The sequence below is a fragment of the Rhododendron vialii genome, chromosome 9a (genome assembly GCF_030253575.1).
Source record: "Rhododendron vialii isolate Sample 1 chromosome 9a, ASM3025357v1".
Lineage (NCBI taxonomy): Eukaryota > Viridiplantae > Streptophyta > Magnoliopsida > Ericales > Ericaceae > Rhododendron > Rhododendron vialii.
This window is the reverse complement of record NC_080565.1, coordinates 39,155,589-39,227,677: the sequence shown is the minus strand read 5'-3', so window position 1 is coordinate 39,227,677 and position 72,089 is coordinate 39,155,589. Positions and strand designations below refer to the sequence as shown.

At 39.9% G+C, this 72,089-nt stretch overlaps 3 protein-coding genes across 3 annotated transcripts; 2 read left to right on the top strand and 1 right to left on the bottom strand.

The window, feature by feature from the left end:
* The first annotated feature begins 36,465 nt into the window (after positions 1-36,465).
* LOC131299897 (uncharacterized) lies at positions 36,466-36,966 on the top strand. Its single transcript, XM_058325471.1, has one exon. It carries the CDS (start codon positions 36,466-36,468, stop codon positions 36,964-36,966), a length of 501 nt encoding a protein of 166 aa, XP_058181454.1.
* A 21,202-nt stretch (positions 36,967-58,168) lies between these two features.
* LOC131299896 (uncharacterized) lies at positions 58,169-58,663 on the top strand. The gene has a single exon (XM_058325469.1). The coding sequence runs from the start codon at positions 58,169-58,171 to the stop codon at positions 58,661-58,663; it is 495 nt and encodes a 164-aa protein (XP_058181452.1).
* Positions 58,664-66,799: 8,136 nt separating this feature from the next.
* On the bottom strand, positions 66,800-67,807 carry LOC131299895 (uncharacterized). Its single transcript, XM_058325468.1, has 2 exons — positions 67,193-67,807; positions 66,800-67,099 (listed from the first exon to the last, which is right to left on the bottom strand). The coding sequence occupies exons 1-2, from the start codon at positions 67,805-67,807 to the stop codon at positions 66,800-66,802; spliced, it is 915 nt and encodes a 304-aa protein (XP_058181451.1).
* Between the last annotated feature and the right edge of the window lie 4,282 nt (positions 67,808-72,089).

The window sequence follows — 72,089 nt, the reverse complement described above, 5'->3', positions numbered from 1 at the left end:
TTTGTATGGAATGCCATAAAATTTCGATTCTTTGAATTCATTTGTCTTTAGTGGACTGTATAGACTAGACCAGTCTCAACCAAATACTATATTTTTGCATTGATTTTGGGATTTGGGTATGTAAACGTACAATTTATTTGAGGGAAACCCAATACAAAAGTAAACGAAACTGTTAGGAGTCGAATATTTCAGAGTATGCCACCTGAGGGACTTTCTTCATGACTTGAGATTAGGTGAGGACATGCAAGTAATAACGAGACGATCTAAATCAAACCCTGAGACGTATTTGCGGCCAAGAGCAAAACTTTGCAGTCAGGAGTAATTTTTTGTGGCCAAGAGCAAAACTTTGTGGCCATGATCAATTCTTCGCGGCCAGCAGCAAAACTTCACGGCCAAGAGCAATTCTTCGCGACCAAGAGTAATTTCTTTGTGGTCAGGTGCAATTCTTAGCGGCCAAGAGCAAAACTGTGCAGCCAGAAGCTTTCTTTGCGGGCGATCGATAGGGAGGCTACAATCCCATGAAAAATGTGTAAAACAAATGCTATGCCCCAAATCAATGGATAAAATTGATAAAACTAAAGCTAAATCTTTGTCCTTGATCAAAATTAACCTACAAACCATCAATTTATTTAATTTTTTTAAAAAAGAAGAAGAAGCAACTCTAGAATAAGATCACAATATACCATGTTCGGGGAGGAAGAAATCAGATCTTTGATGGAAAACAAAACATTTCTCTCTACGCGCAAATATTTCAAGTTTTCTCAATCATCTTCATTCCTTATAACTTGCCACACCATCTTGCCCCTCATGACAGATAGACAAAAAATTCGAAAGTCTCGTAAAGAGACAACACAGATTTGAGAATAATTGTAAAGCTTATATTCCTTGATACTATGAACATGTATTTATACAAAATATACAAGCCAGAAAAGGAACGTGTCAATTATACAGATCCTAGGAATAAGGAATGAGATTGACATATTGAAGCAGTAAATTAAGGTGAGGAATCTTTGATTGTGGATCTTGGGTCTTCTTTCCTAATATGCCCCCGCAAGATCGTGCTTCCATCGGAAACACCGATCTTGGAACTAAGTAGCATGAAGCGTGACTTGGCCAAAGGCTTTGTGAGAACATCAGCTAGTTGGTCGTGAGTGGAGACATGAGCAACATTAAGAGAGCTAGTGGAGACTTTATCACGCACAAAATGGTAGTCAATGGCAATGTGCTTCATCCGAGAGTGGAAGACAGGATTGGCGCACAAATATGTAGCACCAAGATTGTCACATAGGAGCCGTGGAGGCTGAGTAGGATGAACACCAAGTTCACCAAGAAGATTGGTGATCCAAGCAAGCTCGGCAGCGGTGGAGGCGACGGAGCGATATTCTGCTTCAGTGGAAGACCGAGCCACGGTTCTCTGCTTTTTTGAGCACCACGAAATTGGGTTGGTCCCTAGGAAAATGACATAAGCAGAGATGGACGTGCAATCATCACGATTGCCCGCCCAATCGGCATCGGAGTAGGCCGTGAGACAGAGTGGGTGAGAGCGTCGAAGAAATAACCCGTAGGAGATTGTGTGCTTCAGATAACGGAGGAGGCGCTTGGCAGCAGTCCAATGTGTTTGTGTAGGGGCATGCATGAACTGAGCTAGCTTATTAACGGTGTAAGCAATCTCGGGCCGAGTTAAGGAGAGATATTGCATACCACCAATCAAGCTGCGGTAGCTGGTGGCGTCGGCAAGAGAGGTACCATCTGAAAGAAGCAAGCGGGTAGAGGAGCTGAGTGGTGTGACAGACTCCTTCATGCCTTCCATGTTGAAGCGGGCGAGAAGATCGCAAATGTATTTATGTTGGGAGAGAAATAAGCCATGGCCGGTGGGAATGACTTCAACTCCCAAAAAATAGTGAAGGGAACCAAGATCCTTGATGGAGAATCGGTTGGAGAGAGATCCAATGACGTTGCGAATAAAGGTTGGAGAATTCCCTGTAATTAATAAATCATCAACATAAACAAGAAAAAATACAAGGATATTGCCAGTAGAGTAGATAAAGAGAGAGGTGTCGCTCTTGGAGTTGGAGAAACCAAGAGAGAGGATGAAGGTCTTCAGTTCTTGAAACCAAGCCCGAGGCGCTTGCTTGAGACCATAAAGGGAACGGTGAAGCCGACAAACATGATTAGGCCGAGTGTTGTCGACAAAGCCTGGGGGTTGAGACATAAACACCTCCTCGGATAAATGCCCATGAAGAAAGGCATTATTTACATCCAATTGCTGAATTGGCCAGCCATGAGAAAGAGCAAGGGTGAGAACAATACGAATAGTGGTAGGCTTGATAACGGGGCTGAAAGTCTCATGATAGTCAATACCAGAACGTTGGTTGAAGCCCTTTGCAACAAGCCGAGCTTTGTAGCGGTCAATGCTACCATCAGGGCGCCGCTTAACTCGAAAGACCCACTTGCACCCGACGATATTCTGAATGGATTGGCGGGGAACAAGTTCTCAGGTTCCATTGCGAGTGAGAGCATTGAGCTCTTCACACATGGCAGCTTTCCATTTGGGATTGGCGAGGGCCTGAGAAACTGAGGTAGGTTCGAGGGTTTGAGGAAGAGGATGTTTAGACACAGCATAAGAGAATTTGGTAGAAGGTTTGGAAATATTGTTTTTGGAGCGTGTGGTCATGGGATGGATGTTGGGAGGGTGAACATCTGTGAGAGGGTGATGAGAGGAACGAGATGGAGAGGGATCAAATCTGGAAGCACCGGGTTGCGGAGAGGGAGCAAGAGATGCATCGATTGGAGAAGGGTCCAAGTTGAGATCCATAGCCAATGGAGGGCCGCCAACGTGTACAGTGTCAGAAGATGTCTGGAAGGAGGGATGGGATAGAGTGGAATGTGGGGTAGGGGAGGAGTTACCATTGGCAGGCTGCGGTGATGTGGGAGAATGAATTGGGAGTGTGGTTGGTAACTCAGGGGATGAGGTGGGTTTTGTTAAACTTGAGGACACAGTTTGGGAAAGGGTGTCAGAAGCAAGTGATGTAAGGGAAGGAGTGATCGCTGCCCATTTGGAAAGAGTAAAATCATTCACTTTGTCATGCTCATTTAGGGGAGTCAAAGAGGGAAAATGATTTTCAATAAAGTGAACATGCCGGGAAAAATAAATTTTGTGATTTGTGGGTTCAAAGCAAATATAAGAATTGTGAACATTTGAGTAACCCAGAAAAAGACAAGGCTTTGACCGTTGTTCGAGCTTGTGATTGGTGTAAGGCCGAAGCCATGGATAGCAAAGACACCCAAAAACCCTCAATTTGGAATAATTTGGTAAAGTATGTAATAGGCATTCAAATGGTGATTTATTATCAAGGATCGACGTTGGAAGCCGATTAATAAGATAAACCGCAGCATTGAAAGCATAGGACCAAAGAGAGAGAGGGAGAGATGCCCGGTGCAAAAGTGTAAGACCGGTCTCAACAATGTGGCGATGACGACGTTCAGCGGAAGCTACATGCTGTGGTGTGTATGGGGGAGAGATCAAATGTTGAATCCCATAATTTGCAAACATAGTTTTTAGACCTTCGTATTCTTTGCCACCATCAGAATAAATAGTATTTATGGTGGTTTTGAAGAATTTTTCAATCATGCTTTTAAACTGTGGAAATAAAGAGAAGACATCAGATTTATATGCCATCGGAAATAACCATGAATATTTGGTATAGTGATCGACAAAAATAACATAGTAAGAATAGCCATCTATTGAGCGAATAGGGGATGGTCCCCAAACATCCGTATACAATAGATCCAAAGGACATCGACTTTTTAAACTTGACACACCAAAAGGTAGTTTGTGACTTTTATTACAACGACAAGAGTCACAAAATGATTTATTGGAGACATTCTGACTTGATTGCATAGGGAGTTTATTAGAGGACACAATTTGACGAAGGACTTTGGATGATGGGTGACCAAGGCGATCATGCCAATGATCGAGAGAAGCTTTGACACTGTAACACGCTTGCTTTGTCCTGGGATGGATCTCCCTTGTGCTTGACCACTCGTACACATCATTCTTGCTCCGGCCTTGAGCGAGAGGTGCCCCCGTAGTTAGATCCTTAACACAAAAGGAAGAAGGGTAAAACTCAACTGAGGCATTATTTGTTTTGCAAAATTGGGATACTGAAATTAAATTCTGTTTCATGGTTGGAACGCATAGAACATTAGAGAGTGAAAAGGAATTAGTAGGAGTAGTGAGAGTGGATATGCCAGTGTGTGTAATAGGCAAACCTGTGCCGTCACCAATCACAATATCGTCGGGTCCTTCGTAGGGCTGCTGAATCGAGAGGTTGTTCAAATCAGCGGTGACATGGTGAGAAGCACCAGTGTCAAGCAGCCAGTTAGAGCTTGAGCTACGGCCACCACCACCCGTGGTTGTGTGATTGGCTCTAGGCGGAACGGGCAGTCCGAGTTTCCGTTTCAAGGAGTAGCACTGACGAGCATTGTGACCAACATTATCACAATATTGACAGATCACTGTAGACCTTTTGTTGAAGTTATTTCCCTGATTATTGTTGTTGTTGTCATAGCGCTGACCACCTTGGTTACGCTGACCACCGTGATTGCGCTGACCGCCTTGGTTGCGCTGACCACCTTGAGATTGATTTCCTTGCCGCTGCTGATTGAAACGAGCAGCATTAGCAGTGATAACAACAGGGCTGCTTTGTTTACGCTTGAGGAAGGATTCATATTCCACAAGCTTATCATGAAGCTCCTCAAAGCCTATGACAGTGTCTCGCGCTCTAATTGCAGCAGCGAGTTTATCAAATTCTGAGCCAACTCCATTTAAAACATGAAGAGTAAGGTTGGAGTTGGATACTGGTGCACCAATGACAGCAAGCTGATCAGCGATGCCCCGAATGGAACCGAGATATTCAGCAATAGATCTTGTTCCTCGTTCTTGAGAGAGTTGATCGGTTAACCCCATAACCCTAGAGGAGGACGGATTAGCATAGTATTTTGCAAGGCGATTCCACGCCTCAGCAGCAGTTTTTGACGAACTGACCATTGATATTACTCGATCTGAGAGAGATGAGAGAATACCATGGAAAATCAACTTGTCTTGTCTCTGCCATAGAGGGAACTCCGGGTTGGAAATTTGTTTTCCATCAACTGTCAACCCCTTAGGTGGACAGGGGTTCGATCCGTCGATATATCCAAGTAGATCGTAGCCAAAGAGCAGTGAATCAAACTGAGCCTTCCATGAAGGATAGTTCTCTGGAGTTAACTTGACAGGCAATTGTGTTGTGTTGAGGACAATGAGATTGGTTTGGCTAGGAGAGAAAACCACAGCTGGTTGACTGGTCGAAGATGTATTCTTTTCTGTCATGGTGAGATAAGGATTTCAAAGAGGAGGAAGGCAGGTTTAGGATCGTCTTAGAGGACTCGTGGGAATTTATGATTGCTCTGATACCATAAAGAGACAACACAGATTTGAGAATAATTGTAAAGCTTATATTCCTTGATACTATGAACATGTATTTATACAAAATATACAAGCCAGAAAAGGAACGTGTCAATTATACAGATCCTAGGAATAAGGAATGAGATTGACATATTGAAGCAGTAAATTAAGGTGAGGAATCTTTGATTGTGGATCTTGGGTCTTCTTTCCTAATAGTACTTGATCAAATCATAATGCATCGCGAGACAGAAAAATGCTACGAGCATCAAAATCATCAAGCAAACTTGCAAGAGCAAGACATCTTGTTATAATCCCCAATAACACCGGTGAGGAAGAAATCACATCGCGGTTGGAAATCACCATAGAGAGAATGTTCCATAGGAAACCAATGGAAATAGCAATCACGATGAATATATAGTTCAAAATTGTAAGAAGGGTAATTCACACATTGAAAGGATTAAAACAAGAGGACGAAAAGTGGACGGAGTGTATACTAATGAAGTATGACTAAAGTGGATGAATATTTAAAAATTTCCAATCAGATATCAATAGTGTAATTCTTTTAGAAGTTTATTTGTCAATGTCTTATCTAAAATGCTTCAATGTTAAAGAAAGACTTCACTTGTATATTTTAGAGTATAAATTCCATCAACCTTTGGTGGAAAACCCAACCACCACCATCAATTGTGGGTCATTATAGTAATCTGAACTTTTTATTTTGTAGGGCTTGCAAAGTAGTACATCTTCATAAAAAATCAGTTTTATCAGACGTGGATAGGTATATAAAAAATTGATGTTTGATTTAAAAAATCGACGGTAGATAAGTTTAAAGTAAACTATCCATAGCCGTCTATTTTATAAATTAAGATTTAATTTTTAATATACCTATTGGTATCCGATAAATATATTTTTTTGTGTGAATGTACTACTATGTGGGCCCTACAAGATGAACTGTTCAGATTACTGAAAAATACACGGCGAGGCCCGCATTGCGTGGTGGAAACCCCATGATTTCCTCCTAAGGTGGAAAGAATTTTTTCTCTATTTTAGGTCATTCAACACGCATTCACATGTCTTTATAACAAAATATCAAACACCGACATTATGTAACTTAACCATAAAAATGACACACACCCATGCAATTCTTCATGGTAGTAGAGTTTATAATTAACCTAAGCGGTTTTTCCAAGTGAAAATGAGAAAAATAATAAGTGTTTATTTTTCATGAGGTAAGGGTCGGAGCTACGTTGAGGCCTGGGAGGGCCCCGGCCCCCCAAGCCTCCTGAGTTTTTAATTTTTGATTTTTTGTATACTTGATTTTGAATATTACTGATTTTTTGCCATTTTAGTTTTGTTTTAGTTTTGTTTTTCAATCATTACTCTACTTCTTTCTCCAATCATTACCCTATTTTTCCAATTATTATTTTCACATCTCTCTCTATCTCTCTCCAATTATTACCCCTATCTTCAATTATTACTCTATTTCTCTCTCCACCCACTACCAAAACTAAACTAAACTAAACTCTCAACCAAACATAACCAATAATTTTGGTATGATTTGATAAAAAATCAGTTATTTTACATTCTCATTTTTCAATTTCTTTCATAAATAAAAAATTAAGCATGTGACTGTTAAAGTAGCTTAAAGAAAAAAAAAACAAAATGATTGATGTACTTTAGCAGCATTAGGCTAGAATCATTTCAATATACACATATGTAATGTATTGGAAATCAAAAAACTTTATGATATAATAAGTACACGTTCCGATAAAAAATATATGTCTATTAAGCTGGCCCCCCTCGGATCAAAATTCTGGCTCTGCCACTGCCGGAGGTCATATGTTCGAACCTCACAGAAGTTAACCATTTCAAATTTTGTGGCCACTCGAGTATTTGCCGAATCATTAACTTCACGGTCTCAGAAATTTTAAGGTGCATGCAAGCTGACTCGGACAGTTGTAATCATCCTTAAAACGACCCTAACTCGAAGCCATCGCTTTCGATATATAGATGCATCCATTACTATTTGATATTTCCGCGTAGAATATCTCTTCTTTCCAACGATCCCCTGTTCTAGAAATCGAACCTGTCCCACACGTTTGGGAGGAACCATCCCTCAATGAAGCAAGTCCTCCCTTCCAATTCACTCTATGTTTATCACAAAACTTCAAACAAGGCGTTTTTCATCAAAATTTCAAAAAAGGTGTTCCACTTTTCACAACTTAATTCACACCTTAGTCTTCACACTATATATATATATATATATATATATATATATATATATATATGGATCATTACCATACCCTCATCCACCACCATAACCACTTTCTTCAATCCCACAGAGTAAAACAAAAAGCAATACATTTCTCCCTGTAGAATCAGAACAATCCTTTCAAATGGCAGACAAGGATCAGCAGGCCTACCACCCGACTGCAGCCAACGGCTACAACCGGAGCGACGAAGAAGCCACGGCAACCCAAGCCAAAGAACTCCGCCGCCAAAAGTACAAGAAGTGGCTCATCTACGGTATAGCCTTTGTCATTTTTCAATCCGCAGTCATAGCTCTTTTCTCCATGACGGTCATGAAGGTCCGAAATCCCAAGTTTCGGGTCAGATCCGCCACCTTCGACACGTTTGATATCCCAACCACCAACACTTCCTTCAATCTTAAAACCAACGTCACACTTGGGATCAAGAATACCAATTTTGGCCCCTACAAGTACGACAGTAGCACAATCTATTTCTACTACGGCGATGTTGAAGTTGGGAGTGCGGTTATTCTCAAATCGAAAGCCCAATTCCGAAGGACCAAAAAGTTTACCATTGCAGTGGACCTTGCTTCGACAGATCTAGTTGGAAAGACGCAACTGGCACATGATCTAAGCTCAGGAATTGTGCCTTTGAGCAATTCGATGCGGCCAAGAGCAATTCGATGCGGCGGAGTGCAATTCGATGCGGCAAAGAGCAATTCGATGCGGCCAAGTACAATTCGTGGCGAACAAGCTCTATTGGATTCGGCCAAGAATAATTCGTAGCGGCCCAATGCAATTTGATGTGGCCAAATGCAATTCGATGCAGACAAGAGTAATTCATAGTGCCCCATTGCAATTTGATGGGGCCAAGTGCAATTCATTGAGGCCAAGTGAAAATCCATACTTGCGTTTTTGGATCTCAATATCCGTTTATTCCCGTCTGTTTTTGGGAGACGATAAACTGTTCTTCACGGCGGTGCACACTGAGGTTTAAGACGTTCGATGAGGTCGGCGTCTTCGGTATGGTTCTTAGATCCTTTGTCTTTCCCTCTCCGCTCTGTTTTTTTCTGGCCCCCCTCATCTAGCCTTTTGTGTTTTCTTCTTGTTCTGCAGTTTTATTTTTGGCAGTCCCCTCCCGATTGTTTTTCGTACATGCTTTAGATCCATTGTCAGTCTTTCTCTTGGGTTTTCCAGTTCTTGGCCTAACAACTAGGTGGATCTGGTCGTCTGGACATGGCTGGCGTTGGTCTCCAGCCAGTTGCATAGTTGGATGCATCGGTCATCGCCTAACGGCTCGACGAGCTTTTGCGGTAGATGGGTGGTATGCGGATGGTGCCTTTTCTCGTGGTGGCCAATGGTGGCGTGGTGGTTTTATTTGGCAAAGCACTATTCGGGTTGTTTGGTGGTTCTATCGGTGGTCTAGTCGCCGGAGGTGGGGCAGCGCTGCAGTGAAGAACCTCAGAAGTCTTGGGTAGGTTTTGGGTATTCTTGGGCTGGATCTAGCCCACTTTGGCAGGTTAGATGGCGGGTTATTGGGTATTTATTTTTGATCTGGCATTTGAAGGCCCTTGTATTTGTTTGATTTGTATTGTAGTATCTGGGCTTTGAGGCCTTTAGGTGTTTGGGCATCATGCCCTCTGGCTGTTGGGCTCTGCCATTTTATCCAACCTTGGTTGGATTTCCCTCCCCGTTCCCCGATCTTGATGTTACCTTGTCAAGTTTCCTAATAAATGGTTACTTTTGCCGATAAAAAAACTATATCAATTAGCATCTCTAAAATGATGCTATACAACAGCAATGAAGGAAATTGACTCTAAAACATTCAATTCCAATCTCAAAATCCATAACACAACTAAATGAATTAATATCCATAAGTGATCGACACAGGCTATAATAGCCAATCAAACAAAAAAGGGGGACTATAGTAAACATGTAAATGTACGTACCCCTCTGGAAAATAAATTAAAATACATGTAATCAATTTAACACCAGCTTCAGTTGCACTGGACATTTTGGAGTTGCCTTGTCGTGATTTCTACGTCCATGGTGCAATCAAAATTAGTAGCTTTCTTCCTCTTGAAAATGAACATAAGGTCCACCTTTCCGTTCAAAGTCAATTGGTATTCCTAGCTTGATAGTTAACCAGGTTTACTGAAACAATTATGTTTTTTTGGATAGGTGAAAGGCTTTTGAATTTGGGATTTTAGCACTCCCAACTAGTGTACCCTTATAGAAGAAATTCACAGTGGAGTTTTCGTATTTATAAGCCAAAATTTGTGTTCTTGACCCCAAGTGCAATGTTCATTGTTATGTTGAACGAAGGGGTGGTTGTTTGGACATCGGAAGTGCCGAACGTGGCAGAACTAACCCGGAATTGAGGAGTTCGGACTTTCATAACCGTCATTGTGAAGAGTACGATGATTCCGGTTTGGAAAATGACAAAGGCCACGCCATAGAACAACCATTTCTTACATTTCAGGCTTCGCAGCTTGGATGAGGTTGCTTTGCCCGCTCTTGGTCGCTGCAGTAATAACCGTTGGCGGGTGCCAAGGGATACCCTGCATTGTATTCCACTGCCGTAGGACTTGTTTTGGGAATTTAGTTTTTGTTTTGCTGGTTGAATTGAGAGAGTAGTGAAGGGAAGTCGGATTACTTGGCCGCGTCAAATTACATTTGGCTGCTACTAATTGCACTTGGCTGCGTTTAACTACAGTTGGCCGCAAAAAATTGCACTATGCCGGTATGAATTGCATCTGGCCGCGTGGAATTGCACTTGGCCGCGTCAAATTGGATGCGGCCAAGTGCAATTCAATGTGGCCAAATGCAATTTGAAGCGGTCAAGTATAATTCGATGCGGCCAAGTGCAGTTCGACGCGGCCAAGTGTAATTCCAAGCGGCCAAGTTCAATTCGATGCGGCCAAGTGCATTTCATAGCGGCCAAAAGGAATTCGATGTGACCAAGTGCAATTCGTAGTGGCCCCAAGTGCAATTCGATGCCAAGGAGCGACAAAGAAGCCACGGCATTTGATGCCAAGGAGCTCGGTCGCCAGAAGCACAAGAAATGGCTACTCTTTGATGTAGCCTTCATCGTTTTCCAGACTGGAATCATACTATTCTTCTCCATGACGGTCATGAAGGTCCGAAATTCTAAGTTCCAGGTCAGATCCGTCACCTTCGACACGTTTGATAACCCAATCACCAACACTTCCATCAGACTTAAAACCAATGTCGCACTCGGGATCAAGAACACCAATTTTGGCCTCTACAAGTACAACAGTAGCACAATCTATTTCTACTACGGCAAAGTTGAGGTTGGGAGTGCAGTTATTCTCAAATTGAAAGCCCAATTCCAAAGGACCAAAAAGTTTACCGTTGCAGTGGACCTTGCTTCGACCGATCTAGTTGGAAAGACGCAACTGGCACATGGTCTGAGCTCAGGAATTGTGCGTTTAAGTAGCCGATCGAAATTGACTGGGAAAGTGTAGTTGATGTTTAGTTTCAAGAAGAAGAAGGATGTCGACATGAATTGTACAATGGAAGTGAATACCGCAGCACATCCCTCAAGAATATCAGTTGCAAGTAGATACAACACAGTCATCACCAGTTTTGATTTCAGTTGGGTAGAATGAGAAAAATTAGAGTGTTCGTTTGATTGTTCCACAGAAGGGTTGAGTTTGACATTTGCTACTAATGTTATTCTCCTGTTTGGGGATTTCTTCATGCTTTGCTTTGCGTACTTCGGATTTGTCTAGTAGTAGATATTTACCCTCTCTTTTTTCTTTTTCTTTGTTTTAAAGAATGCAATAAAATTCCGATTCTTTCAATTCATTAGTGTTTGTAAACTAACCTATGACTAGACCAGTCTTAACCAAATACTACTATTTGCATTGGTTTTAAGATTTGGCTACGTAAACGTAAATCTATTTTTTTTTGAACAGTATGTAAAGAAAATTTTACTTACCACAGTAAAATTACAAGGAATAAAGATACAGTGATTAAAAGGATAGGAAGACCAGGCATCATAACGAACAAAACTCATCTCAATTGACACTCAATCCACCCGCTAATCCTTTGCCGCAAACTAGCCCAATACAAAAGTAACTGTGCCTTCTTCCAACTTTAAAAAGTGAAGAAATTTTGTAGATATATTTAAGTCAAATTAAATAAATGGACTGATTTGTGCTCTTTTTGACATTATTGGCTTGTTGGCCCAGGGTGGTTTGTCTAAAAAAATTGGTCGCGGGTGACAAATTCCTTTTAAGCCCATATGTGCAGGCTTATTGCATTTCAATAAGCCAATTATCTGATTGAACTTTTTTATGCCAAACCTGGCCTTAATAGTGACAAAGAATAAGATAATCAAATTGAGCAGCCTCTTAAAAGTATACGATGGAGTAGGATGGCTCGTGGAGGAGCAGCCTCTCACAAACGTGCGGGGGTGTGGATGCACAAAATTGAATCTAAAGGGGTGTATTCACATATAGTCCAAATCACAGGGGTAGAACAGGGGTAGAAGTGGACTTCACGCAAAAAAAACTAAGAACGTAATAACTCTTCTCCAATTCTTCGTCAAGAGTCAAGACCAAAATTTACTTCTTTTTCATATTTGATCTTAAAGTACCTTTTTCCTTGACTTTAACACTTTTTCTGCTTTGGAAAAATCAACTTGAGAGTGTAAATAAGGGTGTTGTCAATTGAAATTATATCTTTCTTCCTATTAGTTTGCTAAGTAATAAACACATGTTTCGAAAAGTGGATTTTGAATACTCCCTCCATTCCAAAAAGAATGATAATTTTTTAAATTTGGGTCATTTTTCATCGCTTATATCTTTTAATCTATAATATTTTTCATGAGTTTGAAAACTTTGTAAAATAAAACTAATCGAGAACTATCAAACAAGATCCATATTGCATATTTTTTGAGATCCATATTGAAAGATATAAGGAATTGAAATTGTCATGGATATCAAAAATTGACATCCAATTTGGGACGGAGGGAGTATAAACTTTTGTTTTTGCGGCCAAGAGTAATTCGATGCAGCCAAGAGCAATTCGTAGGGACCCCAAGTGCAACTCGATGCGGCCAAGTGTAATTTCATGCGACCAAGAGCAATTCGATGCGGCAAAAAGCAATTCGATGCGGTTAAGTGCAAATTGTAGCGGACAAGTTCAATTCGATGTGGTCAAGAATAATTCGTAGTGGCCTAGTGCAATTTGATGTGGCCAAGTGCAATTCGATGCGGCCAAGAGTAATTCGTAGCACCCCAGTGCACTTCGATGCAGTCAAGTGCAATTCGACGTGGCCAAGTGTAATTCCATACTTGTGTTTATGGATCTCAGCGTCCATTTATTCTCGTCCATTTTTGGGAGACAATAAACTATTCTTCACGGCGGTGCACACCGAGGTTTAGGACGTCCGACGAGGTCGGCGTCTTTGGTATGGTTCTTAGATCCTCTGTCTTTCCCCCTTCCCTCTGTTTTTTCTGGCCCCCTCCTCTAGCCTTCTACATTTTCTTCTTGTTCTGTTGTTTTATTTCCAGCAGTCCCCTCTCGGTTGTGTTTTGTCTGAGCTTTGGATCCATTGTCGGTCTTTCTCATGGGTTTTCCAGTACTTGGCCTAACAGCTATGTGGATCTGGTGGTCTGGACAGCACTGGCGTCGATCTCCCGTTGGTTGCATTGTTTGATGCATCGGTCATCGCCTAATGGCTCGGTGAGCTTCTGCGGCAGATGGGTGGTATGCGAATGGTGCCTTTTCTTGTGGTGGCCAATGGTGGTGCGGTGGCTTTATTTGGCAAAGCACTATTCGGGTTGTTTGGTGGTTCTATCGGTGGTCTATTCGCCGGAGGTAGGGCAGCGCTGTAGTGAAGAACCTCAGAAGTCTTGGGTAGGTTTTGGGTATTCTTGGGTTGCATCTAGCCTACTTTGGCGGGTTATTGGATATTTATTTTTCGATCTGGCATTTGAAGGCCCTTGTATTTGTTTGATTTGTATTATAGTATCTAGGCTTTGAGGCCTTTAGGTTTTTGAGCATCATAACCTCTGGCTATTGGGCTCTGCCCTTTTATCAAATTTTGGTTGGATTCCCCTCCCCGTTCCCCGATCTTGATGTTACCTTGTCAAGTTTTTGTAATAAATGGTTACTTTTGCCGATCAAAAAAACTATATCAATTAGCAAGTCTCTAAAATGATGCAATATAACATCAATGAAGGAAATTGACTCTAAAACATTCAATTCCAATCTCGAATCATAACACAACCAAAAGAATATCCATAAGTGACCAACACAGGCTATAGTTGCCAATCAAACAAAAAAAGGGGGACTATAGTAAACATGTAATAGTACATACCCCTCTTAAAAACAAATTAAAATACTTGTAATCAATTTAACACCAGCCTCAGTTGCACCGGACATTTTGGAGTTGCCTTGTCGTGATATTGACGTCTATGGTGCAATCCAAATTAGTAGCTTTCTTCCTCTTGAAAACGAACATGAGGTCCACCTTTCTGTTCAAAATCAATTGGTATTCCAAGCTTGGTAGTTAACCAGGTTTACTGAAACAATTATGTTTTTGTGGATCGGAGAAAGGATTTTGAATTTGGGATTTTAGCACTCCAAACTGGCATTCCCATATAAAAGAAATTGAAAGTGGATTTATCGTATTTATAAGGGCCAAAATTTTTGTTCTTGACCCCAAGTGCAGTGTTCATCATTATGTTGAATGGAGGGGAAGTAGTAAGGACATTGGAAGCGCCGAACGTGGCAGAACTAACTCGGAATTGAGGAGAAAAATCTTTGAAGCGATTTCTCCTATGCTTTAATGAATTGTAAACGCTCTATGAACTCTTTAAAGCAGTTAAGCAATGAAGAAATACATACGAACTAGGGATTTGATCATCGAAGGAAACCTAGAATGTGTTTTAGTCTTGGTAGCCTTGACGATTTTTGTAGTGGTCTTCTTTCTACCCAATTTTCATAAGCGAAACATGAATTTTTTTATCATTGGATTACATCATCTATTTGTACCACAAAAACTCTATCTGTTGATATTTAATGTGTTTTGATCCGATTTAAATCAAGGGACATACGAGCGTTTTACCGCAATGGATTATTTTTTTGAACTACTGATGGTAAAATGGTCGCATCTTTTTATATACAAACGATTTTTTATCCAAACTACTTGGGTTAGAAAGAAAATTAAACAAGTTTTTCAACGGTTCAAACCACGTGCAAATTAGAGTTCGGGAATGTCCAGGGTAGCCCTTCAAAGTTTGGCGTCTTTTGTAGGTTTATTGCTCCTGAGGCGCAATTCAATGCGCCCAGGCGCACTTCAAAGGCGCCCAAGGCACATCCTACATTCCAAAAAAGTCAAACTTTGCGAACATGATACAAACACTCCTGAAACCCGATTTACGCGTGGTTTCAACCATTGAAAAGCTTGTTTAATTTGCTTTCTAACCCAATTAGTTTGGTTAAAAAAAAATCATTCGTATATAAAGAGATGTGAGCATTTTCCCCTCAGTGGGTCAAAAATAATTTATTTCGGTAAAACGCTCATATGTCCCTCATTTTAAATCGGATCAAGACTCACTATATATCAAAAATTAAAGTTTTTTAAGTAATAAGACAACCAATTTTAAATGGAATCAAGACCCATTATATATCAATTCTAAATGGGGGCTTATATAGTTTCAAAGCCAAATTTTCAAAGCTAATACTACAAATACAACGTAAAAACTCTTTGAAACGAATTCTCCTTTGCTTCGATGAATTATAGACACCTTAGGAACTCTTTGAAACACTTAAGCGATGAAGAAATACGTACCAACTAGGGATTTGATCATCGAATGAAAACTACAACTTGTTTTAGTCTTGCTGGCCTTGACGATTTTTGTAGTGGTTTTCTATCTTCCCAATTTTCATAAGAGAAACTTGAATTTTTTTATGGTGGGATTACATCATCTCTTTGTACCTTAAAAACTTTATCTATTGATATATAATGGGTTTCGATCCAATTTAAAGCGAGGGACATACAAGCGTTTTACCACAATGAATTATTTTTTTGAACCACCGACGGTAAAATGCTCAAATCTTTTGATATACAAACGATTTTTTATCCAAACTGATTGTGTTAGAAAGAAAATTGAACAAGCTTTTCAATGGTTCAAACCATTTGCAAATTGGAGTTTGGAGTGTCCAGGGTAACTCTACAAAGTTTGGTGTCTTTTGAAGCTTTAATGCTCCTAAGGGGCAAAACTATGCGCCCAAGAGCACATCAAATGTACCCTAGGCGCATCCTACATTCCAAAAAAGGTCAAGCTTTTCAAGCTTGATATAGATACTCTTGAAATCCGATTTACGCGTGGTTTGAACCATTTAAAAGCTTGTTAATTTTGCTTTCTAGCCCAAGAAGTTTCGATAAAAATAATAATTCGTATATCAAGAGATGTGACCATTTTACCCTCAGTGGGTAAAAAACAATTTATTTCAGTAAAATGCTCTTACGTCCCTCATTTTAAATCGGATCAAGACCCATTATATATCAAGAATTAGAGATTTTAAAGTAATAAGACTATCAATTTTAAATCGGATCAAGACTCATTATATATCAATTTTAAATCGGGGCTTATACAGTTTCGAAGCCAAATTTTAAAAGTTACGACTACCAATACAATGTAAAAACTCTTTGAAATGAATTTTCCAATGCTTCGAAGAAATGTAGACGCAATATGAACTCTTTGAAAGACTTAAGCAATGAAGAAATACGTACAAACTCAGGATTTAATCATCGAATGAAACCGAGAATGTGTATTAGTCTTGGTGGCCATGACGATTTTTGTAGTGGTCTTCTTTCAACCCAATTTTCATAAGCGAATTGATTTTTGGTGGGATTACATCATCTCTTTGTAACTTAAAAATTCTATCGGTGTATATAATGGGTTTTGGTCCAATTTAAAGCAAGGGACATACGAGCGTTTTACCACAATGAATTATTTTTTTGAACCACTGAGGGTAAAATGGTCAAATCTTTTGATATACAAATGATTTTTTATCCGAACTGATTGGGTTAAAAAGAAAACTGAACTAGCTTTTCAGCGGTTCAAATTACTTGCATATTGGAGTTCGGGAGTATCCAGGGTAACTCTTCAAAATTTGACGTCGTTTGAAGCTTTAAAGCGCCTAAGGCGCATAACAATGTGCCCAGGCGCACATCAAATGTGCCCCAAGCGCATCCTACATTCCAATAAAAGGTCAAGGTTTTCAAGCTTGATACAAACACTTCTGAAATCCAATTTAAGCATGGTTTGAACCTTTGAAAAGCTTGTTTATTTTGCTTTCTAGCCCAAGTAGTTTCGATAAAAAAAAAATCATTCGGATATCAAGGATGTGACCATTTTACCCTCAGTGGGTAAAAAATAATTTATTTCGGTAAAATGCTCATATGTGCCTCATTTTAAATCGAATCAAGACCCATTATATGTCAAGAATTAGTGTTTTTAAAATAATAAGACTACCAATTTTATATCGGATAAAGTCTCATTATATATCAATTTTAAATTGGGGCCTATATTGTTTCAAATCCAAATTTCAAAAGTTACGACTACCAACACAACGTAAAAATGCTTTGAAATGATTTCTCCCACGCTTTGAAGAAATGTAGAGGCTCTATGAAATCTTTGAAACACTTAAGCAATGAAGAAATACGTACAAACTAGGGATTTGACCATCGAATGAAACCTAGAACGTGTTTTAGTCTTCGTGGCCTTGACGATTTTTGTAGTGGTCATTTCTACCCAATTTTCATAAGCAAAACTTGAAATTTTTTATGGTGGGATTATATCATTTCTTTGTACCTCAAAAACTCTATCTGTTGATAAATAATGGGCTTTGATCCGGTTTAAAGCGAGGGACATACGGGCGTTTTTCCGCAAAGAAATACTTTTTTGAACCACTGATTGTAAAAAGTCAAATCTTTTGATAGAGAAATGATTTTTTATCTGAACTGATTGGGCTAGAAAGAAAATTTTACAAGCTTTTCAACGGTACAAACCACGCGCAAATTGGAGTTCGGGTGTTTCCAGAGTAACCCTTCAAAGTTTGACGTAATTTGAAGCTTTAAAGGTCCCGAGGCGCAAAACAATGTACCCAAGCGGAAAACAATGTGCCCAAGCGCACATCAAATGCGCCCTAGACGCATCCTACATTCCAAAAAAGGTCAAACTTTGCAAGCTTGATACAGACACTCCTGAAATCCGATTTACGTGTGGTTTGAACCGTTGAAAAGCTTGTTCAATTTGCTTTCTAGCCCAACTAGTTTCGAGAAAAATAATAATTCGTATATCAAGAGACGTGACCGTTTTACCCTCAGTGAGTAAAAAATAATTTATTTCGGTAAAATACTCATACGTCCCTCTTTTTAAATCGAATCAAAACCCATTATATATATATATATATATATATATATATATATAAAATTAGTGTTTTTAAAGTAATAAGACTACCAATTTTTTATCAGATCAAGACCCATTATATATCAATTTTAAATCGGGGCTTATACAGTGTCGAAGCCAAATTTTGAAAGTTATGACTACCAACACAACGTAAAAACTCTATGAAACGATTTCTCTTACGCTTTGAAGAAATGTAGACGCTCTATGAACTCTATGAAGCTCTTAAGCATTAAAGAAATACGTACGAACTAGGGATTTGATCATCGAATGAAACCTAGAACGTGTTTTAGTCTTGATGGCCTTGACGATTTTTGTGGTGGTCTTCTTTCTACCCAATTTTCACAAGCTAAACAAGAATTTTTTTATGGTGGGATTACATCATCTCGTGGTACGTCAAAAACTCAATCTGTTGATATATAGTGGGTTTTGATCCGATTTAAAGCAAGGGACATACGAGCGTTTTACCGCAATGAATTATTATTTTGATCCACTGAGGGTAAAATGGTCAAATCTTTTAATACACAAACGATTTTTTATCTGAACTGATTGGGTTAGAAAAAAAATTGAACAAGCTTTTGAACGGTTCATACCACTTGCAAATTGGAGTTCGGGAGTGTCCAGGGTAACTCTTCAAAGTTTGACGTCTTTTGAAGCTTTAAGCTCTTGAGGCGCAAAATAATGCGCCCAGGCACACATCAAATGTGCCCCCAAGCGCATCCTACATTCCAAAAAAGGTCAAATTTTGCAAGCTTGATCCAGACACTCCTGAAATCCAATTTACGCATGGTTTGAACTGCTGAAAAGCTTGTTCAATTTGCTTTCTACTTTCTAGCCCAAATAATTTTGAAAAAAATTATAATTCGTATATCAAGTGATGTGACCATTTTACCTTCAGTGGGTAAAAAACAATTTATTTAAGTAAAATGCTCATATATCCCTCATTTTAAATCGGAACAGTAGACGCATTATATATCAAGAATTAGAGTTTTTAAAGTAATAAGACTACCAATTTTAAATAGGATTAAGACCCATTATATATCAATTTTATATCTGGGCTTATACAGTTTTGAAGCCAAAATTTGAAAGTTACGACTACCAACACAACATAAAAATTGTTTGAAACGATTTCTCCTACTCTTCGAAGTAATGTAGATGCTCTATGAACTCTTTGAAACTCTTAAGCGATGAAGAAATACATACGAACTAGGGATTTGATTATCGAATGAAATCTAGAACGTGTTTTAGTCTTGGTGGCCTTGACGATTTTTGTGGTGGTCTTCTTTCTATCAAATTTTCATAAGCAAAACTAGAATTTTTTAATGGTGCGATTACATCATCTCGTTGTACCTCGAAAACTCAATCTGTCGATATATAATGGGTTTTGATCCCATTTAAAGCAAGAGACGTACAAGAGTTTTACAGGAATGAATTTTTTTTTGAACCACTGAGGGTAAAATGGTCAAATCTTATAGTACACAAAGAATTTTTTATCCGAACTGATTTGCTTAGAAAGAAAATTTAACAAACTTTACAACGGTTCAAACCACATGCAAATTGGAGTTCGGGACTGTCCAGGGCAGTTGTTCAAAGTTTGACGTCTTTTGAAGCTTTAACGCTCTTTAGGCACAAAATGCGCCCAGGCACGCATCCTACATTCCAAAAAAGGTCAAAATTTGCAAGCTTGATACAGACAGTCCTGAAATCCGATTTATGCGTGGTTTGAACAGTTAAAAAGCTTGTTCAATTTAGTTTCTAGCCCAAGTAGTTTCGATTAAAAAAAAAAATCATTCGTATATCAAGATATGTGACAATTTTACCCTCAGTGGGTAAAAAATAATTTATTTCGGTAAAATGCTCATATGTCTATCATTTTAAATTTGATCAAGACCCATTATATATCGAGAATTAGAGTTTTTAAAGGAATAAGTTTACCAATTTTAAATCGGATCAAGACCCATTATATGTCAATTTTAAATCGGGGCTTATACAGTTTCAAAGCAAAATTTTGAAAATTACGACTACCAAAGCGATGTTAAAACTCTTTGAAACAATTTCTCCTACGCATTGATGAAATGTAGACGATCTATGAACTCTTTCAAACACACAAGCAATGAAGAAATACGTACGAACTAGGGATTTGATATTCAAATGAAACCTAAAACGTGTTTTAGTCTTGGTGGCCTTGACAATTTTTGTAGTAGTCTTCTTTCTACCCAATTTTTATAAGCAAAACTTGAATTTTTTTTATGATGAGATTACATCATCTCTTTGTACCTATAAATCTATCTGTTGATAAATAATGGGTTACGATCCGATTTAAAGCGAGGGACATACGAGCGTTGTACCGCAATGAATTATTTTTTTGAAGCACTGAGGGTAAAATGGTCAAATATTTTGCTATAGAAACGAATTTTTATCCGAACTGATTTGGTAAGAAAGAAAATTTAACAAGCTTTTCAACGGTTCAAATCACGTGCAAATTGGAGTTCGGGAGGGTCCAGGGTAGACCGTCAAAGTTTGACGTCGTTTGAAGATTTAATGCTCCTGTGGCACAAAACAATATAACCGGGCGCACATAAAATGCGACCCAGGCGCATCCTAAGTTCCAAAATGGGTCAAAATTTGAAAGCATGATATAGACACTCCTGAAATCCGATTTACGCATGGTTTGAACCGTTGAAAAGCTTGATCAATTTGCTTTCTAGCCCAAGTAGTTTCGATAAAAAAAAATCATTCGTACGTCAAGAGATGTGACCATTTTACCCTCAGTGGATAAAAAATAATTTATTTCGGTAAACTACTCATATGTCCCTCATTATAAATCGAACAAGACCCATTATATATCAAGAATTATAGTTTTTTAAGTAATAAGACTACTTGTTTTAAATAAGATCAACACCCATTGTATATCAATTTTAAATCGGGGCTTATATAGTTTCAAAGCCAAATTTGAAAGTTACGACTACAAACACAACGTAAAAAATCTTTGAAACGATTTCTCCTACGCTTCGATGAATTATAGATGCTCCGTGAACTCTTTGAAACACTCAAGCAATGAAAAAATACATATGAACTAGGGATTTGATCTTCAAATGAATTCTAAAACGTGTTTTAGTCTTGGTGGCCTTGACGATTTTTGTAGTGGTCTTCTTTCTACCCAATTTTCATAAGCAAAACTTGAATTTTTTTATAGTGGGATTGTATCATCTCTTTGTACCTAAAAAACTCTATCTGTTGATATAGAACAGGGTTATGTTGATATATAACGGGTTATGATCAGATTTAATGAACGGGGTTATGTTGATATATAACGGGTTATGATCCGATTTAAAGCGAGGGACATACGAGCGTTGTACAACAATGAATTATTTTTTTGAACCACTGAGGATAAAATGGTCAAATCTTTTGATATACAAACGACTTTTTATCCAAACTGATTTGGTAAGAAAGAAAATTTAACAAGCATTTCAACGGTTCAAACCACGTGCAAATTGGAGTTCGGGAGGATTCAGGGCAGCCTGTCAAAGTTTAAAGTCGTTTGAAGATTTAATGCTCCTGTGGCGCAAAACAATGCACCCAGGCGCACATAAAATGCAACCCTGGCGCATCCGAAGTTCCAGAAAAGGTCAAAATATGCAAGTTTGATACAGACACTCCTGAAATGCGATTTACGCATGGTTTGAACCATTGAAAAGCTTGTTCAATTTGCTTTCTAGCCCAAGCAATTTCGATAATAAAAAAAATCATTCGTTTATCAAGGAATGTAACCATTTTACCCTCAGTGGGTAAAAAATAATTTATTTCGGTAAAATGCTAATATATCCCTCATTTTAAATCGGATAAACACCCATTATATATGAAGAATTAGAGTTTTTTAAGTAATAAGACTACTTGTTTTAATCAGATCCAGACCCTTTATATATCAAATTTAAATCGGGGCTTATTTAGTTTTGAAGCAAAATTTTGAAAGTTATGACTACAAGCACAACGTAAAAAATCTTTGAAACGATTTTTCCTACGCTTCGATGAATTATAGATGCTCTGTGAACTCTTTGAAACACTCAAGCAATGAAGAAATACGTACGAACTAGGGATTTGATCTTCGAATGAAACCTAAAACGTGTTTTAGTCTTGGTGGCCTTGACGATTTTTGTAGTGTTCTTCTTTCTACCCAATTTTCATAAGAAAAACTTGAATTTTTTTTTTATAGTGGGATTACATCATCTTTTTGTACCTAAAAAACTCTATCTGTTGATATATAATGGGTTATGATCCGATTTAAAGCAAGGGACATACGAGCGTTGTACAGCAATGAATTATTTTTTTGAACCACTGAGGGTAAAATGGTCAAATCTTTTGATATACAAACGACTTTTTATCCAAACTGATTTGGTAAGAAAGAAAATTTAACAAGCATTTCAACGGTTCAAACCACGTGAAATTGGAGTTCGGGAGGGTTCAGGGCAGCCTGTCAAAGTTTGATGTCATTTGAAGATTTAATGCTCCTAGCCTCCTATGGCGCAAAACAAAGAGCCCAGGCGCACATAAAATGCACCCCTGGCGCATCCAAAGTTTGTTCAATTTGCTTTCTAGCCCAAGTAGTTTCGATAAAAAAAAAAATCATTTGTATATCTAGAGATATGACCATTTTACCCTTAGTGGGTAAAAAACAATTTATTTCGGTAAAATGTTCATATGTTCCTCAATATAAATCGAATCAAGACCCATTATAAATCAAGAATTAGAGTTTTTAAAGTAATAAGACTACTTATTTTGAATTGGATCAAAACCCATTATATATCAATTTTAAATCGCGGCTTATATAGTTTCTCAGGCAAATTTCGACAGTTATGACTACAAACAGAACATATAAACTCTTTGAAACGATTTCTCCCACGCTTCGATAAATTATAGACGCTCTATGAACTCTTTCAAACACTCAAGCAATGAAGAAATACTTAGTAACCAGAGATTTGATCTACGAAAGAAACCTGAAATGTTTTTTAGTCTTGGTGGCCTTGATGATCTTTGTAGTGGTCTTCTTTCTACCCAATTTTCATAAGCAAAACTTGACTTTTTTTATGGTGGGATTACATCTTCTTTTCGTACCTCAAAAACTCTATATGTTGATATAGAACCAATTTTTGTCCGATTTAAAGCGAGTGACATACGAGCGTTTTACCGCAATGAATTATTTTTTTGAACCACTGAGGGTAAAATGGTCAAATCTTTTGATATACAAAGGACCTTTTATCCGAATTGATATGGTTAGAAAGAAAATATAACAAGCTTTTCAACGGTTCCAACCACATGCAAATTGGATGGAGTTCGAGAGTGTCCAGAGCAGGCCTTCAAAGTTTGACTCCATTTGAAGCTAGAATGCTCCTTAGCCGCAAAACAATGCGCCCAGGCGCACATAAAATGCTCCCCTGCCGCATCCAAAGTTCCAAAAAAGGTCAAAATTTGAAAGCTTGATGCAGACACTCCTGAAATCCGATTTACGCGTGGTTTGAACCGTTGAAAAGCTTGTTCAATTTGCTTTCTAGCCAAGTAGGTTCGCTAGTAAAAATCATTTGTATATCAAGAGATGTTACCATTTTGCCCTCAGTGGGTAAAAAACAATTTAATTCGGTAAAATGCTCATATGTCCCTCATTTTAAATCGTATAAAGACCCATTATGTATCAAGAATTAGAGTTTTTTACGTAATAAGACTACATGTTTTAAATCAGATCAAGACCCTTTATATATCAATTTTAAATCGGGGATTATATAGTTTCGAAGCCAAATTTTGAAAGTTACGACTACAAGCACAACATAAAAAAATTTTGAAACAATTTCTCCTACAATTCGATGAATTATAGACGCTCAGTGAACTCTTTGAAACACTCAAGCAATGAAGAAATACCTAGATCTAGGGATTTGATCTTCGAATGAAACCTAAAACGTGTTTTAGTCTTGGTGGCCTTGACGATTTTTGTAGTGGTCTTCTTTCTACCCACTTTTCATAAGCAAAACTTGATTTTTTTTTATAGTGGGAGTACATCATCTCTTTGCACCTACAAAACTCTATCTATTTACATATAATGGGCTGTGATCCGATTTAAAGCGAGAGACATATGAGCATTGTACAACAATGAATTATTTTTTTGAACCACTAAGGGTGAAATGGTCAAATCTTTTGATATACAAATGACTTTTTATCCGAACTGATTTGGTAAGAAAGAAAATTTAACAAGTTTTTCAACGGTTCAAACCACGTACAAACTTGGGATTTGATCTTCGAATGAAACCTAAAACGTGTTTTAGTCTTGGTGGCCTTGACGATTTTTGTAGTGGTCTTCTTTCTACCCAATTTTCATAAGCAAATCTTGAATTTTTTTTATAGTGGGATTACATCATCTCTTTGTACCCAAAAAACACTATATGTTGATATATAATAGGTTATGATCCGATTTGAAGCGAGGGACATACGAACGTTGTACAACAATGAATTATTTTTTTGAATCACTAAGTGTAAAATGGTCAAATCTTTTGATATACAAATGACTTCTTATCCGAACTGATTTGGTAAGAAATAAAATTTAACAAACATTTCAATGGTTCAAACCACGTGCAAATTGGAGTTCGGGAGGGTCCGGGGCTGCCCTTCATAGTTTGACGTCGTTTGAAGATTTAATGCTCCTGTGACACAAAGCAATGCGCCCAGGCGCACATAAAATGCGCCCCTGGCGCATCCAAAGTTCCAAAAAAGGTCAAAATTTGCAAGCTTGATACAGATACTCCTAAAATCCGATTTACACGTGGTTTGAATTGTTGAAAAGCTTGATCAATTTGCTTTTTTGCCCAAGTAGTTTCGATAAAAAAAATCATTCGTATATCAAGAGATGTGACCATTTTACCCTCAGTGGTTAAAAAACAATTTATTTCGGTAAAATGCTCATATGTCCCTCATTTTAAATCGAATCAAGACCCATTATATATCAAGAATTAGAGTTTTTTAAGTAATAAGACTACTTGTTTTAAATTTAGATCAACCCCCATTGTATATCAATTTTAAATCGGGGCTTACATAGTTTCGAAGCCAAATTTTGAAAGTTACGACAACAAACACAACATAAAAACTCTTTGAAACGATTTCTCCTATGCTTCGATAAATTATAGACGCTCTATGAACTCTTTTAAACACTCAAACAATGAAGAAATACGTAGTACTAGAGATTTGATCTTCGAAAGAAACCTAAAATGTGTTTTAGTCTTGTGGCCTTGATGATTTTTGTAGTGGTCTTCTTTCTACCCAATTTTCATAAGCAAAACTTGAATTTTTTTTTGGTGAGATTACATCATCTCTTCGAACCTCAAAACCTCTATATGTTGATATATAATCGATTTTTATGCGATTTAAAGCGAGGGACATACGAGCGTTTTCCCGCAATGAATTATTTTTTTGAACCACCGAGAGTAAAATGGTCAACTGTTTTTATAGACAAACGACCTTTTATCCGAATAGATATGGTTAGAAAGAAAATTTAACAAGCTTTTCAACGGTTCAAACCACGTGCAAATTGGAGTCCGAGAGTGTCCTGGGCAGCCCTTCAAAGTTTGACGGCATTTGAAGCTTTAATGCTCCTTAGGTGCAAAACAATGCACCCAGGCGCACATCAAATGATTGAACTCTGCATGAGCCAAATAAACCAAGACTGCTGATTTATTAAAACAGACACTTATAGTATACACATCGACTAAATACCATAAGAGGAGAAAGGCTTCTTTTTTAAAATTTCTTTTGCTTTTTGGAAGCATACCCTACTGGCAGCAAAAGATCAGACAAGTTTCCATAGGTCCAGATGAAGATCTCCAATTTGCTTTTTGGACAACTCGCAACAACAGATGTGTTTCTAATCCTGATGGTTCTATCACTTGGAGAAAGGAGTATCACACTATATTCCTTTCAGCATATCAAGAGTCCCCGAGCATTGAGATCCACAGTGAAAATTATCTGGTCATGACTCAAACAATGTGTTCACTCAATGGATTAACACCTGCCGACGTTCCCTCATCTCTCCTCCATTATGAGTCTGCAAACTGGAAATTCAATGATGCTTATCCGGAAGAATGGCGCCAAAATATTCGCTATCTTTTGACCCAGTATCACTTGACTGACAGAGATGAAGAAAGTAGTTCAGATGATCCAGAGTGAAAATCACGTGCTTGTACCAGCTGTCTCTTTTATGTGATGTAAATTATTGGTGTTTACTGTTTGTTGTTATATTATTGGTGTGTACTGTAAAGATAAAGTGTGGTAGTATTGCCCTCTTTCCGGAGAAGGTGAAAGTCTGTAAAAGTAGTTGTAAGGTAAAGTCATACCTAGTAGTTAATACTCTGTATCAAAAGTCTTGTAAGGTAAAGTCATACCTAGTAGTTAATACTCTGTATCAAAAGTCTTCTGTAATTTCCTATGCAGTAGAAAAACTACGGGCACCAATTATGTAAGACTCTGGGTAAGCCTCCTTACTCCGTCTATAAAAGGAGAGCCTCACCTTTGTAAAAATCAAGTTAATGAAAGTCAGTGTATTTTCCTAATATATCCTGTGTCTTATATTCTCTCTCTTTGATCCTAACCTACTTAGTGTTTGTACCCACTTGGTGTCTGTAAACTTGGTATCAGAGCCATGTCTTCCATTCTAGCTTAAACCCTCTTCTGGGAACTTCTTTTCCAAAACTACTTCAAATCTTTTCTAAAAGAAAAACTTGAAGCGTATGCTCTGTGGTTGCCTTCACAGGATCCTCCACATCAGAAACTTCATCAACTATTTTGGTTAAAAGAATTTTGTATCAGTGGGTTAAAGTACCTTGAGACTTTTGGCTATTGAGCAGTGTGTCTCGGTTTATCTACCCTAGAATACAAAATTTTATTAATCAAAATTGGTTGAAGATCTATACGTTGAAAAAGGAAAAAAGGTTTGTTGTACTGAGGAAAAAGGAGAACCCAGAATTCTACTCTTAAAAATGAATCACCTGTTTACCACCCACTCCTCTGCTTCGTCATCCTTAGTCCCTTCATGTTCCTCCACCAGTAGAAATTCCTTATCTTCTTCTTCTAATCTAGAATATTTGTATGAGTTTGAATACCTACCTGATGATAGTAAGGTTCCTCTTACTGATCTCCCTTTCCTAAACCCTTATAATGCTTTTGTCAGACCACAAACTTCTGTAAAAAAGACCGTTACCCAACTTTTCTCCACAAAACGCCCAACCTTCGTAAAAGAGTATGTTCAAGCCTCTAAATTTGATCAGTGCTTCATAGCAGCAACTGAAGCTGAACAACTTTTACCTTTGGAAATCCCGGTTGATTTGCCTCGTCTTTGGCAACAACAAGGATTTACCCATCTTCACTTTGGAGCAATCCGACTTGCTGTCACTTTTCATGGTAGAAAAGGTTTACCTGTTACTTCTAGACTTGCTCTGGTCGATACCAGGTTTCTACAGTATCAGCACGCATGCATCGCTACAGTCCAAACCACTCTAAATGCTGGAACTGTGATTTTTACCTTCTACCCCAATTTCAACATGCCATTAGCAGATCCTCATCTGCTATCCGCCTTGAAGGTTCAAGTCCAAATTGGTGGTGCCTCCCAAATCTCCTCCACATATGCCGCAACCCTTCACTACCAAATGGCCTACCGTCTCCAAAACCGTGCCTTTGACATGTCCTTACCATCCTCCACAGATGAAGCCCTTTTTCTCACCATAAACGCACCTCACCAAGCTTTTTGTGTTCATATTCCACGACAAATTTCCCGTCCTGAGCTTCTCAAGCTTCTCCCAGAATCCTGGGTTACAGCTTATGAGAAAAATCAAAACAAGCCCATACCTGTCCAATCCTCAAACCCAACTTTCATCACTAAACCTGATGGTACCGTGGAAATTACTTTTCCAAAAGAAACCTCTGCCTCATCTTCAACCCATCCTGTTATTTTTCCCTCGAGAATTAACATGTTTGTGGATGGTTCTAGACCTGGTCCTCCAATTAAATATTTTGAACCCAGTGGCCTTCCAGTCTTCTATTTCAAAAATCCAGAAACAGGTCATTGTTATTTTGATACCTGTGACTGTGATGATTGTCTAGAAGACAGTCTCCTAGAAGATGACGAGGATTCTGAAGAACCATGTCCCACTCCTTCGTCACCTCCCACTCCTTGTAAATCTCCACCTCTACCTCCATCTGATGATGGTTCGTCGAGTCAACCGAGTGGATGTTTCATGTTCACCTCATCCCCTTCCTGGACGGAAGCAGATTTTCGTCCTTTGGAATTTCATAATTCACAAGAAAGGACGACCCATCAGCATAAAATTCCAGACTCTACTACCATTGTCCCTGATGGTAGTACCAAAGCAGTGTCAGCAGCAGAAGCAGCAATAAATTGGCAGTCAGCAAATTCTCTGGCTCAGAACAAAATTCTTCAGAGAATTGCTAACTCCCAGCAAAATTTGGAGAATGCAGTTCATAAGAAGTTATCAACCTTGGAACTTCTTATCAGAGATTTGCAGCAGAAAATTCATAATGTTCACCAGGAACTTCTCCAGATGGCCTACGCCAACCAAGCGTTTTCAGCAGCTTTTTACCATAAGGATGCTGAAATGAAGCATCTCAAGAACCAGCTTCATTCTCTCCAAGCTCAGCAGAATTTTCAACAAAAAAGCCCATTTGATATGTTTACATCTTCTTCTCAACAAAGTTTATTTGGGTATCCTCAAATGTCTCAACCCTTACCTATAAATCCTACTTCAGGATTTGGTGAGTCCAATATCTTTGGGAGCTCATCAGCTTTTCTTCCTCCACCAAAAAGACCATCTCCACCAAAACTTCCTTTTCCAAAGCCCCAGATAAAACCTGTCCAGCCTCCACAAAGTCCGTCTCTACCGTCTACATCTACATCTACTCCAATTACCTCCACTCCCTCCAAACCATCAGACCCAAATTCCAAATCACCTCAGTTAATGGTTCAACCAACATCTAGCCCTACTAAAAATCCAATCTCCACTCTCCTACATACCTTAGCCACTATACCTGAACCAACCATTGAGTTTGATTCAGATACTGAATCCATAGACTCTATGCCCATTCCCCATGTTTTCATGATGAACCCTGAAAACCCAGAAGAACATGTTGAAGATCCCATCATTGAAGAAGGTCCTGAGTTTGAAACACCCCCTGAAATTCCAACTTTTGATTCCTTCTCACATTCCAATATGCATACCCAAGGTTTCTCTTTTAACACCATTCCCCCATCAAAATGGTTAGATAAACTTTATGAGATTCATGCCTGGTGCACAGCTGCTATGCTCTCTCCTAATGCTACACTCAGTGATGTCATTACTAAGTGTACAGCAAAATTTCTTGGCCGCCTACGTCAATGGTACTTAGCTCTTGGTGAATACCGACAGCTACAGCTCAAACAATTGCCAACCCTTGATCAATTCATCTCAGTCCTGCATACTGAGTTTCTTGGTGACCACAACAACACAAAAGAGTTTGTTCGAGAAGAATATCTTAGCATGAAGTGCTGTTCATTCAAAAGGAAAGATCTCGAGACTCACTATGATCGTATGTCTCAGAGATTTTATCTTCTCAACGGCATGGATGATGTCAATCTCAAGCAAGCCTTTCTCAATTCCCTTCCAGAACCATTGGGAAATGAGACAACAAGATTACTTCAAACAAAAGGATTGACGCTGAATGCAACATCTCTTGGTGGTATTTACCAGCACTCTTTGATTGCCTTGGAAAAATTGTGCAATCACCAAAAATTCCTCAGAACTCTTGAAGAACAGGGAAAACTTCTTGGTAAAGCATGTGACCGACCCGACTTATCCATAAAGTGCAAAGACAAGAAGTGCACTTGCCGTCCTTCATATCGGAAGTCCAAACACTTTCAGAAATGGAAGTTTCGATCTCCTGGCAAGTTTTCAAAGTTTCCAAAATCTGGCAAGTTCCCACGCTGGAGAAAATGGAAATTTTTCAAGAAGAAAAAGTTCAGAGGGCAGCGAAAGTCTGATCGCTGCTACATATGCGGAAAGAAGGGGCACTATGCAAAACAGTGTCCAAATAAAGCAGCAAGAGACAAAATGGTGAACTCTTTGGCTCTCGTTGATGATGACTTCGAAGATGCTGATATCGAATCTCTGTTTTCCATCGATGATGAAGCAACAGATGAAGCAGTTCTTGCATTCACTTTTGATGACTCAGACGATTCAGCAGAATCAGATGACTCTTCTGATGATCCTGACTCATTCCCTTATGAAGTCCAAACAATTGGGTTCCCCAACATCATGCTAGCTCAACCTTTAGCCAAGGTCAAAATCTTGCTTGAAAAATATGAGAAACCTATACCAGTCATCGCTTTCTTTGATACTGGTGCAGCAGCCTCCATTCTCAACCCAGCAATTCTCCCCAGGTCTTACTGGCAGTCTTGTTTCAGACCCTTTACAGCAGCCAATGGAGAAACATTTGTTATCACTCTGATAAGTAAGCCTGTTTCCATTCAACTTTTTCCTGGATACACCATAAAACATCAAGTCTATGGTTCTGATCTCCCAGGGAAAGATTTATTGTTAGGCTTTGATATTCTCCAAAATCTCAGCAAAGTTTCCTGGCTCAAAAAAGGCTTGAAATACAAAAACTACTTGTTACCCTGGACCACCCAACCAAATCTCTTTTCCATAGAAACTTTCTCCACCATTAAAGAAGCCATAATCCAAACTTCATGTGCTGAATCCCATTCCCAGTTCCTCACCAAATGCTCTAACCCCCTTTGGAAAAATCCAGATTTCTTCATTTCTCTTCCCTTTAAGAAAAATGAAGACATCAACCCCACCAAAGCTACCCATCATGGAATGAACCCAGAACACTACCAGCTTGCTCTTCAAGAACTTCAGCAACTTCAATCAGAAGGTTTGATTGAGCCCACAACCTCTCAATGGGCATGTGAAGCATTTTATGTCAACAAAAGAACAGAGCAGATAAGAGGAAAGCTTCGCCTGGTTATCAACTACCAGCCTCTTAATCATTTTTTGCAGGATAACAAATTCCCTCTTCCTCGGAGAAGTGTTCTTTTTGCAAACTTGCCTAAAGCTCAAATTTTCTCAAAGTTTGACCTAAAAGCAGGTTTTTGGCAGCTGGGCATCCATCCAGATGATCGTCCCAAAACTGGTTTCTGCATTCCAGATCACCACTTCCAGTGGTCAGTCATGCCTTTTGGATTGAAAACAGCTCCATCCTTATTTCAAAAGGCCATGATTCGGGTATTCGCTCCAATTCTATCCTCAGCCCTTGTCTATATAGATGATATCCTACTTTTTTCTCCAGATATTGAGTCTCATGTTGTCTTACTACAAATTTTTCATTCCCTAGTCCAAACCCATGGCATCATGCTTTCAGAGAAAAAGATGTTTTTGCTCAACCAGAAATTGATTTTTTAGGGATGCACATCTCTAAAGGTCAATATACCCTCCAGCCTCATATAGCCTCCCAGCTTGATCATTTTTCAGATGAAAATCTCACAGTCAAACAAGTCCAACAGTTCCTTGGAATTGTTAACTATATGGCTGATTTTATTCCCAACCTGGCCCTATACCGAACTCCTCTCTCAGCTCTACTAAAGAAAACCCCTCCTCCTTGGTCAGCCCTTTGTACCCACTTGGTGTCTGTAAACTTGGCGCCCAAGGCGAGTCCTACATTCGAAAAAAGGTCACACTTTGCAAGCTTGATCCAGACACTCCTGAAATCCGATTTACGCGTGGTTTGAACCGTTGAAAAGTTTGTTCAATTTGATTTCTAGCCCAAGTAGTTTCGATAAAAAAAAAAATTTTTCGTATATCAATTGATGTGACCATTTTACCCTCAGTGGGTAAAAAAAATTTATTTCAGTAAAATGCTCATGTGTTCCTCATTTTAAATCGGATTAAGATCCATTATATATGAAGAATTAGAGTTTTTTTTAGTAATAAGACTACTTGTTTTAAATTGGATCAAGACCCATCATATATCAATTTTAAGTCATGGTTTAAATAGTTTCGAATGTAAATTTTGAAAGTTACGACTACAAACACAACATAAAAACTCTTTGCAACGATTTCTCCTCCGCGTCGATATATTATCGATGCTCTATGAACTCTTTGAAACACTCAAGCAACGAAGAAATACTTACGAACTAGGGATATGATCTTCGAATGAAACCTAAAACTTTTTTTTAGTCTTGGTGGCCTTGACGATTTTTATAGTGGTCATCTTTCTATCCAATTTTCATGAGCAAAACTTGAATTTTTTTATAGTGGGATTACATCATCTCTTTGCACCTAAAAAACTCTATCTGTTGATATATAATTGGTTATGATCCGATTTAAAGGCAGGGACATACGAGCGTTGTCCCACAAAGAATTATTTTTTTGAACCACTGAGGGTAAAATGGTCAAATCTTTTCACATACAAACAACTTTTTATCCGAACTGATTTGGTAAGAGAGAAAATTTAACAAACTTTTCAACGGTTCAAACCACGTGCAAATTGGAGTTCGGGAGGGTCCGGGGCTGCCCTTCAAAGTTTGACATCGTTTGAAGATTTAATGCTCCTGTGATGCAAAGCAATGCGCCCAGGCGCACATAAAATGCGCCCCTGGCGCATCCAAAGTTCCAAAAAAGGTCAAAATTTGCAAGCTTGATACAGATACTCCTGAAATCCGATTTATGCGTGGTTTGAACCGTTGAAAAGCTTGATCAGTTTGCTTTCTTGCCCAAGTAGTTTCGATAAAAAAAATCAATCGTATATCAAGAGATGTTACCATTTTACCCTCAGTGGTTAAAAAACAATTTATTTCGGTAAAATGCTCATATTTCCCTCATTTTGAATCGGATCAAGACCCATTATATATCAAGAATTAGAGTTTTTTAAGTAATAAGACTACTTGTTTTAAATCTGATCAAGACCCATTGTATATCAATTTTAAATCGGGGCTTACATAGTTTCGAAGCCAAATTTTGAAAGTTACGACTACAAACACAACGTTAAAAAATTTTGAACCGATTTCTCCTGCGCTTCAATGAATTATAGACGCTCAGTGAACTCTTTGAAACACACAAGCAATGAAGAAATACGTACGAACTAGGAATTTGATCTTTGAATGAAACCTAAAACGTGTTTTAGTCTTGGTGGCCTTGACGATTTTTGTAGTGGTCGTCTTTCTACCCAATTTTCTTAAGCAAAACTTGATATTTTTTTTTTATAGTGGGATTACATCATCTCTTTGTACCTAGGAAACTCTATATGTTGATATATCATGGGTTATGATCCGATTTAAAGCGAGGGACATACGAGCGTTGTACAGCAATGAATTATTTTTTTGAACCACTGAGGGTAAAATGGTCAAATCTTTTGATATACAAACGAATTTTTATCCAAACTGATTTGGTAAGAAAGAAAATTTAACAAGCTTTTCAACGGTTCAAGCCACGTGCAAATTGGAGTTCGGGAGGGTCCAAGGCAGCCCGTCAAAGTTTGATGTCGTTTGGATATTTATTGCTCCTGTGGCGCAAAACATTGCGCCCCTGCTGCGTCCAAAGTTCCAAAAAAGGTCAAAATTTGCAAGCTTGATACAGACACTCCTGAAATCCGATTTACGCGTGGTTTGAACTGTTGAAAAGCTTGAGCAATTTGCTTTCTTACCCAAGTAGTTTCCATAAAAAAAAAAATCATTCGTATATCAAGAGATGTGACCATTTTACCCTCAGTGGTTAAAAAACAATTTATTTCGGTAAAATGCTCATATTTCCCTCATTTTAAATCGGATCAAGACCCATTATATATCAAGAATTAGAGTTTTTTAAGTAATAAGACTACTTGTTTTAAATCAGATCAACACCCATTGCATATCAATTTTAAATCGGGGCTTATGTAGTTTCGAAGCCAAATTTTGAAAGTTACGACTACAAACAAAACGTTAAATTTTTTTGAAACGAATTCTCCTACACTTCGATGAATTATAGACGCTCAGTGAACTCTTTGAGACACACAAGCAATGAAGAAATACGTACGAACTAGGGATTTGATTTTCGAATGAAACCTAAAACATGTTTTAGTCTTGGTGGCCTTGACGATTTTTGTAGTGGTCTTCTTTCCACCCAATTTTCATAAGCAAAACTTGAATTTTTTTTTATAGTGGGATTATATCATCTCTTTGTACGCCAAAAAACTCAATATGTTGATATATAATGGGTTATGATCCGATTTAAAGTGAGGGACATACGAGCGTTGTACAACAATGAATTATTTTTTTGAACCATTGAGGGTAAAATGGTTAAATCTTTTGATATACAAACGAATTTTTATCCGAACAGATTTGGCAAGAAAGAAAATTTAACAATCTTTTCAACGGTTCAAACCACGTGCAAAATGGAGTTCAGGAAGGTTCAGGGCAGCCCGTCAAAGTTCTACTTCGTTTGAAGATTTAATGCTCCTATGGCGCAAAACAATGCGCCCATGCGCACATAAAATGCGCCCCTGGCGCATCCAAAGTTCCAAAAAAGGTCAAAATATGCAAGCTTGATACAGACACTCCTAAAATGCGATTTACGCGATGTTTGAACCATTGAAAAGCTTGTTCAATTTTCTTTCTAGCCCAAGTAATTTCGATAAAAAAAATATCATTCATTTATCATGGGAAGTGATCATTTTACCCTCAGTGGGTAAAAAACAATTTATTTCAGTAAAATGCTCATATGTCCTTCATTTTAAATCAGATCAAGACCCATTATATATCAAGAATTACAGTTTTTAAAGTAATAAGACTACTTATTTTAAATCGGATCAAGAGCCGTTATATATCAATTTTAAATCGGGGCTTATATAGTTTCGAAGGCAAATTTTGAAAGTTACGACTACAAACACAACGTAAAAACTCTTTGAAACGATTTCTCCTATGCTTCGATGAATTATAGACGTTCTGTGAACTCTTTGAAACACTCAAGCAATGAAGAAATACGTACAAACTAGGGAGTTGATCTTCCGATGAAACCTAAAACGTGTTTTAGTCTTGGTTGCCGTGACGATTTTTGTAGTGGTCTTCTTTCTACCCAATTTTGATGAGCAAAACTTGAATTTTTTTATGGTGGGATTACGTCATCTCTTCGTACCTCAAAAACTCTATCTGTTGATATATAATGGGTTTTGATCCGATTTTAAGCGAGGGACATGCGAGCATTTTACCGCAATGAATTATTTTTTTGAACCACTGAGGGTAAAATGGTCAAATCTTTTGATATACAAACGATGTTTTGTCCAAACTTATATGGTTAGAAAGAAAATTTAACAAGCTTTTCAATGGTTCAAACCACGTGCAAATTGGAGTTCAGGAGTGTCCGGGGCAGCCCTTCAAAGTTTGACGCCTTTTGAAGCTTTAATGCTCCTGAGGCGCAAAAAAATGTGCCCCGGCGCACATCAAATGCGCCCCTGGCGCATCCTACATTCCAAAAAAGGTCAAACTTTGCAAGTTTGATCCAGACACTCCTGAAATCCGATTTGCACATGGTTTGAACTGTTGAAAGTTTGTTCAATTTGGTTTCTAGCCCAAATAGCTTCGATAAAAAAAAAATCATTCGTATATCTAGTGATGTGACCATTTTACCCTCAGTGGGTAAAAAACATTTTATTTCGGTAAAATACTCACATGTCCCTCATTTTAAATTGGATCAAGACCCATTCTATATCAAGAATTAGAGTTTTTAAAGTGATAAGACTACATATTTTAAATCGAATCAAGACCCATTATATATCAATTTTAAATTGGGGCTTATATAGTATCAAGGCCAAATTTTGAAAGTTACGACTACAAACACATTGTAAAAACTCTTTGAAACGATTTCTGCTACGCTTCGATGAATTATGGAATGTCTATGAACTCTTTGAAACACTTAGACAATGAAGAAATACGTACAAACCAGGGATTTGATCTTCGAATGAAACCTAGAATGTGTTTTAGTCTTGGTGGCCTTGATGATTTTTGTAGTGGTCTTCTTTCTACCCAATTTTCATAAGCAAAACTTGAATTTTTTTATGGTGGGATTACATCATCTCTTTGTATCTCAAAACTCTATCTGTTTATATATAATGGGTTTTGATTCGATTTAAAGCGAGGGACATACGAACGTGTGAATTATTTTTTTGAAAACCGTCATTGTGAAGAGTACGATGATTCCGGTTTGGAAAAGGACAAAGGCCACGCCATATAACAACCATTTCTTAAACTTCTGGCATCGGAGCTCGGATGAGGTTGCTTTGCCCTCTCTTGGTCGCTCCAGTAATAACCGTTGCCGGGTGCCATGGGATTCCCAAGTTCCGAGTCAGATCCGCCACCTTCGAGACGTATGATATCCCAACCACTAACACATCCTTCACTCTTAAAACCAACGTCGCACTTGGGATCAAGAACACCAATTTTGGACCCTACAAGTATGACAGTAGCACAATCTATTTCTACTACGGCGAAGTTGAGCTTGGGAGTGCAGCTATCCTCAAATTGAAAGCCCAATTCCGAAGGACCAAAAAGTTTACCGTTGAAGTGGACCTTGCTTGTACAGATCTAGTTGGAAAGACGCAACTGGCACATGATCTAAGCTCAGGACTTGTGCCTTTGAGTAGCCGATCGAAATTGACAGGGAAAGTGGAGTTGATGTTGATTTTCAAGAAGAAGAAGGCTGTCGACATGAATTGTACAATGGAAGTGAATACCGCAACAAAGTCCCTCCAGAATATCAGTTGCAAGTAGATACAACACAATCATCACCAGTTTTGATTTCAGTTGGGCAAAATTGGAAAAATTAGAGTGTTCGTTTGATTGTTCCTCATAGGGGTTGAGTTTGACATTTGCTACTAATGTTATGCCCCTGTTTGGGGATTTCTTCACGCTTTGCTTTGCAAAATTTACTTCTTTTTCATATTTGATCTTAAAGTACATTTTTCCTTGACTTTAACACTTTTTCTCCTTTGGAAAAATCAACTTGGCCGCGGCTAACTACAGTTGGCCGCTACTAATTTCAAATGGCCGCATCTAACTACACTTGGCCGCTTCATATTGCACTTGGCCGAATCCAATTCGACGTGGCCAAGTGTAATAAGTAGCGGTCAAGTGCAATTCGAGGCAGCCAAGTCAATTCAACGCGGCCAAGTGCAATTTGTAGTGGCTAACTGTAATTAAAGGCGGCCAAGTACAACTTTTAGCGGCCAAATGTAATTCGACGCGGCCAAAAAATCCGAATTCCCTTCACGACTCTCTCAATTCAACCAGCAAAACAAAAATCAATTTGAAACGAGTCCTATGGCAGTGGAATACAAAGCAGGGTATCCCTTGGCACCCGCCAGCGGTTATAGCTCCGAAGCCAGAAATGTAAGATGTGGTTGTTAAGTGGCACGGCCTTTGTCATTTTCCAAACCGGAATCATCGTACTCTTCATAATAACGGTTATGAAAGTCCGAACACTTCAATTCCGGGTTAGTTCTACCACGTTCGGCGCTTCCAATGTCCAAACAATCACCCCTTCATTCAACATAACGATGAACATTGCACTTGGGGTCAAGAACACAAATTTTGGCCCTTATAAAAATGAAAACTCCACTGTCAATTTCTTCTATAAGGGTACGCCAGTTGGGAGTGCTAAAATTCCAAATTCAAAAGCCTTTCTCCGATCCACCAAAAACATAATTGTTTTGGTAAACCTGGTTAACTACCAAGCTGGGAATACCCATTGACTTTGAACGGAAAGGGGGACCGCATGTTCATTTTCAAGAGGAAGAAAGCTACTAATTTGGATTGCACCGTGAACGTCAATATCGCTACATGGCAACTCCAGAATGTCCCGTGCAACTGATGCTGATGATAAATTGATTACATGTATTTTAATTTGTTTTCCAGAGGGGTACGTACTATTACATGTTTACTATAGTCCCCCCTTTTTTGTTTGATTGGCTGCTATAGCCTGTGTTTTGGATATTCTTTCAGTTGTGTTATGGATTTTGTGATTGGAATTGAATGTTTTAGAGTCAATTTCCTTCATTGCTGTTATATAGCATCATTTTAGAAACTTGCTAATTGATATAGTTTTTTTATCCGAAAAAGTAACCATTTATTAGGAAACTTAACAAGGTAACATCAAGATCGGGGTAATATCAAGTGCAATTCGATGCGGCCAAGTGCAATTTGAAGCGGCCAAGGGCAATTTGACGCGGCCAAGTGTAGTTCGATGCGGACAAGTGTAATTCGATGTGGCCAAGTGTAATTCGATGCGGCCAAGTGTATTTTGATGCGGCCAAAAAGAATTCGATGTGACTAAGTGCAATTCATAGTGGCTCAAGTGCAATTCGATGCCAAAGAGCAACAAAGAAGCCACGGCATTAGATGCCAAAGAGATACGTCGCCAGAAGCACAAGAAATGGCTACTCTACGACGTAGCATTCATCGTTTTCCAGACTGGAATCATACTCCTCTTCCCCGTGACGGTCATGAAGGTCCGAAATCCCAAGTTCCGGGACAGATCCGCCACCTTCGACACGTTTGATATCCCAACCATTAATACTTCCTTCAATCTTAAAACCAACTTCGCACTTAGGATCAAGAACACCAATTTTGGCCCCTACAAGTACGACAATAGAACAATGCATATATTTCTACTATGGCAAAGCTGAGGTTGGGAGTGTTGTTATTCCCAAATCGAAAACCCAATTCCGAAGGACCAAACAGTTTACCATTGCACTGGACCTTGCTTCGACCAATCTAGTTTGAAATTCGCAACTGGCAAATGATCTAAGCACAGGAATTGTGCCTTTGAGCAGCCGATTGAAATTGACTGGGAAAGTGGAGTTGAAGTTGATTTTCAAGAAAAAGAAGGCTGTCGACATGATTTGTACAATGGAAGTGAATATCGCAACACAGTCCCTCCAGAATATCAGTTGCAAGTTGAGATACAACACAGTCATCATCAGTTTGGATTTCAGTTGGCCAGAATAGGAATAATTATTTTGTTCGTTCGATTGTTCTTCAGAGGGGTTGAGTTTGACATTTGCTGCTAAAGCCCCTTGTTTGATGACTTCTTCACTTTCTGCTTTACGTACTTGGGATTTGGACTAGATATTTACTCTTCTGTTCTTTTATTTTTTTGTATGGAATTAATGCCATAAAATTTCGTTATTCTTTGATTCATTTGTCTTTAGTGGACTCTATAGACTAGACCAGTCTCAACCAAATACTATATTTTTGCATTGATTTTGGGATTTGGCTATGTAAACGTAGAATTTATTTGAGGGAAATCCAATACATAAGTAAACGAAAACTGTTAGGATTCGAATATTTCGGAATATGCCACCAGAGAGACTTTCTTCATGACTTGAGATTAGGTGAGGACAAGTAAGTAATAACGAGATGATCTAAATCAAACCCTGAGACGTCTTTGCGGCCAATAGCAAAATTTTGCGGCTAGGAGTAATTCTTTGCGGCCAAGAGCAAAACTTTGTTGCCATGATCAATTCTTCGTGGCCAGCAGCAAAACTTCGCGGCCTTGAGTAATTCTTCGCTCTGCCAAGGGCAAAATTTTGCGGCCAAGAGCAAAACTATGCAGCCAGGAGCAATTTTTCGCGGGTGATCGATAGGGAGGCTACGATCCCATGAAAAATGTGTAAAACAAATGCTATGCCCCAAATCAATGGAAAAAATTGATAAAACTAAAGCTAAATCTTTGTCCTTGATCGAAATTAACCTACAAACCATCAATTTATTTTTTAAAAAAGAAGAAAAAGAAGCAACACTAGGATAAGAACACAATATACCATGTTCGGGGAGGAAGAAATCACATCTTTGATGGAAAACTAAACATTTCTCTCTACACGCAAATATTTCATGTTTTCTCAATCATCTTCATTTCTTATGACGTGCTACACCGTCTTGCCCCTCGTGACAGATAGACAAAAAATTCGAAAGTCTCATACTCGATCGAATCATAAAGCATCGCGAGATAGAAAACGGCTACGAGCATCAAAATCATCAAGAAACTTGCAAGAGCAAGACATCTTGTTATGATCCCCAATAACACCCCAGTGAGGAAGAAATCACATCGCTGTTGGAAATCGCCATAGAGAAAATGTTCCACAAGAAACCAATGGAAATAGCAATCCCGATAAATGGTACAAAAGGGTAAGAAGGGTAATTCACACATTGAAAGGATTAAAACATAAGCACGAAAAGTGGACGGAATGTATACCTATGTAGTATGGCAAAAGAGGATGAATATTTAAAAATTTTCAATCAGACATCAATAGTGTAATTATTTTGGAAGTTTATTTGTCAGAGTGTCTTATCTAAATGCTTTTATGTTAAAGAAAGACTTCAGTTGTATATTTTAGGGAGTGTAAATTCCATCAACCTTAGGTGGAAATCTCAACCACGACCATCAATTGTGGGTTCCACCGTGCGTATATCATAGTAATCTGAACCGTTTATCTTATAGGGCCCGCAAAGTAGCACATATTCGCAAAAATAAGCTTTATCAGACGTGGATAGTTATATAAAAAAATTGAAGTTTGATTTAAAAATCGACGGTAGATAAGTTTAAAGTTAAACTATCCATAGCCGTCTATTTTATCAACTAAGATTTAATTTTTAATATACCTATTGGTATCCGATAAATATGATTTTTTTTTTTGTGAATATACTACTATGTGGGCCCTACAAGATGAACAGTTCAAATTACTTAAAAAACACACGGCGGTGCCCGTAATGGATGGTGGAAACCCCATGATTTCCTCCTAAGGTGGAAAGAATTTTTTCCTCTATTTTATGGCAATCAACACGCATTCACATGTTTTTATAACATTATCAAACACCGACAATATGTACCTTAACCATAAAAATGACACACCCATGCAATTCTTCATGGTAGTAGAGTTTATAATTTAAATGAGCGGTTTTTCCAAGTGAAAATGACAAAAATAATAAGTGTTTATTTTTTATGAGGTGAGGGGCGGAGCTACGTGTTTTCATAGACAAACGACCTTTTATCCGAATAGATATGGTTAGAAAGAAAATTTAACAAGCTTTTCAACGGTTCAAACCACGTGCAAATTGGAGTTTGAAAGTGTCCAGGGCAGCCCTTCAAAGTCTGACGGCATTTGAAGCTTTAATGCTCCTTAGGCGCAAAACAATGCGCCCAGGCGCACATCAAATGCGCCCAAGGCGCGTCCTACATTTGAAAAAAGGTCAAACTTTGCAAGCTTGATCCAGACGTACACTCCTGAAATCCGATTTACGCGTGGTTTGAACCGTTGAAAAGTTTGTTCAATTTGCTTTCTAGCCCAAGTAGTTTCGATAAAAAAAATTCATTCGTATATCAATTGATGTGACCATTTTACCCTCAGTGGGTAAAAAAGATTTATTTCAGTAAAATGCTCATGTGTTCCTCATTTTAAATCGGATTAAGATCCATTATATATGAAGAATTAGAGTTTTTTTAGTAATAAAACTACTTGTTTTAAATCGGATCAAGACCCATCATATATCAATTTTAAGTCGCGGTTTAAATAGTTTTGAATGTAAATTTTGAAAGTTACGACTACAAACACAACATAAAAACTCTTTGCAACGATTTCTCCTCCGCTTCGATATATTATGGACGCTCTATGAACTCTTTGAAACACTCAAGCAACGAAGAAATACTTACGAACTAGGGATATGATCTTCGAATGAAACCTAAAACTTTTTTTAGTATTGGTGGCCTTGACGATTTTTATAGTGGTCATCTTTCTATCCAATTTTCATAAGCAAAACTTGAATTTTTTTATAGTGGGATTAAATCATCTCTTTGTACCTAAAAAACTCTATATGTTGATATATAATGGGATATGATCCGATTTAAAGCCCAGGGACATACGAGCGTTGTCTTGCAATGAATTATTTTTTTGAACCACTGAGGGTAAAATGGTCAAATCTTTTCATATACAAACAACTTTTTATCCGAACTGATTTGGTAAGAAAGAAAATTTAACAAGCTTTTCAACGGTTCAAGCCACGTGCAAATTGGAGTTCGGGAGTGTCCGGGGCTGCCCTACAAACTTTGCCGTCATTTGAAGATTTAATGCTCCCGTGACGCAAAGCAATGCGCCCAGGCGCACATAAAATGCGCCCCTGGCGCATCCAAACTTCCAAAAAAGTTCAAAATTTGCAAGCTTGATATAGACACTCCTGAAATCCGATTTACGCGTGCTTTGAACCGTTGAAAAGCTTGATCAATTTGCTTTCTTGCCCAAGTAGTTTCGATAAAAAAAAATTATTCGTATATCAAGAGATGTGACCATTTTACCCTCAGTGGTTAAAAAATAATTTATTTCGGTAAAATGCTCATATGTCCCTCATTTTAAATCGGATCAAGACCCATTATATATCAAGAATTAGAGTTTTTTAAGTAATGAGCCTACTTGTTTTAAATCAGATCAAGACCCGTAGTATATCAATTTTAAATCGGGACTTATATAGTTTCGAAGGCAAATTTTGAAAGTTACGACTACAAACAAAACGTTAAAAAATTTTGAAACGAATTCTCCTACACTTTGATGAATTATAGACGCCCAGTGAACCCTTTGAAACACACAAGCAATGAAGGAATATGTATGAACTAGGAATTTGATCTTCGAATGAAACCTAAAACGTGTTTTAGTTTTGGTGGCCTTGACGATTTTTGTAGTGGTCTTCTTTCTACCCAATTTTCAAAAGCAAAACTTGATTTTTTTTTTTTTTTTATAGTGGGATTGCATCATCTCTTTGTACCTAAAAAACTCTATATGTTGATATATCATGGGTTATGATCCGATGTAAAGCGAAGGACATACGAGCGTTGTACAGCAATAAATTATTTTTTTGAACCACTGAGGGTAAAATGGTCAAATCTTTTAATATACAAACGACTTTTTATAGGAACTGATTTGGTAAGAAAGAAGATTTAAGAAGCTTTTCAAAGGTTCAAGCCACGTGCAAATTGGAGTTCGGAAAGGTTCAGGGCAGCCCGTCAAAGTTTGACTTCGTTTAAAGATTTATTGCTCCTGTGGCGGACATAAAATGCGCCCCTGCCGCGTCCAAAGTTCGAAAAAAGGTCAAAATTTTAAAGCTTGATACAGACGCTCCTGAAATCCGATTTACGCGCGGTTTGAACCGTTGAAAAGCTTGATCAATTTGCATTCTTACCCACGTAGTTTCCGTAAAAAAAAAAAAAATCATTCGTATATCAAGAGATGTGACCATTTTACCCTCAGTGGTTAAAAAATAATTTATTTCGGTAAAATGCTCATATGTCCCTCATTTTAAATGGGATCAAGACCCATTATATATCAAGAATTAGAGTTTTTTAAGTAATAAGACTACTTGTTTTAAATCAGATCAAGACCCATTGTATATCAATTTTAAATCGGGGCTTATATAGTTTCGAAGCCAAATTTTGAAAGTTACGACTACAAACAAAACGTTAAAATTTTTTGAAACGAATTCTCCTACACTTCGATGAATTATAGACGCTCAATGAACCCTTTGAAACACACAAGCAATGAAGAAATAAGTATGATCTAGGGATTTGATCTTCGAATGAAACCTAAAACGTGTTTTAGTCTTGGTGGCCTTGACGATTTTTGTAGTGGTCTTCTTTCTACCCAATTTTCATAAGCAAAACTTGAATTTTTTTTTTTTAGTGGGATTACATCATCTCTTTGTACCCAAAAAACTCTATATGTTGATATATAATGGGTTATGATCCGATTTAAAGCGAGGGACATACGAGCGTTGTACAACAATGAATTATTTTTTTGAACCACTGAGGGTAAAATCTTTAAATCTTTTGATATACAAACGAATTTTTATCCAAACTAATTTGGTAAGAAAGAAAATTTAACAATCTTTTCAACGGTTCAAACCACGTGCAAATTGGAGTTCGGGAGGGTCCAAGGCAGCCCCTCAAAGTTTGACTTCGTTTGAAGATTTAATGCTCCTGTGGCACAAAACAATGCGCCCTTGGCGCTTCCAAAGTTCCAAAAAAGGTCAAAATTTGCAAGCTTGATACAGACACTCCTGAAATGCAATTTACACATGGTTTGAACCATTGAAAAGCTTGTTCAATTTGCTTTTCTCGCCCAAGTAATTTCGAAAAAAAATATCATTCGTTTATCAAGGGAAGTGACCATTTTACCCTCAGTGGGTAAAAAACAATTTATTTCGGTAAAATGCTCATATGTCCTTCATTTTAAATCGGATCAAGACCCATTATATATCAAGAATTACAGTTTTTAAAGTAATAAGACTACTTATTTTAAATCGGATCAAGAGCCATTATATATCAATTTTAAATCGGGGCTTATATAGATTCGAAGGCAAATTTTGAAAGTTACGACTACGAACACAATGTAAAAACTCTTCGAAACGATTTCTCCTACGCTTCGATAAATTATAGACGCTCTGTAAACTCTTTGAAACACTCAAGCAATGAAGAAATACGAACAAACTAGGGAGTTGATCTTCCGATAAAACCTAAAACGGGTTTTAGTCTTGGTTGCCTTGACGATTTTTGTAGTGGTCTTCTTTCTACCCAATTTTGATGAGCAAAACTTGAATTTTTTTATGGTGGGATTATGTCATCTCTTCGTACCTCAAAAACTCTATCTGTTGATATATAATGAGTTTTGATCCGATTTTAAGCGATCGAGGGACACGCGAGCATTTTACCGCAATGAATTATTTTTTTGAACCATTGTGGGTAAAATGGTCAAATCTTTTGATATACAAACGACGTTTTGTCCAAACTTATATGGTTAGATAGAAAATTTAACAAGCTTTTAAACTGTTCAAACCACGTGCAAATTGGAGTTCGGGAGTGTCCGAAGCAGCCCTTCAAAGTTTGACGCCTTTTGAAGCTTTAATGCTCCTGAGGCGCAAAACAATGCGCCCCGGCGCACATAAAATGCGCCCCTGGCGCATCCTACATTCCAAAAAAGGTCAAACTTTGCAAGCTTGATCCAGACACTCCTGAAATCCGATTTGCGAATGGATTGAACTGTTGAAAAGCTTGTTCAATTTTGCTTTCTAGCCCAAGTAGCTTCGATAAAAAAAAAAATTCGTATATCTAATGATGTGACCACTTTACCCTCAATGGGTAAAAAACATTTTATTTCGGTAAAATACTCACATGTCCCTCATTTTAAATTGGATCAAGACCCATTCTATATCAAGAATTAGAGTTTTTAAAGTAATAAGACTACATATTTTAAATCGAATCAAGGCCCATTATATATCAATTTTAAATTGGGGCTTATATAGTATCAAGGCCAAATTTTGAAAGTTACGACTACAAACACAGTGTAAAAACTCTTTGAAACGATTTCTGCTACGCTTCGATGAATTATGGACGGTCTATGAACTCTTTGAAACACTTAGGCAATGAAGAAATACGTATGAACTAGGGATTTGATCGTCGAATGAAACCTAGAACGTGTTTTAGTCTTGGTGGCCTTGACGATTTTTGTAGTGGTCTTCTTTCTACCCAATTTTCATAAGCAAAACTTGAATTTTTTTATGGTAGGATTACATCATCTCTTTGTATCTCAAAACTCTATCTGTTTATATATAATGGGTTTTGATTCGATTTAAAGCGAGGGACATACGAGCGTTTTACCACAATGAATTATTTTTTTGAAAACCGTTATTGTGAAAAGTACGATGATTCCGGTTTGGAAAATGAAAAAGGCCACGCCATATAACAACGTACCATTTCTTAAACTTCTGGCATCGGAGCTTGGACGAGGTTGCCTTGCCCGCTCTTGGTCGCTCCAGTAATAACCGTTGGCAGGTGCCAAGGGATTCCCATGTTCCGAGTCAGATCCGCCACCTTCGACACGTATGATATCCCAACCACCAACACTTCCTTCACTCTTAAAACAAACATCATACTTGGGATCAAGAACACCAATTTTGGCCCCTACAAGTACGAAAGTAGCACAATCTATTTCTACTACAGCGAAGTTGAGCTTTGGAGTGCAGTTATCCTCAACTCGAAAGCCCAATTTCGAAGGACCAAAAAGTTTACCATTGAAGTGGACCTTGCTTGGACATATCTAGTTGGAAAGACGCAACTGGCACATGATCTAAGCTCAGGACTTGTGTCTTTGAGCAGCCGATCGAAATTGACCGGGAAAGTGGAGTTGATGTTGATTTTCAAGAAGAAGAAGGCTGTCGACATGAATTGTACAATGGAAGTGAATACCGCAACAAAGTCCCTCCAGAATATCAGTTGCAAGTAGATACAACACAATCATCACCAGTTTTGATTTCAGTTGGGCAGAATTGGAAAAATTAGAGTGTTCGTTCGATTGTTCCACATAGGGGTTGAGTTTGACATTTGCTACTAATGTAATGCCCCTGTTTGGGGATTTCTTCACGCTTTGCTTTACGTACTTCGGATTTGTCTAGTAGTAGATATTTACCCTCTCTTTTTTCTTTTTCATTTTTTTATAGAATGCAATAAAATTTCGATTCTTTCAATTCATTAGTGTTTGTAAACTAACCTATGACTAGGCCAGTCTCAACCAAATACTACTATTTGCATTGGTTTTAAGATTTGGCTATGTAAACGTAAATCTATTTTTTTTGGACAATAAAGAAAATTTTACTAACCATAGTAAAATTACAAGTAATAAAGATACAGTGATTATAAGGATAAGGAAGACTAGGCGGCATCATAACGAACAAAACTCATCTCAATCGACACTCAATTCACCCGCTAATCCTTTGCCGCTAACTAGCCTAATAAGCCAATCAAAAAGCGATACAACCTGCAAAAACCACTTGGAGATGACAACTGTAAATCTATTGAGGGAAACCCAATACAAAAGTAACAGTGCCTTCTTCCTTCTTCCAACTTTCAAAAGTGAAGAAATTCAGTAGATATAATTAAGTCAAATTAAATAAATGCACTGATTTGTTCTCTTTCTGACATTATTGGCTTGTTGGCCTAGGGTGGTTTGTCTAAAAAAACTAGTCGCGGGTGACAAATTCCTTTTAAGCCCAAACTTGTAGGCTTATTGCATTTCAATAAGCCAATAACCTGATTGAACTTTTTTATGCCAAACCTGGCGTTAACAGTAACAAAGAACAAGATAATCAAATTTAAGTCCAGAACAAGGGCAAGTTATTTTGTGCTCCGGGAGCAGCCTTAAGAGTGTAAGATGGAGGAGCGTGGCTCGTGGAGGAGCAGCCTCTCACAAACGTGCAAGGGTGCGGATGCACAAAATTGAATCTAAAGGGGTGTATTCGCATATGGCCCAAATCACAGGGATATAAGTGGACTTCACCCAAGAAAAAACTGAGAACGTAAATAACTCTTCTCCAATTCTTCGTCAAGAGTCAAGACCAAAATTTACTTCTTTTTCATATTTGCTCTTAAAGTACATTTTTCCTTGACTTTAACACTTTTTCTCCTTTGGAAAAATCAACTTGGCCGCGTCTAACTACAGTTGGTCGCTACTAATTGCAATTGGCCGCGTCGAACTACACTTGGCTGCATCCAATTCGACGCGGCCAAGTGTAATACGTAGCGGTCAAGTGCAATTCGACGCGGCCAAGTGCAATTTGTAGCGGCTAACTGTAATTCGACGCGGCCAAGAAATTCGAATTCCCTTCACGACTCTCTCAATTCAACCAGCAAAACAAAAACCAACTTAAAACGAGTCCTATGGCAGTGGAATAAAAAGCAGGGTATCTCTTGGCACCCGCCAATGGTTATAGCTCCGAAGCCAGAAATGTAAGAAGTGGTTGTTAAGTGGCGCGGCCTTTGTCATTTTCCAAACCGGAATCATCGTACCCTTCATAATGACGGTTATGAAAGTCCGAACACCTCAATTCCGGGTTAGTTCTGCCACGTTCGGCGCTTCCAATGTCCAAACAATCACCCCTTCGTTCAACATAACGATGAACACTGCACTTGGGGTCAAGAACACAAATTTTGGCCCTTATAAAAACGAAAACTCCACTGTCAATTTCTCCTATAAGGGTACGCCAGTTGGGAGTGCTAAAATCCCAAATTCAAAAGCCTTTCTCCGATCGACCAAAAACATAATTGTTTTGGTAAACCTGGTTAACTACCAAGCCGGGAATACCCATTGACTTTGAACGGAAAGGTGGACCTCATGTTCATTTTCAAGAGGAAGAAAGCTACTAATTTGGATTGCACCGTGAACGTCAATATCGCTACATGGCAACTCCAGAATGTCCCGTGCAACTGATGCTGATGTTAAATTGATTACATGTATTTTAATTTATTTTCCAGAGGGGTACGTACTATTACATGTTTACTATAGTCCCCCCTTTTTTGTTTGATTGGTTACTATAACTTGCGTTTTGGATATTCTTTCAGTTGTGTTATGGATTTTGTGATTGGAATTGAATGTTTTAGAGTCAATTTCCTTCATTGCTGTTATATAGCATCATTTTAGAGACTTGCTAATTGATATAGTTTTTTTATCTGGAAAAGTAACCATTTATTAGGAAACTTAACAAGGTAACATCAAGATCGGGGTAATATCAAGTGCAATTCGATGCGGCCAAGTGCAATTTGAAGCGGCCAAGGGCAATTTGACGCGGCCAAGTGTAGTTCGATGCGGACAAGTGTAATTCGATGTGGCCAAGTGTAATTCGATGCGGCCAAGTGTATTTTGATGCGGCCAAAAAGAATTGGATGCGACTAAGTGCAATTCATAGTGGCTCAAGTGCAATTCGATGCCAAGGAGCAACAAAGAAGCCACGGCATTAGATGCCAAAGAGATACGTCGCCAGAAGCACAAGAAATGGCTACTCTACGACGTAGCATTCATCATTTTCCAGACTGGAATCATACTCCTCTTCCCCATGACGGTCATGAAGGTCCGAAATCCCAAGTTCTGGGACAAATCCGCCACCTTCGACACGTTTGATATCCCAACCATCAATACTTCCTTCAATCTTAAAACCAACTTCGCACTTAGGATCGAAAACACCAATTTTGGCCCCTACAAGTACGACAATAGCACAATGCATATATTTCTACTATGGCAAAGCTGAGGTTGGGAGTGTTGTTATTCCCAAATCGAAAGCCCAATTCCGAAGGACCAAAAAGTTTAGCATTGCACTGGACCTTTGCTTCGACCAATCTAGTTTGAAATTCGCAACTGGCAAATGATCTAAGCACAGGAATTGTGCCTTTGAGCAGCCGATCGAAATTGACTGGGAAAGTGGAGTTGAAGTTGATTTTCAAGAAAAAGAAGGCTGTCGACATGATTTGTACAATGGAAGTGAATACCGCATCACAGTCCGTCCAGAATATCAATTGCAAGTTGAGATACAACACAGTCATCATCAGTTTGGATTTCAGTTGGCCAGAATAGGAATAATTATTTTGTTCGTTCGATTGTTCTTCAGAGGGGTTGAGTTTGACATTTGCTGCTAAAGCCCCTTGTTTGAGGACTTCTTCACTATTGACATCTTCAAAAAAAAAAAAAAAAAAAAAAAAAAAGGACTTCTTCACTGATTTGTGCTCTTTCTGACATTATTGGCTTGTTGGCCCAGGGTGGTTTGTCTAAAAAAACTAGTCGTGGGTGACAAATTCCTTTTAAGCCCAAACGTGTAGGCTTATTGCATTTCTATAAGCCAATAATCTGATTGAACTTTTTTATGCCAAACCTGGCCTTAACAGTAACAAAGAACAAGATAATCAAATTTAAGTCCAGAACAAGGGCAAGTTATTTTGTGCTCCAGAGCAGCCTCTTAAGAGTGTAAGATGGAGGAGCATGGTTCATGGAGGAGCAGCCTCTCACATACGTGCGGGGGTGCGAATGCACAAAATTGAATCTAAAGGGATGTATTTGCATATTGCCCAAATCACAGGGGTATAAGTGGACTTCACGCAAGAAAAAACTATGAACGTAAATAACTCCTCTCCAATTCTTCGTCAAGAGTCAAGACCAAAATTTACTTCTTTTTCATATTTGATCTTAAAGTACCTTTTTCCTTGACAACACTTTTTCTCCTTTCGAAAAATCAACTTGAGAGTGTAAATTAGGGTGTTGACAGTTGAAATTATATCTCTCTTCCTATTAGTTTGTTTAGTAATAAACACATGTTTCGAAAAGTGGATTTCGAATACAGCATAAACTTTTGTTTTAGCGGCCAAGAGTAATTCGATGCAGCCAAAAGCAATTCGTAGCGACCCCAAGTGCAATTTGATGCGGCCAACTGTAATTCCATGGGGGCAAGAGCAATTCGATGCGGCCAAGTGTCATTCGTAGCAGACAAGTGCAATTCAATGCAGCCAATAATAATTCGTAGCGGCCCTGTGCAAAACTTTGCAACCATGAGTAATCAATTTAACACCAGCATCAGTTGCACTGGACATTCTGTCGTTGTCTTGTTGCGATAATGACAGTGGAGTTTTCGTATTTATAAGGGCCAAAATTTGTGTTCTTGACCCCAAGTGCAGTGTTCATTGTTGTGGTGAACGAAGGGGTGGTTGTTTGGACATTGGAAGGGCCGAACATGGCAGAACTAACCTGGAATTGTGGAGTTTGGATTTTCATAACCGTCATTGTGAAGAGTACGATGATTCCGGTTTGGAAAATGACAAAGGCCACGCCATATAACAACCTTTTATTACATTTCTGGCTTCAGAGCTCGGATGAGGTTGCTTTGCCCGCTCTTGGTCTCTCCAGTAATAACCGTTGGAGGGTGCCAAGGGATACCCTGCTTTGTATTCCACTGCCATAGGACTTGTTTTGGGAAATTGGTTTTTGTTTTGCTGGTTGAATTGAGAGAGTAGTGAAGGGAATTCGGATTACTTGGTCACGTCGAATTACATTTGGCCGCTACTAATTTCACTTGGCCACGTCTAATTACAGTTGGCCGCTAAAAATTGTACTTGGCCGCTAAAAATTGACTTGGCCGCATCGAATTGCACTTGGCCGCATCGAATTGCACTTGGCCGCTACTAATTTCACTTGGCCGCGTCGAACTGCACTATGCCATGTTGAATTGGATGCGGCCAAGTACAATTTGATGTGGCCACGTGCAATTCAATGAGGCCAAGTGCACTTGTACGCGGACAAGTGTAATTTAATGCGGCCAAGTGAAATTCGATGCAGCCAAGTGCTTTTCGATGCGGCCAAAAGGAATTCGTAGTGGCCCCAAGTGCAATTCGATACCAAGGAGCGACGAAGAAGCCACAACATTTTATGCCAAGGAGCTCTGTCGCTTGAAGCACAAGAAATGGCTACTCTACGGCGTAGCCCTCATCTTTTTTCAAACCGGAATCATACTCCTCTTCTCCATGACTGTCATGAAGGTTCGAAATCCAAAGTTCCGGGTAAGTTCGTCGTTTGAAGATTTAATGCTACTGTGGTGCAAAACAATGTGCCCAGGCGCACATAAAATGCACCCCTGCCGCATCCAAAGTTCCAAAAAAGGTCAAAATTTGCATGCTTGATACAGACACTCTTGAAATGCGATTTACGCAAGGTTTGAACCATTGAAAAGCTTGTTCAATTTGCATTCAAGCCCAATTAATTTCGATAAAAAAAATAATCATTCGTTTATCAAGGAATGTGACCATTTTACCCTCAGTGGGTAAAAAACAATTTATTTCGGTAAAATGCCCATATGTCCTTCATTTTAATTCGGATCAAGACCCATTATGTATCAAGAATTAGAGTTTTTAAGTAATAAGACTACTTGTTTTAAATCAGATCAAGACCCTTTATATATCAATTTTAAATCGGGGCTTAAATAGTTTCGAAGCAAAATTTTGAAAGTTACGACTACAAGCACAACGTAAAAAAATTTTGAAACGATTTCTCCTACGCTTCGATGAATTATAGACGCTCTGTGAACTCTTTGAAAGACTCAAGCAATGAAGAAATACGTACAAACTAGGGATTTGATCTTCGAATGAAACCTAAAACGTGTTTTAGACTTGGTGGCCTTGACGATTTTTGTAGTGGTCTTCTTTCTACCCAATTTTCATAAGCAAAACTTGAATTTTTTTTTGGTGGGATTACATCATCTCTTCGTACCTCAAAAACTCTATATGTTGATATATAATCAATTTTTATCCGATTTAAAGCGAGGGACATACGTTCGTTTTCCCACAATGAATTATTTTTTTGAACCACTGAGGGTAAAATGGTCAACTGTTTTGATAGACAAACGACCTTTTATCCGAATAGATATGGTTAGACAGAAAATTTAACAAGCTTTTCAACGGTTCCAACAACGTGCAAATAGGAGTTCGAGAGTGTCTAGGGCAGGCCTTCAAAGTTTGACACCATTTGAAGCTTTAATGCTCCTTAGCCACAAAACAATGCGCCCAGGCGCACAAAAAATGCGCCCCTGCCGCATCCAAAGTTCCAAAAAAGGTCAAAATTTGAAAGCTTGATGCAGACACTCCAGAAATCCGATTTACGCGTGGTTTGAACCGTTGAAAAGCTAGTTCAATTTTTTTTCTAGCCAAGTTGTTTCGATAGTAAAAATCATTCGTATATCAAGAGATGTGACCATTTTACCACAGCGCGTAAAGAACAATTTAATTCGGTAAAATGCTCGTATGACCCTCATTTTAAATCGTATAAAGACCCATTATATATCAAGAATTAGAGTTTTTTACGTAATAAGACTACATGTTTTAAGTCAGATCAAGACCCTTTATACATAAATTTTAAATAGGGGATTATATAGTTTCGAAGCCAAATTTTGAAAGTTACGACTACGAGCACAACGTAAAAAAATTTTGAAACGATTTCTCCTATAGTTCGATGAATTATAGACGCTCAGTGAACTCTTTGAAACACTCAAGCAATGAAAAGATACGTAGATCTAGGGATTTGATCTTCGAATGAAACCTAAAACGTGTTTTAGTCTTGGTTGCCTTGACGATTTTTGTAGTGGTCTTCTTTCTACCCAATTTTCATAAGCAAAACATGATTTTTTTTTACAACGGGATTACATCATCTCTTTGTACCTATAAAACTCTATCTGTTGATATATAATGGGTTATGATCCGATTTAAAGCGAGGGACATACGAGTATTGTACAACAATGAATTATTTTTTTGAACCACTAAGGGTAAAATGGTCAAATCTTTTGATATACAAATGACTTTTTATCCGAACTGATTTGGTAAGAAAGAAAATTTAACCAGTTTTTCAACGGTTCAAACCACGTGCAAAATTAGAGTTCAGGAGGGTTCAATGCAGCCCGTCAAAGTTTGACGTCTTTTAAAGATTTAATGCTCCTATGGCGCAAAACAATCCGCCCAGGCGCACATAAAATGCGCCCCTGCCGTGTCCAAAGTTCCAAAAAAGGTCAAAATTTGCAAGCTTGATACAGACACTCCTGAAATCCGATTTACGCTTGGTTTGAACCGTTGAAAAGCTTGATCAATTTGCTTTCTTACCTAAGTAGTTTCCACAAAAAAAAAAATCATTCGTATATCAAGAGATGTGACCATTTTACCCTCCATTTTACCCTCAGTGGTTAAAAAATAATTTATTTCGGTAAAATGCTCATATGTCCCTCATTGTAAATCGGATCAAGACCCATTATATATCAAGAATTAGAATTTTTTAAGTAATAAGACTAATTGTTTTAAATCAATTTTAAATCGGGGCTTACATAGTTTCGAAGCCAAATTTTGAAAGTTACGACTACAAAAAAAACGTAAAAAAATTTTGAAACGATTTCTCCAATGATTCGATGAATTATAGACGCTCAGTGAACTCTTTGAAACACTTAAGCAATGAAAAAATACGTATGAACTAGGGATTTGATCTTCGAATGAAACCTAAAACGTGTTTTAGTCTTGGAGGCCTTGACGATTTTTGTAGTGGTCTTCTTTCTACCCAATTTTCAAAAGCAAAACTTGATTTTTTTTTATAGTGGGATTACATCATCTCTTTGTACCTAAAAAACTCTATATGTGGATATATCATGGGTTATGATTCGATTTAAAGCGAGGGACATACGAGCGTTGTACAGCAATGAATTATTTTTTTGAACCACTAAGGGTAAAATGGTCAAATCTTTTCATATACAAATGACTGTTTCCCCGAACTGATTTGGTAAGAAAAAAAATTTAACAAGCTTTTCAACGGTTCAAGCCACGTGCAAATTGGAGTTCGGGAAGGTTCAGGGCAGCCCATCAAAGTTTGACGTCGTTTGAAGATTTATTGCTCCTGTGGCTCAAAACAATGCGCCCAGGCGCACATAAAATGTGCCCCCGCCACGTCCAAAGTTCCAAAAAAGGTCAAAATTTGCAAACTTGATACAGACACTGCTGAAATCCAATTTACGCGTGGTTTGAACCGTTGAAAAGCTTGATCAATTAGCTTTCTTACCCAAGTAGTTTCCATAAAAAAAAAATCATTCGTATATCAAGAGATGTGACCATTTTACCCTCAGTGGTTAAAAAACAATTTATTTCGGTAAAATGCTCATATGTCCCTCATTTTAAATCGGATCAAGAACCATTATATATCAAGAATTAGAGTTTTTTAGGTAATAAGACTACTTGTTTTAAATCAGATCAAGACCCATTGTATATCAATTTTAAATTGGGGCTTATATAGTTTCGAAGCCAAATTTTGAAAGTTATGACTACAAACAAAACGTTAAAATTTTTTGAAACGATTTCTCCTACACTTCGATGAATTATAGACGCTCAGTGAACTCTTTGAAACACTTAAGCAATGAAGAAATACGTACAAACTAGGGATTTGATCTTCGAATGAAACCTAAAACGTGTTTCAGTCTTGGTGGCCTTGACCATTTTTGTAGTGGTCTTCTTTCTACCCAATTTTCATAAGCAAAACTTGATTTTTTTTTTATAGTAGGATTACATCATCTCTTTGTACCTAAAAAACTCTATATGTTGATATATCATGGGTTATGATCCGATTTAAAGCGAGGGACATACGAGCGTTGTACAGCAATGAATTATTTTTTTGAACCACTGAGGGTAAAATGGTTAAATCTTTTGATATACAAACGACTTTTTATCCGAACTGATTTGGTAAGGGAGAAAATTTAACAATCTTTTGAACGGTTCTAACCACGTGCAAATTGGAGTTCGGGAGGGTCCAGGGCAGCCCGTCAAAGTTTGACGTCGTTTGAAGATTTATTGCTCCTGTGGCTCAAAACAATGCGCCCAGGCGCACATAAAATGCGCCCCTGCCGCGTCCAAAGTTCCAAAAAAGGTCAAAATTTGCAAGCTTGATACAGACACTCCTGAAATCCGATTTACGCATGGTTTGAACCGTTTAAAAGCTTGATCAATTTGCTTTCTAGCCCAAGTAATTTCGATAAAAAAATATCATTCGTTTATCGCGGGAAGTGACCATTTTACCCTCAGTGGGTAAAAACCAATTTATTTCAGTAAAATGCTCATATGTCCCTCATTTTAAATTGGATCAAGACCCATTATATATCAAGAATTAGATTTTTTTAAGTAATAAGACTACTTGTTTTAAATCGGATCAAGACCCGTTCTATATAAATTTTAAATCGGGGCTTATATAGTTTCGAAGCCAAATTTTGAAAGTTACGACTACAAACAAAACGTTAAAATTTTTTGAAATGAATTCTCCTACACTTCGATGAATTATAGACGCTCAGTGAACCCTTTGAAACACACAAGCAATGAAGAAATACGTATGAACTTGGGATTTGATCTTCGAATGAAACCTAAAACGTCTTTTAGTCTTGGTGGCTTTGACGATTTTTGTAGTGGTCTTCTTTCAACCCAATTTTCATAAGCAAAACTTGAATTTTTTTATAGTGGGATTACATCATCTCTTTGTAACCAAAAAACTCTATATGTTGATATATAATGGGTTATGATCCGATTTAAAGCGAGGGACAAACGAGCGTTGTACAACAATGAATTATTTTTTTGAACCACTGAGGGTAAAATGGTTAAATCTTTCGATATACAAACGAATTTTTTTCCGAACTGATATGGTAAGAAAGAAAATTTAACAATCTTTTCAACGGTTCAAACCACATGCAAATTGGAGTTCAGGAGGGTCCAGAGCAGCCCGTCAATGTTTGACTTCGTTTGAAGATTTAATGCTCCTGTGGCGTAAAACAATGCGCCCATGCGCACACAAAATGCGCCCCTAGCGCAACCAGAGTTCCAAAAAAGGTCAAAATATGCAAGCTTGATACAAGCACTCCTGAAATGCGATTTACGCAAGGTTTGAACCATTGAAAAGCTTGTTCAATTTGCTTTCTAGCCCAAGTAATTTCGATAAAAAAAAATATCATTCGTTTATCAAGGGAAGTGACCATTTTACCCTCTATGGGTAAAAAATAATTTATTTCCGTAAAATGCTCATATGTCCTTCATTTTAAATCGGATCAAGACCCATTATATATCAAGAATTAGAGTTTTTAAAGTAATAAGACTACTTATTTTAAATCGGATCAAGAGCCGTTATATATCAATTTTAAATCGGGGCTTATATAGTTTTGAAGGCAAATTTTGAAAGTTACGACTACAAACACAACGTAAAAACTCTTCGAAACGATTTCTCCTACGCTTTGATAAATTATAGACGCTCTATGAACTCTTTGAAACACTCAAGCAATGAAGAAATACGTACAAACTAGGAAGTTGATCTTCCGATGAAACCTAAAACGTGTTTTAGTCTTGGTTGCCTAGATGATTTTTGTAGTGGTCTTCTTTCTACCCAATTTTGATGAGCAAAACTTGAATTTTTTTATGGTGGGATTATGTCATCTCTTCGTACCTCAAAAACTCTATCTGTTGATATATAATGGGTTTTGATCCGATTTTAAGCGAGGGACATGCGAGCATTTTACCGCAATGAATTATTTTTTTGAACCACTGAGGGTAAAATGGTCAAATCTTTTGATATACAAACGACGTTTTGTCCAAACTTATATGGTTAGAAAGAAAATTTAACAAGCTTTTCAACTGTTCAAACTACATGCAAATTGGAGTTCGGGAGTGTCCGAGGCAGCCCTTCAAAGTTTGACGCCTTTTGAAGCTTTAATGCTCCTGAGGCGCAAAACAATGCGCCCCGGCGCACATAAAATGCGCCCCTGGCGCATCCGACATTCCGAAAAAGGTCAAACCTTGCAAGCTTGATCCAGACACTCCTGAAATCTGATTTGCGCATGGTTTGAACTGTTGAAAAGCTTGTTTAATTTGCTTTAGTAGCTTCGATAAAAAAAAACATTCGTATATCTAGTGATGTGACCATTTTACCCTCAGTGGGTAAAAAACATTTTATTTCTGTAAAATACTCACATGTCCCTCATTTTAAATTGGATCAAGACCCATTCTATATCAAGAATTAGACTTTTTAAAGTAATAAGACTACATATTTTAAATCGAATCAAGACCTATTATATATCAATTTTAAATTGGGGATTATATAGTATCAAGGCCAAATTTTGAAAGTTACGACTACAAACACATTGTAAAAACTCTTTGAAACGATTTCTGCTACGCTTCGATGAATTATGGATGGTCTATGAACTCTTTGAAACACTTAGGCAATGAAGAAATACGTATGAACTAGGGATTTGATCTTCGAATGAAACCTAGAACGTGTTTTAGTCTTGGTGGCCTTGACGATTTTTGTAGTGGTCTTCTTTCTACCCAATTTTCATAAGCAAAACTTGAATTTTTTTATGGTGGGATTATATCATCTCTTTGTACCCCAAAACTCTATCTGTTTATATATAATGGGTTTTGATTCGATTTAAAGTGAGGGACATACGAGCGTTTTACCACAATGAATTATTTTTTTAAAAACCGTTATTGTGAAGAGTACGCTAATTCCGGTTTGGAAAATGAAAAAGGCCACGCCATATAAAAACCATTTCTTAAACTTCTGGCATCGGAGCTCGGATGAGGTTGCTTTGCCCGGTCGCTCCAGTAATAACCGTTGGCGGGTGCCAAGGGATTCCCAAGTTCCGAATCAGATCTGCCACCTTCGACACGTATGATATCCCAACCACCAATACTTCCTTCACTCTTAAAACCAACATCGCACTTGGGATCAAAAACACAAATTTTGGCCCCTACAAGTACGACAGTAGCACAATCTATTTCTACTACGGCGAAGTTGAGCTTGGGAGTGTAATTATCCTCAAATCGAAAGCCCAATTCCGAAGGACCAGAAAGTTTACCATTGAAGTGGACCTTGCTTGGACAGATCTTGTTGGAAAGACACAACTGGCACATGATCTAAGCTCAGGGCTTGTGCCTTTGAGCAGCCGATCGAAATTGACCGGGAAAGTGGAGTTGATGTTGATTTTCAAGAAGAAGAAGGCTGTCGACATGAATTGTACAATGGAAGTGAATACCGCAACAAAGTCCCTCCAGAATATCAGTTGCAAGTAGATACTGTGGGGGTGGTTTTCTTTGTGACCCTTCCTTTGTAACTGTCTCCGTGTGTTGGATCGTGAGAGACGACGTCGGTCCTGATGTACCTGCAGAACCGGAGGGGGTTGTTCCTCCAGGAAGAAGCTCCGACGAACTTGTCAGTAAGTGGGGAGAGAAGAAAAAAAAGTTTAGTAAGAAAAAATCTCTTTGTAGAGAAGAGTGAGTGCTGTTGTCTAGAAGTCCAGAGAGAGTTTTTTAGTAACAATGCCCCTTCTATTTATAGGTAAAGGGGTAGTGTGTTGAGCAAGATGGCTTTGCTTTCCACGCGTCAAGCATTGCTCGGATGACGTCAGGTTGCTGGGCCATTTAATGAACTCCACTTTCCAAGTCTTACAGAGCCACATGGGTCGATGTAAGAAAGGTCATATCGTTCAGAGCTGTCACTTCGAATATCAGAAAAGATAGCTTACTTATCACAAGATATTTCTGAAAGGTTCCATAATCATCTGTACTCGGTGGAACCTACTTTGACACACGATGAATTCCCGAGCATCGGATGTTCTCTCCGAAGAACATCGTATCCGAACAAGAGGACATCCCGAGCGTTTGGAAAGATCACCGGGTGAACTCAAAAACATCCACGTTCGGTGAAGACACGCAACGTTCGGTGACGTCCATGGGCGTCCGTCTATCCTTCGGATATTTCGGCCCCCTACAATAGCCCCTCAACTCTTGCTTTTCTTGCTCGGATGAAAAGGAAGAGTTGAACAGAAGTTGGCCGAACAAAAAGTAGCTCCGAAGAACGAATGACCAGACGAATCGTCGAAGTCGTTTGAACAGAAAAAGGTTTGGAATCTTTTAGGCTTGTGCTTGCAGCTTTCATTTAATGCTTCTGCAACCGCCGATTTGAAACATCACCAGGTGTCACGACTTCATTGGGTGGTGGTACGGCACGCTTCATTCTTGCCACGTGTCCTTCATCAAGCGTCACATCAATCTCCCGCTCAAATCCAACGGCCAGGGTTCAAGACCGGTTTGAATTCTGAGCTCAATATAAAAGGGGCAGGGTAAGGAGAGAGAAAATCACTCTCTCCCATTCTCGATCGTCTTCTCTATTCAAGCACCGTTTCAGACCAAAAATCGCCAGAAATCTGCAGATTTGAAGGTTTTGATCACAGATTTCTCTTGACTTTTCAGGTATTTCTCGAGTTCTTCTATTTCTTGATGCATTTTGATTATTTTCGAATGCTTTTGCCCCCTTTTTGTTGGCTTTTTCCTTTTCGTTTGGACTGAAACAACCGCCTGATTACCCAGGTGTTCATGTGTTCTTCCGAACATATGAACATCTTCAAATCATGTTCTTCCGAACACGAGGGCATCTTTAAGTGAGAGTTTTTTTTTTAAAGGGACAATCTTTAAGAAGCTTAACAAGCCATGTTAAGCTTCTTAATCTCTGTTTCTCCATTGGAAACGCGTAGGGTTCCCCATCGTTTCCCTGAGCGGTAGTAATCCCTCCTTTGGAATTTCTTCCGAAGGGTTATCATTCGGGAAGTAACCGAGCAGACTTGGGATCTCCCCGAATAACATAGAACACCGAACATAGGCACTTAGATTCCTGGCCATGCAAATCGCTAACGGTCTTATCCCATGCAGTTATTTGTTTCTAGGTATGGAGTCTTCGAAGTTAACTTCTTCGGGAGAATCTTATCGGTCAGTGGATACAGAAGCTTCGGATTTCGGTAGGGTCGACCCACGACTTGCCGAAGTTATAAGAGACTTTGCCCGGAGCTACCGAACGGGGTCAGGTGGCGGGGTCCCCGAGGGAGTTGAAGGAATCGACTACCCCACCCGGGTGGTTCCTCTCCGAATAGTGGGGCCAGACCCCAACATAATAGATGTAGACGACGATTCATCTGATAGGGAACCTCCTCACGACGAAGTTGAAGAGGGAGATGAGGCCGAGGGAGCCGATGAAGCTGAGTCGGAACAAGAAACTCCAATCGCTTCATCAAGCCGAACGAATGAGGGAGCGGGCGTCGTAGGAGAATCCTCATCGCAACCTCCGAAGGCGAAGAGGAAAATCGTTCAACTGGACCCCGATGTGATTCCCGACCGAACGGGGAGGGATCCCTGCCCCTACCTGGAGTGCTTCCAAGACAAGAAGAGCTTGAGCCTCTTCCGAGCCGTATACGACGTCCCCGACGATGTCGTTATCACGCCGGTTCAAGGCCCCCGAATTAGATTTAGCGACGAACATGTCACCGTTCCCTTGATGGTGATAACGGAAGGGGACCTTCAGTTCCCGATGCATAGGGTATTAAGAGAAATCCTTCACCGTTTTAACCTTACCCCATGCCAGCTGAGCGTAAATTCCTACCGCATTATTCACTCGGTAATCATACTTACCGAGGTAAAGATGTTCCCGCTCGAGGCTTACCATTTTTTTGAGAATTACATGATGTCAAGAAACGTTCGGTATTCTCGATATTATCTTTTCTCCCAGAGGAAGATGCAAATAATCATTCCCGAGGGCATGTATGACTCGGAGAAATGGGCCTCTGACTACGTCGTGATTCGGGGAAATTTCCAATTCCCCGAATCAGAGTATGGCCAATTTGAAATCGCCACACGAAGGGGAACTCCGAGTAAGAACAGTTGTCCGTTATTTTAAATGTTATTCCTTCTATTGCTCTTATTATACTTGTTAGAAATTTAATAAACTTTTTTTGTGCTTTTCTTCGGCAGATACCACCAAGCTTAACAAGGTACTGTTAAGGGCGGCGAAAGGTTGCGGTCTTGCCGACTCCCTGCTCACTATCCCAGCGGAGGGGAGAGACGCCCCAACAATCCTCAAATATAAAGCTACATACGGCGGTCGGATCCGACAAAAGGTAACCGATGAGCCTGAGCAGTCTTTTAACGTTGAATCCGAGGACATCCCAGAAGAGCTACAACCGAGCATCGACAAACCTCTCCGAGGGACAATCCGACTACCGACCGAAGAAGAACCTTTCCTTGAACAAGAAGATATGCCTCCAAGGAATATCAAGGAAGTTCTCCAGAAGAAACTGGAGGAAAAAGAGAAGGAGAAGGCCCAGCTTCGGAAGGCTGGAGCCCCGGGTGCTTCGGGCTCGGCCCCAAGCAAGAAACCCCCCCCTCTAAAAAACGACCACTGAGCACCCATCCTTCCCCGAAGGAACCGCTTGCCAGCAAGAAGACAAAGGCGGCTCCGAAGGGGAAGAGCCAGGAAGTCGAGCTTCCGAAAGAAGCAAGAACAAAGGGAGAGAGGGAGCTTGCTTCGGAAATCGACACCCCATGGGTGCCCAATTTTATCACCCCGAGCAAAAAACAAATCCTAGCATCAGACAGCCTCAAGGAGGATCCCTCCCTGGCTTTTACTCTCCACTCGGGGCTGGCTTTACCGAGGGACATACAGAGTCCCCCGTCTTTGAAAGCAGCCCTGAGTGAGTATTACTACCATGCTGAAAGAGTAAGTAAACTCGTACTTGCAATGATTATTAGTTCATTCTCTTGCTCTTCGAAATAACTTTAATTCTGCTTATGACCGTAGGCTACCCAATCCATCATGAGTGCCCAACTTTATCTCACCGAACACGACAAGAAGTCGAAGCTGCTGAAGCAGTCGGTTGAGTACAACAAGGGCATGGCCGAGGATTACAAGAAGAGCTTAGAGCAATCTAAGCTCGTGAGGCAAGGCCTGGAGGTTCAGGTTACAAACCTGAATGACCTGATCAAGGGGCTGCAAGATTCAGCCGAGCGAACGAGAGCCGAAGGAAAAGAAGAGGGGCTGGCTAAGGGAAGAGCCCTCGGGCGAGAAGAGATGAAAAAAGAGATGGAAAAGGAGATGCAGGGGCAGTACGATAAGGGGTATGCCCAGGTTGAAGAAGATGTGGCTGATCAAATTTTGGAAGTCCAAGGTGAGATCAAAGAAGGCCAACACAAAGAAAGCTTCATGCTCAGCTACAACAGGGGTTTTGACGACGCAGGCGTTGAGCCTGACGATGAGAGGAGGAATCTTGTAGAAGTACCTCCCCTTGCCCAAGCCGAAGCTGAAGCAGAAAACACAAGAGCTGGTGCTACCGACTCTACCACCGTACTAGCCCCTGCAGATGCTCCAACAAATTGAACTGGCCTTCCCTTTTTGTTGTTGTTTTCATATTTCTGTTTTTTGTTTGTTTGATTTTGCTGTTTTGATTTTGAATATGGTTGGCCCTGAACAAATGGAATCTTGCCAACCATTGAATGCAACTAAGACATGCTGGAGAATCTCTTGATGAATGATAATCGTCTTTTCGTTCTGAATGGATTTTGTTTCCAAGTATAAAATTTTGCCAAGTCTTTTTACTCGGTAGACACATCATAAATCAGAAATTTTCCAAGTCTTTTCATTCGGAAGAACTAAATATGTGATTTTGGAGTTACTAAGAAATGAACTTGGGTTTACCCATATAGTAGCCCCCTGCCCTATTGTATTACCGTGGAATAGAATAAGGCAGTAGAATGGGTAAACAGAGCTACACATAAGTAGTGCAAATGAGTGATATTTCAAAGGCTATACGAGCAGTCCCCGAACAAATATACCGAGGGCTATGAGAGTTCCGCCTGAACATACAAATCATCATGGGCTACGAGTTTTTCACCCGAACGAATATACCGAGGGCTTTGAGAGTTTCGCTCGAACAAACAAATCATCATGGGCTACGAGTTTTTCGCCCGAACGAACGAAATGAATATCGGACGTACCAATCATAGGGAGGAAATTCCAGCGTCCCAAGGACACGAACTCGGGGTTAGATGAGATACCCCGGTTAAAAGAGTAACGGAAACAACTGCATAGTGGAAACGAGCTTGTATTATAAGTACATGACGCTCAAAAGCGTATTTTCCGAACCAAAGATGTAAATACAAGAAAAGGAAAAAATAAACGCGAAGGATGCCAACACTAGCCATGGAATTTCAGCAGTTTTTGAGCATTCCATGGATTTGGAATTGGCGTTCCGTCCATCTCGGCAAGCTTGTAGACACCATGCCTGATCTTTTCAACCACTCGGTAAGGTCTTTCGAAGGGATCCTTCAGCTTGGTCAGCTTTGATGCTTCGGTAACCATCCGAAGGACTAAGTCCCCAACATTAAATGGACGAGCGCGAACATGCCGATTGTAGCCCCTTGCAACTTCTTGTTGATATGCAGCGTGCCAAAGGTTGGCATTGTCACGAAGTTCTTCGGCGAAGTCTAACTTGGCCCCCACGAGTGCGTTGTTATCCACAGGGTTAAAATTTTCTGTTCGGGCCATAAGGATCAGAGTAGACAAGGGGAGGATAGCTTCCATACCGTAGGCCATAGCAAATGGAGTACGGCCGGTAGACCGCCGAGGAGTGGTACGGTAGGCCCATAAGACGTGTGGAAGCTCTTCCACCCATTTACCGAGCTTCCGATCCAGACGGCGCTTTAGCCCCCGAGTGATGGTCTTGTTAGATGCTTCGGCTTGTCCATTACCTTAAGGATAGGCCACTGAGGAATTATGGATCGTGATGTGGCGCTGTGCATAAAAAGCTTTAATGGTGGATGCGACAAACTGGGAGCCATTGTCAGAAAGGATGGCGTACGGCACGCCGAACCTCGAGATGATGTGCTTCCAAATAAAACGTTCCACGTCACCGGCTGTGGTTTTGACCAGGGGGGAAGCTTCAACCCATTTAGTGAACAGATCCGTGGCTGTGAGCATATACTCAAATCCGCCAGGCGCCTTCGGCATCTTGCCAACTATATCAAAAGCCCAAACCGCAAATGGCCATGGACTAATGATCATTTTGAGGGGGAAGGCAGGCTGGTGGATGAGAGATGCTTGCTTTTGGCACCGAACACATTGTCTTACGTATTCTTCAGACTGCTTCACCATCTTCGGCCACCAATAGCCTTGCGTTAAAGCACGCTGTGCAAGGGACCGTCCCCCTGAATGCGCCCCATAGCTTCCTGAATGGAGTTCCTCCAGAACGGCTTGTACAAGGTCGTCGTGGACGACGCGCAAATCCGGGCCAGTGAAAGTCCGTCACTACAGGTTGTCGCTCGGATCTAGGAAAACATTAGCCGCTCGGCATCGGAGTTTTTAAGCTTCGCGCTTGTTCGTTGGTACCACCTGGTTCTTTAAGTAAGCGATCACTGGATCCAGTTGACTTACACCAAGGGAGATTGCCATCACTTGTTCACTCGGCTACTCAAAGCTCGGGGTCGCCACCTCATCGAAAGTAATAGTGCAACTGCCCGAGGTCTTGTAAATAGAAGCAAGACCTGTCAGGGCGTCAGCATGTGCATTGTGCTCCCGAGCAATCCATTCTATTTCTACTCGGCCAAATCTTCCGAACAAGGCCAAGATGTGGCTTACGTAAGCATTCATACGCTGGTCTTTGGCTTGATAATCTTCGTTTAAGTGACCTACAATGAGCTGAGAATCACAAAAGACATGTACCGAATCTGCATCATGCGGAAGAGCAAGTTGGAAGCCTCCAATCAGGGCTTTGTACTTCGCTTAGTTGTTCATCGCCGGGTATCCAATCGAGACAACGCTTTCATGCACCGTCCCACTCGGAGTCACAAGGACAATGCCCGCTCCGGCCCGTGAATGTTAGAAGCTCCATCGACGATCAATCGCCAGGCTTCGCCGGAGAAGAGCTTCCATTGCCGCTTTGGGTTCTTTCGTCCGAGGGAATACCGAGCACGAAGGGGCTCCAAGGGACAGTTACATGGGCCTTCCAAAACCTCTTCTTCCTGAATACGAGCTTTGTCAGCGACGGTGGCCAAGGTATTGGCTTCGTCTTGCAATCCGGGAGTGAGTTCGGCAAAGAAGTCGGCCAAGGCCTGACCTTTGATAGCTGTCCGAGGCTCAAACTGGATGTCGAAATTAGCCAAGTCTTGAGAGAATTTCAAGATCCGGCTTGATGTGTCCGTCTTTCAAAGGACAGCTTTGAGAGGAAACTCAGTGAGGACCACAATCCTATGGGATTGAAAATAAGGCAATAGGCTCGTTTTAGCCGAAACGAGAGCCAATGCCATTTTCTCCATAGGCAAGTACCTCGTCTGAGAATCCGTCATCATTTTGCTGGAATAGAAGATTGGTTGATGCTCCATCCCCTTTTTCAGAACGAGAACCGCGCTCGTAGCATGGTCAGAAACAACAAGGTAAAGATATAGATCTTCATCAGGTAGAGGCTTGACGAGCAAAAGAGCGTGAGACAGGTATTGCTTTAAAGATTGCAAAGCCTTCTCACACTCTTCGGTCCATACAAATCTGCGTCGGCTAGTTGTGATTGCTCGAAAAAACGGACGGCAGAGATCACTCGAACATCGGATGAAACGGCTCAGGGCAGCAACCATTCCCGTAAGCCGCTGTACCTCTTTAATAGTAGTCGGAGCTCGGATATTTCGCACGACCAATATTTGTGTAGGATCAGCTTCTATCCCTCGGCGACTGACCATGTAACCAAGGAATTTTCCCGAGCTTACGCCAAATGCACATTTCTCGACATTGAGTCGCAGCTTCCGTTGTTTTAAAATAGCAAAGACCTCTCCCAAGTCCCGAAGATGGTCCCAAGCGAACGTGCTTTTGCAAACCAGATCGTCAATATAAGCTTCTATTATTCGGCCAAGCATGCCAAGAAACATCTTTGTGATGGAGCGTTGGAAGGTTGCACCAGCATTCTTCAGACCGAACGGAACGACCTTGTAACAGTAAGTTCCCTGAGGAGAAATAAAGGTCGTCTTCTCCTGGTCTTTCGGATCCAAAGCTATTTGGTGATAGCCCCGATATGCATCCATAAAGCTCAAGCGTTCACATCCTGCCGTTGCGTCCACCATTTGCTCAATCCGAGGGAGAGGAAATCGATCCATTGGGCAAGCGTCCTTGAGGTTTGTGTAGTCGACGCAAACCCATAGTTTCCCATTTTTCTTCGGTACAACCACTGGATTGGCAAGCCAGGAGGGATATAAAACTTCTCGAATGACTCCAGCCTCCAATAGTTGATCTACTTCCGACATCACAGCTTCGATGTGTACGGCCGACGAGCATCGAACTTTCTGCACCACCGGACGCCTACTTGGATCAACATTAAGTGTGTGCATGGCGAACGAGGGATCCACTCACGGCATGTCTTGGGGAGTCCAAGCAAAAACCTCTATGTTTTGCATCAAGAAGTCATACATCTCTTCGCGTTCGGCCATGCTCAGAGAACTCCTAATTAAAAAATATCTTCCTTCGCCCCATGGAATGGGAAAATGTATTAGCTCTTCGGTAGACCTTTGTTCGGCAGGCACTCCTACGTCTTCAATTATAGGAACTGGAGTGGCTTCCACACATTGTACCTCCATACAGCTCTGTTTGTTGGTGACAGTGCTGATGTAGCATTTCTTTGATTGGATTTGGTCTCCTCGGAGGCTCTCCTGATGCCCATTCCATCCAACAAATTTTACCACTTAGTGATAGGTTGAAGCAACCGCTTGCATCTCGTGTAGCCAAGTTCGGCCGAGTATTACGTTGTATGGGCTGGGCGAAGCGACCACCATAAATTCAATCTCTAGAACCCGCGACCCAGCCCGCACAGGGAGAGTAATCAAGCTGAGTGGCCAAACCGATGCTCCAGTAAAACTGACGAGGGGAGTAGAGGCTGTTTGAAGTTGAGCGGGAGATAACCCGAGGCTCCAGTAGGTTGAGTAAAACATCACGTCCGTCGAGCTTCCTTGATCTATCAATACCCGTTGAACGGTTGACTTTTCAATTGCAACAGTGACAACGAAGGCGTCCGTGTGAGGGAGTTGCACACCTTTCAAGTCGTCGGATGAAAAAGTAATTGTGCTGCCAAAGTTCGGGTCCTCCCATTTTCGCTTTCCCGAAGCGCCCACGTTGTAAATAGATAAAGAGGTGATGGCTCTGTCAATTTCTGAACGAAGCTTGGCCACCCTTCCTTCGGAAACCAACCCTTGTATAATGCTCACGAGATTGCCAATAAGAGGGGGAGGTGGAGGAAGTGGATTTCGCCGAACGTCAATCCACTGATTTAGATGACCGGCTGCTGCCAAGTCTTCTAGATATCGCTTGAAAGGTGGGCATTGCGTGGTGTAGTGGCCGCGCTCCTTATGATACGTGCACATCCCTGGTCCGCTACCGACGGTGCCTAAGAGTACCGTTGGCCAAACAAAGAATGGCAATTTGCCAATGATGTTGAGGAGTTTGTAGATAGGTTCGGTGAAGGCCGAATGCTTGGCAACATACTCGTCTGGACGTGGTTCTCTTTTTGTTTATGGCCACGATTGTGGCTGAGGGTGCTGCGGAGGTCGGCCCTTGCCGTTCGGCTTATTGGTCGTCTGGCTTGAACTGCCCTGGCCTCTTTGCTCTTGCCGTACGTTTGATACTTGTTTCTTCGGCCCAATTGTTTTGGCAGGCTCAGGAGTCTTTGAAGTATTTCGCTCGGCCATGGCTTCTTCGTGAACGCAATCCTTCTCGATTATGGTCATGAGCTCTCCCATTGTTTTAGATGGATTACGGGGGAGGTCACGGAACATTGCCGAGGTTGGATCCAACCCGTTCATAAAAGATTCGGCCGCGACTCCTTGATCACAGTCGGGGATAAGATTATAGACCTCCCAGTAACGTTCGGTATAAAGCAGTAGAGTTTCTCCCGCCGCTCTTCGCATGTTCACCAGCATGGACAACGTCCTCGGTTAAATGTTGCTGGTTACAAAGCGTTTACTAAACTCCAATTCCAGCTCGTTGAAGCAAGAAATAGATTTGGGCTTCAACTGATTGTACCATAACATAATTGGCTCACTGAGAGTGAGTGGGAAGATCTTGCACATAAGGGCGTCAGAAAAGTTATGGAGGCTCATGGTTTGTCTGAAGTGACAAACGAACGCGACTGCGTCCTTCTTCGCCTCGTAACGTTTCAACTTCGGCATGACGAACCTGTCCGGCGGCCGCTCCTGTTGAATAGCATCCACGAAGGGGGAAGCTTTTGCCTTCCCGAGCTTCGAATTATCTTCTTAAGTTGGGGTCTCTGGGACAACAGGGAGAGGAACTTCAGCATGCGGCTCTGGAGTCTTTCTTTGCTCCCGTCGATGGTGCCAGTGATGTTCCTCTTTTTCCTTTGGTCGCTGAGTGGTTAATACCGAAGGCGCACGCGCCTCTCCTCTCGAGCCTGTCAAAGGAGCGTGCCGAGTCTGAAGATGGGCGTCGACGGGTTGATACATGGTTGGTAAGCCTGTAAACTGATCGTACAGGATAATTGTATTATCATGTTCCGAACGGTTTCCTCGACTTTCCGTTCGGTGGCGGCAACTGCCAGAGTTGGCCGAATGTCTCCCTTCATGGCGTTCGGAATCGTGTCGGGACCGAACCGAATATTCCCGGTTACTGTTGGTGCATGTTCGCCGAGGTGGATCATTTAAATCCACGGGCCTCTTCCCACTTCTTGGACTCAATTGTTGTTCAGAACGAAATTGCGTTCAGGCCGACACGCCTCCCTTATTGGTTCCGTCTGTGGAGCCTGTAGCCTAGGATCGAAAACTCTCGGCACAAATAATGCTCGTCAACCGAGGTCATGAAGCTCCTTGGTCAAGACGCTCAAAGACAGTTCGTCGCTCGAAAACAACGAGTTCAGCCGTTTGGGCTAGACGAGAGGGTCTGCCTCGTTTGCGGGCTTTCTTCGGTCGGCTGGGCTCAGCTAGATGCTCGTGTGCAGGTGTTACGGTCACCCCTTCGTCCCGCTCCTCCAGCCGTTGTTGCAGCATGGCAATAACCGCTACCTAACGTTTCTATTCGGCCAAGGCGATATCTAACTCGGTAGGTGGGAAAGAAAGTTGGCGGGCCACGGATGGGACCGTCCTAGCCGCTTGCCGGGGCTCGAGGTTGATAGACCCGTAACCCTCCAGCCCATGGGTGAAGTTCTCTGGACCCGGAGGAGAGAGGCGTTGAGCCATTTGTTCCGCTCAAACGCGAGGAACAGACAGAATTTGAGATGAAGATCGTATCAGGCCCTCGACTGGTTAAGAACACGGAGAACACAAAGGACACCCCAAGAGTTATAGATTCCCCAGCAGAGTCGCCAATTGTGGGGGTGGTTTTCTTTGTGACCCTTCCCTTGTAACTGTCTCTGTGTGTTGGATCGTGAGAGACGACGTCGGTTCTGATGTACCTGCAGAACCGGAGGGGGTTGTTCCTCCAGGAAGAAGCTCCGACGAACTTGTCAGTAAGTGGAGAGAGAAGAAAAAGAAGTTTAATAAGAAAAAATCTGTTTGTAGAGAAGAGTGAGTGCTGTTGTCTAGAAGTCCAGAGAGAGTTTTTTAGTAACAATGCCCCTTCTATTTATAGGTAAAGGGGTAGTGTGTTGAGCAAGATGGCTTTGCTTTCCACGCGACAAGCATTGCTCGGATGACGTCAGGTTGCAGGGCCATTTAATGAACACTACTTCCCAAGTCTTACAGAGCCACATAGGTCGATGTCAGAAAGGTCACATCGTTCAGAGCTGTCACGTCGAATATCAGAAAAGACAGCTTACTTATCACAAGATATTTCTGGAAGGTTCCATAATCATCTGTACTCGATGGAACCTACTTCTGACACACGATGAATTCCCGAGCATCGGATGTTCTCTCCGAAGAACATCGTATCCGAACAAGAGGACATCCCGAGCGTTTGGAAAGAATACCGGGTGAACTCAAAAACATCCACGTTCGGTGAAGACACGCAACGTTCGGTGACATACATGGGCGTCCGTCTATCCTTCGGATATTTCGGCCCCCTACAGATACAACACATTCATCACCAGTTTTGATTTCAGTTGGGCAAAATTGGAAAAATTAGGGTGTTCGTTTGATTGTTCCTCATAGGGGTTGAGTTTGACATTTGCTACTAATGTTATGCCCCTGTTTGGGGATTTCTTCACGCATTGCTTTACGTACTTCGGATTTGTCTAGTAGTAGATATTAACCCTTTCTTTTTTCTTTTTCTTTTTTTTATAGAATGCAATAAAATTTCGATTCTTTCAATTCATTAGTGTTTGTAAACTAACCTATGTAAACTAACCTATGACTAGGCTAGTCTCAACCAAATACTACTATTTGCATTGGTTTTAAGATTTGGCTATGTAAACGTAAATCTATTTTTTTTGGACAATAAAGAAAATTTTACTAACCATAGTAAAATTACAAGTAGTAAAGATACAGTGATTATAAGGATAAGGAAGACTAGGCATCATAACGAACAAAACTCATCTCAATCGACACTCAATTCACCCGCTAATCCTTCGCCGCTAACTAGCCTAATAAGCCAATCAAAAAGCGATACAACCTGCAAAAACCACTTGGAGATGACAACTGTAAATCTATTGAGGGAAACCCAATACAAAAGTAACAGTGCCTTCTTCCTTCTTCCAACTTTAAAAAGTGAAGAAATTCAGTAGATATAATTAAGTCAAATTAAATAAATGCACTGATTTGTGCTCTTTCTGACATTATTGGCTTGTTGGCCCAGGGTGGTTTGTCTAAAAAAACTAGTCGCGGGTGACAAATTCCTTTTAAGCCCAAACGTGTAGGCTTATTGCATTTCAATAAGCCAATAATCTGATTGAACTTTTTTATGCCAAACCTGGCCTTAACAGTAACAAAGAACAAGATAATCAAATTTAAGTCCAGAACAAGGGCAAGTTATTTTGTGTTCCGGGAGCAGCCTCTTAAGAGTGTAAGATGGAGGAGCGTGGCTCGTGGAGGAGCAGCCTCTCACAAACGTGCAAGGGTGCGGATGCACAAAATTAAATCTAAAGGGGTGTATTCGCATATGGCCCAAATCACAGGGATATAAGTGGACTTCACCCAAGAAAAAACTGATAACGTAAATAACTCTTCTCCAATTCTTCGTCAAGAGTCAAGACCAAAATTTACTTCTTTTTCATATTTGATCTTAAAGTACATTTTTCCTTGACTTCAACACTTTTTGTCCTTTGGAAAAATCAACTTGGCCGCGTCTAACTACAGTTGGCCGCTACTAATTGCAATTGGCCGCGTTGAACTACAATTGGCCGCTTCATATTGCACTTGGCCGCATCCAATTCGACGCGGCCAAGTGTAATAAGTAGCGGTCAAGTGCAATTCGACGCGGCCAAGTGCAATTAGTAGCGGCTAACTGTAATTAAAAGCGGCCAAGTACAATTTGTAGCGGCCAAATGTAATTCGACGCGGCCAAGAAATCCGAATTCCCTTCACGACTCTCTCAATTCAACCAGCAAAACAAAAACCAATTTAAAACGAGTCCTATGGCAGTGGAATACAAAGCAGGGTATCTCTTGGCACCCGCCAACGGTTATAGCTCCGAAGCCAGAAATGTAAGAAGTGGTTGTTAAGTGGCGCGGCCTTTGTCATTTTCCAAACCGGAATCATCGTA

Coding starts and splice junctions, on each gene's coding strand:
- LOC131299897 (XM_058325471.1), top strand. CDS start 36,466: ATGAGGTTGCTTTGCCCTCTCTTGGTCGCTCCAGTAATAACCGTTGCC.
- LOC131299896 (XM_058325469.1), top strand. CDS start 58,169: ATGAGGTTGCTTTGCCCGGTCGCTCCAGTAATAACCGTTGGCGGGTGC.
- LOC131299895 (XM_058325468.1), bottom strand. CDS start 67,807: ATGTGCACGTATCATAAGGAGCGCGGCCACTACACCACGCAATGCCCA. Junction 67,100..67,192: donor CTTCGCCCAGCCCATACAAC/GTAATACTCGGC, acceptor AATGGGCATCAG/GAGAGCCTCCGAGGAGACCA.